General features: G+C 39.8%; 1 protein-coding gene across 1 annotated transcript; it reads left to right on the plus strand.

Annotated features, from left to right (window-relative positions):
* Positions 1 to 19,725: 19,725 nt before the first annotated feature.
* On the plus strand, positions 19,726 to 57,867 carry smad5 (SMAD family member 5). The gene is made up of 8 exons (XM_078230911.1): positions 19,726 to 20,151; positions 20,583 to 20,682; positions 23,100 to 23,716; positions 32,752 to 33,003; positions 39,214 to 39,342; positions 47,808 to 48,029; positions 50,213 to 50,469; positions 55,460 to 57,867. The coding sequence occupies exons 3-8, from the start codon at positions 23,317 to 23,319 to the stop codon at positions 55,601 to 55,603; spliced, it is 1,404 nt and encodes a 467-aa protein (XP_078087037.1). The 5' UTR covers positions 19,726 to 20,151; positions 20,583 to 20,682; positions 23,100 to 23,316; the 3' UTR covers positions 55,604 to 57,867.
* Positions 57,868 to 60,948: the final 3,081 nt, after the last annotated feature.

The following is a 60,948-nucleotide window of genomic DNA, read 5'->3' on the forward strand; positions in this document are numbered from 1 at the left end:
ACCTGAGCAACTTATTGCTGTGTAAGTGTCACTTGATAGCATTATCACCAGTACCTCCTATCACTTTGTGTAGTTTATTGGTGCTTTTGTTAATGGGTACTTTTATAATATAGTTGCTGTATTAGACTGACAAACAGCAGTTAGGTACATTAATAATGTTGGCATTGCATTGGTTCTTCAGGGAAAACTGAATTCTGTGCTTGCAGTGAAGGATGTGCAGGCATTCTCCCGCTGGCACTTAAATTCTGCTTAATTTTAAAAGTGCCAATAAGACCATTATTTTAAATTAAATGGATTAGAATGAAACCCAAGTATCCAGCTGGTTTATCAGCTGTCTGGGAAATCTTTAAAATACAAATTCCCAGCTGGTACAAAGTTGCAATGTTTTAGTTTAGTTCTGTTCAGATGACTTCGTAATAGCCAAGTTAGATCACATGATTTGTGTTGTAATAAAATCAAAGCTGCTTTTAATGCAGATTATGTAGTATGTGACATGTAATTTGCAATAGTCAAACCACTTTTGGAATATTTAAATGTTATGCATACCCACATAAAAAATGTAAAACTAAGATGCAAAGACATGAAGTAGAGCTGAAATTATGAGAAAAGAAAAAGTAGTTGATCCTTTTGTGTGAAATGAATCATTTAGATAACTGAATTTTGTAAAGCTAAAAAAGGCAAGGAACATTCTGAATTTCAATCAATTTTCAACAAACATCTGCTTTCTATGAAAGTTGAAAATACGTGTTAGTGTTTATGACGAGCAGTAGTGTGCGACCATGCAAGTTTTAAAATAAATTTAACTTTTAAGTAGTTTAAATATTTCTCTATCCAAACTGTTTAAATTCTGTATCTGTAGAAAGTATATTTGCTCAATACTTTTCAGATTATGATTTGTTGGAAACTACTGTATACAGTTTTATATCTTAGATAAATCTACAATATTTCATGTAAATAAATCCAAGCATTGAAAGAGGCAGCTTGGACCAACCAATCCATGTTGGGCATTTGCCCTCTACACAAGCAGATAGTTTAAATGCACTTATCTACTCTTGTTCTCATTTACGTTGAACCCCTTTTACTTCATCTGTCTATTCAGTCTAAATTTGAATGTTGCCATAGTTTCTGCCTCAACCTATGGCCCTGGAAGTAAATTTCACGGCCTTATAATTCCATGTAAAGAAATTTGTTTGTCAATGCTGTTAAATAACCTGATTTTTAGTGATCTGCTGGATTAAGTTGATATTCAATATGTGTATAGTGTAGTTGAGAATTACTGAATGCTACAGTGCAGAAACAGATGATTTAGGCCATCAAGCCCACGCTTTTTCTTTGAGCTAAGCAGACATTTGTGGTAAAGAATTTCATCTTGCGACCCACACTCATCTCAGTATCAAATACGACACCAGTGTGGCAAACAGACTGGCTTAATTTCAGACTGTTGCCAGTGAGAGGGATGTGGCCAATGTCTAGGGAACAGAGTTTGATTTGATTTATTATTGTCACATGTATTGGTATACAGTGAAAAGTATTGTTTCTTGCACTGTACAGACAAAACATAACATTCGCAGAGTACAAAGGAAAGGAGAGGGTGCAGAATATAGTGTTTCAGTCATAGCTAGGGTGTAGAGAAAGATTGGGGTGGAGGGAGACAAAAAACAATGGCATTAGTCTTCCTGATACTTAATTGAAGGAAATTTCTGCTTGTCCAGTACTGGATGTCGGATAATTTAGCAGCAGTAGAGGATTCCAAAGCAGTGACAGTGAGGTAGAGCTGGGATGTGACCTGCACATGTGAAAATTAGTGCTGTGCCTTCAGATAATGTTGCCGAGGGCAGGATGTGGATGAGAAGTGGGAGGAGAACGAGGATTAGGTGAATAAGAATTAAATCAGTTGAGAGCAGTCCTATCCAGTTGGATGACAGTGAAGAAGTATTGGAGGAGGTTGGTATGATCAGCTGGTGACAAAGGATGGCAACAGGTTAAGAAGAATGAGGGATAGTTTACCTTTGTCATGGTCACACTGAATGTCATTTGTGATTTTGATGAGACCTTTTACATTACTGTTGTTGGGCAGAAATTCAGTGGAGAAATTCAAAAACTTAAAAGTTGAAAAAATAAACTGAGGTTATCTTTGGAACCCAGGATAACAGCAAATCTATACTGCACCTTTTCCATTTTTGTATGTATTGGGGTGCCCAAAATCCTTGTGCAGTAACCTCACTAACATCCTATACAGCTCATGTTGTCACTTGATTAGAGTTCTCTGCCTTGATGTACAAAAAAACTAGGAATTCTTTTATGTGGGTTTATCTACCAACGCAGGCATCTTTTGATGTGTATTTTAATGTGCAAGCCAAGGTCATATTGCCTCTTCAGTCTTTTCTCTGTTACTTCCAAACTGCATTGCTTCACAAGTTTCCTGCCTTGAACTGCATCTGCTCCCCAAACCCTCTTGTCTGCTTATCCTGCAAAGTCCTCCTCCTCGCTGTTCATTTTTCAACACAGTTTGCCATAATTCCACATTTGGAGTCATCGGCGAATTTTGGTATTTCCTCAATCGAGCTTATTTGTGTGTGTCTACATACATTAAAATATAGTAGAGTGGCCCTAATAAGGGTTTTCTGTCCTTCAACAATCTCTCTCTCTCCCAGTGATTACATGCTTCTTAAATTCCTCTGCAACATCTTGTAATAACTTTTCAAATGTGTTTTCAAATTTGTATAAATCACGTTCTCTTCATTTTTTAAAGTAACATTCTTTTTTTAATTCTTGGGTTAGCCAAACATCTACCTTTTAGAAATGTATGCTGATCAGTTTTAATTAGCTGCTGTTTATACAAATGCTTTATTTGATGGTACAGGCTGTAGTAATTTAACAACTTGAGTCCAATCAATTGTTTTGTTGCTGTATTCTTTCTGAATAGGGGATAGTGACACTTGACACCACCCTCCAATCCTCTGATATAATAACAGAGCAGTTGTTCATTTTTCAGCTGTCCTAGGGATCCCTGGATGTAAATCATAAGGTCCGAATGGTTTATCTACCTTCAGTTGGGGTTTATTCTTTAAATTATAAATTATTCTTTAAGTAATCTGCAATCATTGGTGCCACAATCTGAATATTCGCCTCATCTGTAAAATGGCGGCAAAGCACACATTTAGTATTCTGCCATTTGGCTAAAAACTTTACCTTGTTACTTTTAATGCTACTTGATGCCTTTTTCTTCGAAAATGAAAACATTCCTTTTTTAACAAATTTTCTTTCTTGTCCCCTTTGTCTTTTAAGTGTCAGCTATGGCTCAATGGTAGAATTCCTGTCTGAGTCATGCAGGTGTGAATTCAAGCTACACTCCAGAGAATCTTTAACATAATCTTGGCTGATGTTTCAATGTGGCCTTTTGGTGTTCTGGCCAATAATTAGCCATCAAACAGCACAACTAAAACACATATCTACTTTTTATCTCATTGTTCTTTGTAAGACAAAGTGTCCAAATTGGCTGCTGCATTTATCCACATTACAGCAGCCACTACACTTCAAAAAGTACGGAATTGACAGTGAAGCCTGTCCTGAGGATGTGAAAGATTCTATAGAATGTATTACTTTATACTCTTCTTGTTTTCCTATGTACCTTCTGCATTTTACAGTATCTAAACATTGAATACATCTGTGCAAAATTTGATCCCTTCGTCCATGGATTGCAGCCAACAATTTAGTTTTTTGTATATTTTGTTTGTATCCTTTTATCTCCTGTTTGAATATTCCCAATTTCTTTTCAGAAATCTATTTACTGTTTTTTCTTGCCATATAATTTTGGGCAATGTGCCTATACCTCCCAATAATTTGTTTTTCTTTTGTCTTTTTTTACTTTCTATTATAATTATATTTTGGTTACTGTTTTCCTATTTTTAGTTTGCGTACTTGTTCAGTGAGTGCTTCCTTCCTTTTTGGAGTAGTAACATGTTGGTTGAGAGACATTCCTGGACACACTGCAAAAAAAAAGCCATAGGAACCAAAATAATTTTCTCTATTCTAGTCTATTTTTAGGTAATCCAAATCTCCTCCATGTAACTCAGCTGTTAAAACAAACCTTTCTAGTTTATTTTTAGATTTTGAATTTGACTTTCTGCTCCTTGGACTATGGTATTCTCACCAATATCCCTGATCCCTGTTGCCTCTCAGTTCCAAAGAGATTCTGTTTGGATCCTCCGTTGGTTTCCCTTTTTTTTATCAAAGATGGCAGTTTGTTGTACATTCTCACATGAATGTGCAGCCCGTTTGCATACCTGCATCGGTTTCCAGACTGTGGGGAAGGATACATAGTTTGAATTTGTTGGGACTGTCTAGTGTTTCTAGTTTGCCTTTTGTCCTCAACTGCCTTTATTATTTGCTGTTCAAAGGAAACAACTCTGCTGCTTGAAGTTGCTCCCCAGGCAGTTCTTGTTTGTACATTTTTCTCCCAGTTCCTGATGGGACGTGCCACATTTCCTGAGGTTCACTTTCAAGGAGTCCTTAAAGCTTAATCTCAGCCTTCCTCGCAAGCAGTGTCCATAAGTTGAATAATTGACCATCTTAGGAATTTTGTAATCAGTGACTTGTACTACATGTCCACTCCATCTGAACTGAGCTCTGTGATTAGTGCTTCATTCAATTCCCAGTGTTTCTGCTCTTTGAAGTAACCTCGTGTTGGGCATTTTGTCGTCCCATTTGATGCCCATGATGTTCTAGCACAACTACTTTATATATCTGTCCCTTTCAGGCATGTGGGAGGGAGGATATTACGACAGCTTTGTACAAAGTAGATTTTGTTGTATGTTTCACACCTTGTTTTCTCCACCGTTTCTTGTGCGAGTGAGCAAGTGCTGACCTTTCTCTGGAAATTCTATTTGCCACTTGCTGTCAATGCAAACATTTCTGAAGATTGTGCTTCTGAGATGGGTAAAATTATCTACAGCCTCCAAGGTTGTGTCATTATAGTGGATAAGGTGCAGTTGGAATTTGGTGGAGAATCTCTATCTTTAATATGATTACCCATTATTGTCAGTTGCTTTTCATTATTTCTGATATCTTAGTTGAAGATTTCAGTCATCTCAGGTTGAGGAGCTTGTTTGGATCACTACTTTTTGAATTCTTATGCTGTAGTGCCCAAATCATCTGGCACAGTTAGTTCTTACAAATATTGCCTACAGCTGCCAAGAAATTGTGATCTTCGGGACCAAATTGTTTTGGAAGTTTGCAGCTCTCGCTATACAATAAACAGTATTACAGTGATAAAGTTATTCAGATGTGAGCCTGGAAGGAGTTCCTTGGCCACTGGGAGAAATTTTGAGGACCAAGGTCTTAAATTTGAGATGAAGGTTATGGTTTACTGGGCAGCAGTGATCCCTATGCACTTTTTTATTTGAGACTTGGACAACCTACACCAGGTACTTCAAAGCATTGGGGAAGTACCACCAGCAGTGCCTTTGCAAGATCTTCTAAATCCCATTAGCAAGAAAGATCATCCAATAGCAATGTTCTTTCCCAAGCTAACCTGCTCAAAATCAAGGTGCGAATTACTCAAAACCAGTTCTGCAAGACAGGACAGCCTGTCACCAGACTCCTGAAGCAATTGCTCTACTTGGAACATGGTTGTGGAAAAAGACTCCCAGAAGAGCAGCAGAAATATTTGGGAGACCCTGGTTTGTGACTGACCAAACTAGCAAAGGGAAGCCAGTGAACATATTGAGAGACTTCAGGAATGTGCAGAAGCAAAGTTGAGGCATTGGAGAGCACGCACAAACTTCCAAACAATCCAACTCTTAGAACACCACCTGCCCCACGTGTGACCAAGCATCTGCAGATCATTCATTGGACCTATCAGCCGTCTTGGATTGGAGTGAAAGAAGACAATGACTTAGATGTGAAGATAGTAGCATAATTCCATTCATTTCATCATCCCTATTTCCTTTCCTACTAATATTTGACATTTTAATTTCCCTTTTTTGTTTGCCATCTACTCAACCGTTTCCAATTCTCTGCACCCCTCCTGGTCCCATTATCCCATGCTTCAAAGTTTCTCACTCATCTGAACCAAATCCAAGACTAATTTCCTTCTTGAAATCCATTTCCTGTTTTTTTAAAAAAAACACTTCCAACCTAGCTTCCAATCATCCAATTTTCCTTTCTTGGCCTCCATGTTAAAATTTCATCCTAGGTGCCCTCAAATTTCTTCAACACGCAGACCTTCAACAATATTATCTGCAACAATGATGCAAACTTAATGTGACAAGTTGGCTCATTATGTAATAATTTTACCTTGAGTTGCACTAAATTCAAACCCTACATGGTACTTGGACACACAATCAGGGCTAATACTTGTGAAGGAAGAAGCTCCCTGTCTTGGAGAAATCAACTGAGGGAATGTTTGCAACCTCAGATGATTGCAAAATATCCCAAGTACTATTCAAAGGGAATAGGGAGTTTGCTGGGATAACAAATGATGCACTTCAAATCCCCTGGCTCGGTTATGGGTCACTGTTGATCAGATGCTGCAGAAATGTAAATTTGTTTTTTTTAAAAATGATTTCCAACTTGTATTTTCCTGCCATCTTTGATCAATCAAGAGTCGCTGCTTTATAACTCCGCTATCTATCTGACATCAAGCTCTGGATGTGCAGTAACTTTCTCAATTTCAGTGTAAGCAATCTTAAGCCAATCCATTCAATCCTTGGTGATCTGGTATGTCTCTGATATTGTTCCCATTAGCTGCAATTTTAAAGAAGGGGGAAGCGTTGCAAAAGAACCAGAAATCTAAGTGTGAACTCTGTAGGTATTTGATGCTTTGCATAAAGACTCATCGAGGTGTTATTTTAGTCAAGCTTTTCCTATGCACAGATAAAGCTTAATTTCCATATCCACCAGCTGAATCTTATTCTCACAAGGCTACCTACTGTCACCATTGTGCATTGTTTTTATGGTTAAATTAAATAGTACATTAGTATCAAAACCAAATAAACCATCTTCCTGAGTCCTCCTAACCTTTTCAAAGAAAGCAAAAGTTTCATAGAATTTTCAGGCATGCTGGTTTGCAACTTGGGCTTCTCTATTCTTTTACGGGATGTGGATCTCGCTGGATAGGCCAATATTTATTGCCCTTCAGAACGTGGTAGTGAGCTGCCTTCTTTAACCACCGTAGTCTCTGAGGTGTAGGTGCACCCACAGTGCTATTAGGGAGGGAATTCCAGGATTTTGAACGAGTGAGCGACAGTGGTATATTTCCAAGTCAGGATGGTGAGTGACTAGAGGGGAACCTCCAGATGGTGGTGTTTCCAGGTATTTGATGCTGTTGTCCTTTTAGGTGGTGGTTGTTGTGGATTTCAAAGGTGTTGCGTGAAGAACCTTGGGGAGTTCCTGCAGTGCATCTTGTAAATGGTACACATGGCTGCTACTGTTTGTCGGTGATGGAGGGTTTAAATGTTTGTGGAAGGGGTAGCAATCAACATGGCTTGCATGTGACTTGACATCATGGGCTGAATTTTACGTTTTTCAGTGGGGTGAGGGAGGCAGAACTGAAAGTGAGAGAGGGGTCTGCTCACTCTCATCTCTGCTATCTCAGCTTATCAAATCAACTATCAGATGGCCAATTATTTGGCTGTTCCTCAGGAAGACAGCCAATTAACAGTGAGTAGAGGAAGGGGGCTCCGTGGCCAATCAGGAATCACCCTGGAATGCCATGTGGCTGAAGGGTTATGACATTAACAGGATTTTGGTCATGGCTATAAATTTAAAGGCCCCCTGTGCTCTCAATAACATAAGTTTAAAAAACATACAGATGCTGCCATCTTCACCAGCAGAATCTGCTGCTACATACATCCTGACACCCAAAACATGCAGTGAGCAATGAAAAATTGCAAACGATTGGATCATTAACAAACACCTGTTCATAATTTCAAAGTGCTAATTGCAACACCTGCTTGCCATCATGATGATGTCATATTGATGACCTGATATCATACCCAATTTTGTGGTGGTTGTGTTGTTATTAGGGGGAGGAGGGGGGTGGGGTGGGGTGCTGTGTAGCTACCTGATTTCCGGGCAGAAAATCCAGCCCCATGTTAAACGCCTCACCAACTAACCTAAAATATCCATAGTTTACTGAAGGTTGAACGAAAGCACTTATTCCAGCACCTGGCTTCTACAAATGCATTTGTTCGTTACCTGGTTTTTAAAATGGGCTCAAATCTTGACCTTGAACTCCTTTTTGAAACAGTTGTGCATCAGCGCAATCAGAGAGGTAACTTCTCCAGAGTGCCACTTGAATGATTTCATATCCACAGTCCGCGATACCTAAAAATATGCTGATGTCTTGTGGCATATTTCGGTGTGCATTTCTTCTAGTAATTGTATATTTGGCATAGCGATTTTAGGTCTTGAGTTTTGTGTTTTATATTTGTCAATTCAAGGTTGTATCGCCTCCCGCCCCCACGCCCATTTAAAAAGTGGGTTAACTGGGCTGTCTTCCCTCCATCTTCAAATTTCCTCATGCACACCATTTCTTGGTCTAGATGAGCAGTATATCCAAGTTTTTACATACGTTAGTTCAAATTGAATGCTGTGCAAGATTTTCATGTTGGTCTTTAATTTATATCTTTTAATTTCCATCAGAAACTAGAAACTTGCTCTGAGGTAGTGTGTGGAGGCATATCTGTTGCATTATTCAATGGCAGAAAGCGTTAAGGGCAAAGTACAGCCTTTTTGGAACAGTTCAATTAAATATGGGGAGGTTGTGAGCAAGAATTAACTAATTCAAACTGGAAATGTACAATTGAGTAGAATATCTAAAGGTGGTAATTATTAGACTGACATTTAAGGCTGGGCAGAGAATAAGTAAACTCTAATATTTGAACTAAAAAATTTTTTTATCCAAAGATGTTGAGACCTGCATGTAGTACATACTAAAAGCCCAAATGGAGATGTAATTCTTAACCTTTATAAATAATGCATTCATTCTTTAAATATGATCTCCCTGGAGGTGTCATAGTAAAAGCAAAAATACCGTTTTCTTTTTGACCTATGGAAATCTTGTATTGATTTTGCAGCAAAGGATTTGGCTGTTGGAAAATGAAACTTTATTTCCCGTTAGTATGATTCAGGAAGTCTGATCATATTGTTGTTAGATGGCTGAATAATTCATATGCTTGAAAGGCATGACAAAGGAGCAGAGCTGCTTGAAATTATAAAAGAATATTATGAAGTAACTAATATAAATAGGGGAAAAAAATACCTGTGCATGAAGAAAATCTTTGTTCTTTTGCAAGAAGATTTTTCACTGTCAGTTTTGGATAAAGTACCTTTTATTGCATTATTGCTTGACTTGTCTTTTCGGGTAGTTCTTGCACTTAAATACACTTGCAAGTAAATTATGAGTCAAATACATCCACAATGATTTTAAATGCCACGTTTAACATCGCTGGACCAGACTATTTGACAGTCTAATAGTAATGGCAGTGTCAAGGCTTGAAAATGTATTTCTTCGGATGGCACCTGGTATTAGTGTTTTTCGGTAGAATGTCTAGATATTTGATTTAAGATTGTCAGTTTTTAAAATGCGTTCATTGTCTTATGTATGCAAACCTTATGAACAGCATTATGTTTTGCCATGCATATTTATTTTATTGAGCAGTTTATCTTCTCATTTACAGTTTAAAGTGTGTATCCGAATAATGAATTGCTACGCTGTTATGCAAAATATGAATTTGTATACAGAAAATCATGCATCATACTTTATACTTGTATTACATTTTTGATTGCTGGGGGGGGAGGTTATTGTGAAGTATGAAGTTTTTATGAGTAACTATTTTAGTGCAAGAATAAGCAAAGGATGTTAACTATGTGGCTGACTTAATTTGTGCTAATTGTACTTGCTACACACACATAAATGCCCTGGTCTGTTGTGCTATCTTTTGTGATGGTGTATATTGAACTCTAACATGCTATTTACTTACAAATATTGCACAATGTTTGGAGGCCTAACGTAGTGATGAAATGAAATTCAGTCTTAAACTGCAATATAAAAGGGTGAACTACTGATCAGTTTGCTAAAGTTAAGCCTATTATTACTGCAGACTGAAGCAGATTCTCGCTTTTCCTGATTTAGCACCCTCCTAAGACCTTGTGATCTTCATAAAATTAGATAAAGAACTTTAAGTTTGCTCTTTAATTTCAATCTATGCATAATTTAAAGTCATGCATGTAGTTATATGCATTAAATCTATCTATTGCATACATGTCAACACTTATTAGCAGCTTGGACATATTGATTTGCTAAAATGTAGATCAATACAGATTCTACAAAAGGTAACCACTTCAGTGGTTCCAGTCAGGGTTGCATCCTATCAAGCTACTGTTTACATTTTTTCGCTACCACCATTTTTTTTCAAGAACAGATATACAACTATATAAATAAAGATTGTATTGTTCAATTCCCCACCTAATTATCACTAACCTCTCCTCCTTTCTTTAAGAAATTCCTTAAATCCCGCTGTTTTACTAAGATTTTAGCCAGTGGCCCTAACATTGTTTTGTGCGACTCAGTATCAAATTTTGCTTTATCACACTGGTGTAAAGCACCTTGGGATATTTTATTACTTTAAATGTGCTATATATTAACTGTAAAAAGCATGTTTTGGGGGTAAAGTCTTGTGGGATGTACGCTAGGTTTACCTACAACTTAGCCATTACGTGTTAGCAATGTTTGCAAAAAGATTCACTCATATCAACTTGTTACTTTTTCTGAAGCTGGATATTTTAGCATCGCCAATCCACCTAACCCGCACATCTTTGGACTGGGAGGAAACCCACGCAGACACAGGGAGAATGTGCAAATTCCACACTGACAGTCACCCAGGCCGGAATTGAACCTGGGTCCCTGACGCTGTGAGTCAGCAGTGCTAACCACTGTGTCACCGTCCCGCCCCATGTACATATGGGCTACACTTTTGTGAATGCAGTTTAAGGTGGTCAGTTTTCCTTTTTAGTCTAATGCCACAATTACCAGGTGGAGGCTTGAAATTAGGTTGTGGAATGCTCTGATAATGGCTGGAATTCTCTGGTTGTTCACACTGGTGGGATCTTCTGATCCCGTTGACGGCTCATCCCCACTGTGGGTTTCCTGGCAGCGTGGGTTACAGTCAATGGGAAATTGACAGCGGAGGGACTAGCGCAAACAGCGTGCTGCCTTCCATGTAAGAAATATGCTGCGGGGAGGCCAGAGAATCCCCACAATATCATTTTCTTGCTGTCAACATTCTGTCAAACAGTTTAAAAAGCTTCTGTCTGTGCACTTCCTGTCTATTATTTCAATTCCTTTTGCTGTATTTTTGTTGTGCTTTTTGACAGCGCTCTGCATACCCATGTCCAAGTTTATAAGGGGTTTTGTTTGTATAACTAATCACTGCAATCTGGCCATAAATTACTTCCCAAATGTATTTTATCTTTTTTTTCCTCAACAGTCGTTTCTAATGTAAGGGTTTAAACATTTTTAAGGTTTTGCTATCATCAATTTCCATTTTTAAAGTTTTATTTGGAAGGCCTCAGTCTGCCAGAATCTGGGCTCGAGATATTTTTTTGCTTCAAGGTCTAACTGAGCTGAATTTGGATCGTGTGACCTGAGCAGATGAATGAAACTAATTTCTTCGCATGCATCACTTGATGTTCTGTCCGCTCTGGAATACTTTTGTGGTTCCAAGTACTTTATCATGTTTTCTTTCTCAAATTCTTGTGTAAGAATAGGACAAATTTCAAATCTTTAGCGAGGAAAAATTTTTCTTTTTTAAGGACTGAGAAAGAAAGAAATGAGTGTTGCGATCATACAAATTGTTGCTTTTGTTTTGCATTCTGTGACCTTAAAAGTGTATTTAAACAGTTGGAGGGGGACCTAGACTTGAACGAGTCAGACAGACTTTGGATAAGAAAATCAAAAAATGCTGAATATACTCGGGTCAGTCAGCATCTGTTCCCACTCTGACCTTTCTGCACTTGGCCTGCTGCAGTGTTCCAGTGAAGCTCAATGCAAATTCAGGGAACAGCATTGACTTCGCACTCTTGGACTCGATGTTGAGTTCAGCAATTTTAGACCATAACCCTGTGTCTCCATCTTGTTTCATGTTTTTGCTGGTTTGGGTTTTCTTTATTTTTTAAAATCATAGAATAGTGCAGGAGGAGGCCATTGTGCCAATTGGGTCTATGCTGGCTCTTTCAAAGAGCAATCTGGTTTGTCCCACTGCTTTTAACATCCTGACATTTTTACCCTGTGCTTTTACTGGAGATGCCGGCGTTGGACTGGGGTAAACACAGTAAGAAGTTTAACCTGGTATTCTTAAACTACTTACTGCTTTTACTGTTTAGCATGTATTGTCTATCCCTTGTTTTTTCTACCCAAATGTATTCCCTCCTATTTTTCAGTGTTGAATTTTATCTGCTGTGTGTCTATCTATTTATTTCCAACTGAAGTTTATTACTATCTTCTTTTGTGTTTTACTACACTTTCAAGCTTTGTCATCTACATACTTCAAAATTGTACTCCATTGTCCAAATTGTGAAATGTAGACCAGAAGCAGCAGTATTCCTCCACTTGGTATTTGGACATCTGCTAATGCTAACCAGCTATTTACACCTCCGTCGAAACATATCTTTTGTTTCTTTACTTTACCCATTATACTCACTTTTGTTTTTGTACCATGAAACCATTTGTCATATGATATCCTCTGCCCTTCACCTTATAGACCTTCCCTTTGGTTCTTTCTTCGCCCTTTTCCATTTCACTTGCTGAAAACCTGTTACGTTTCTATCTTGCCTCAATTCTGCGGAAGGGTCATCAACTTGAAATGTTAACTGTCTCCTGACCTGTTGAGTGTTTTCTAGCATTCTGTTTTCTTTGCCGATTTCCAGCATCTAGAATATTTTCCTTTTTCTATTAGTCTTCATATAACGTTGCTTCAATATTCAAGAGCACCATTTGAATTTTGATACTGTTTTTTCACCTTGCTGATAAGTCACTGTCCTGTAAACCTGTGGAGGAGTCTAATTTCAGACAGCCATGAGATTCTTGTAGCCACATAACAACTGGGTACAGTTAAGCTTCTCGTCAGTAGATCCTCAAGATGTAGGTGGTGCTGTTGAAGGTTAGGGATAATGACTACACTTTTTCTTTGCTTTTATCTGGCACTTGTATGATGCAAATGTTATATGTCACCGCAAGTTTGAATGTTATCCATCCAGATCCTGCTGTAGGCCTATATGAGCTGATATTAAAATGTTAACCATCTTTTGATGGAGTTGAGCTACAGATCTGTCATGATCTATTTGAAAGATGGGACATGCTCAAGAGGCAGTATGGTCTACTCGTGTCTTTGTTACTATGCTGGCTCACGCCCTTGAACAGAGATCTTCGGCTCCAATGATTACATTTCCCAACACGAAGTGCAAACATGTTCCCTGTGGGGATATATCGCCTACATCAGGCTGCATGCATTTCATGAAGATTCTCTCTCCTTCCATTTCTCTGTGTCTCACATAAACATAGGTAGCCTGAACTTTCTCCAGCGCCAAACTCTGACAAGAATCATATGACCACAAGCATTATTCATAATAATAAAGCTCCTGTCCAGCTGAATTGCAGTCGCTAAGGTGTGCGGTCTTCTCGTGCTTCTCACTCCATTTGATCTCTGACCTGTCCTACCTCAACTGACCTCAGCTCGAGTAAAAATTTGGCAAATGGAGTATATGTGGGAAAATGTGAAATTGTCCATTTTGATAGTAAGAATAAAAAAGCCTATTACCGAAGTGTTGAGAGATTGCAGACCTCTGAGCTGTAGAGGGATGTGTGTGCTCTAGTACATGAATTACAAAAAGCTAAGTCTGCAGGTACAGCCAATAATTGGGAAAGCAAATAGAATGTTTTTTATTGTGAGGGGAATTGAATACAAAAGTACAGAGGTTATGTTTCAGTTGTACAGGGTACTTGTGAGACCACATCTGTCGTACTGTGTGCAGTATTGGTCACCTTATTTACGGAAAGCCTCAGGAAGAAGTTCAGAGAAGGTTTACCAGACTAATACTTGGAATGGGTGGATTGTCTTGTGAGGAAAGGTTAGACAGTCTAGGCTTGTATCAGCTGAAGTTTAGAGTAAGAGGTGACTTGATTGAAACATGTGAGATCCTGAGGGGTCTTGACAGAGTGGAAGTAGAGAAGATATTTTCTTTTGTGGGAAAATATAGCATTGGGGTCACTGCCTTAAAATAAGGGTTAACCATTTAAGATGGGTATGACGTGATTTTTTTCTGAGGGTCGTGAGTCTTTGGAACTTTGTTCCTGAAAAGGTTCTGCAAGCAGAGTCTTTGAATGTTTTTAAGGCAGAGAGGTAGATAGATTCTTGATAAGCCCAGGGTGTGATATGTTATTCATAGTAGCCAGAGTGCAGATTTGCGGTTACCATCATTTTATTAAAAGGTGGAGAAGTCTTGAGGTGCTGATTGACCTACTGCTGCTCCTTGTTTGTATATTCAGGTGATGATAAGGATGGTAAAAATGCTTCTAGCCCTTATTAAAGGAAAGATGAATCTACTGAAAGAACTGTGCATGCTGTCTTTCCATAAAACATGCCTCCAAAAATGGCTTAGGGCGCACAGTAAGTGAGATTAAATTCATCACCTCTGAATGTAATTTTATTTTAAGTTGAATGTTCTTCCTACAAGATCTCCAAACCTGTTTCATTGACAGCAGGTGCTTGCAACCGTAACAATGTGGACTCAGACCAAATTATAGCACCCTACCCGATTTTTGACTTGCTGCCAACTTAAACCTCTGCTGGCACAAGGCAGTTACTGTCCACCTAAAGTAGAAAGGATGAGAAAAGCAAGAAGTAAAAAAAGGAGCAAAGTGAACGTGAAGCATGTAATAAAGTGGTAAGAGCTGGACTGTAGAAAATAAAAAGTATAGCAGAAACTAGCTGGAAGTGACAAAAACTAATAGGAAGGATTAGTGAGATCAACTGAAAGTGAGAATTGTCAATTTTGCAGTTTTTGTTTTGACATTTGTAATATTTATCAGTAAGCAGTGTGGTACAAAATTTAAAACCTCGAACCAGAGCTCTCTTAATTGGCCCTTAATTTGTGATTGTAATGGTGGTAAAACTGTTGGCGGTCACTGTCTTTACTCCTTAAAACTGACTAATTTCTGGCATCTTGGCGTGTTGTTAAATGTGGGAATCTGGAAGTTGCTGTCACTGATGTCCTATTCCTTTACACAGTGCACTGTTGCAGCCTTTAGAGAATCATCTTGATGTCCGTTTCAACTTCATATGCACTATCTTTGCTGTAAAAGCCAATTAAAATATTAATACATATTCTGCCAGAAGCCACTGAATTTTTTAATGGAGTATTAAGTCTTGAACAACCCCTGGCCTTGGAGAAACTAATTTTACAGGTTTAGATTCTCATTTCTGCAGAGCGTTTTGGTTGCCTTTTTTTTACTTTTTGGAATTTCTCCCATGTATGCAGTCTGTCCCAGTCTTTATTTTGCTTTCTGTGTAATAATTAAAATACTATTTATAATCTCTGATAGGTTCTGGTTTCAAGTCCCAGTCCAGGGCTGAAACCTGTGTAATACTGAGGGAGTGCTGCACTGTTTGATGTTCAAATGAGGTATTAAACTGAGGCCCTATTGCACTAGTTCGAAGAAGAGCTGGGAGTTATTCCTGATGTCCTGGCCAATACTTATCCTTCAATCAATATCACAAAACAGATTGCCTGGTCATTATCACATTGCTATTTGAAAGTTTGTTGTGCACAACATGGCTGCCACCCTTCTGGTAATATAGCAATGACTACAAAATTGGTCGTAAAGTGCTTTGAAATATCTGGTGATGTGAAATGTTCTATATAATGCAAGCCTTTATGCCTTTTACTAATTTGCTGTCTGCAAATTCTTCAATATGATTGATCAATCTGTACAGTCTGGGTGCCACAGATCCCCTATAAAAGGCGTCACATTCAAATTGACACCAGAATAGAGGAAATAAACTCTGGTGGCTGCCAAATCTTTTGTGGGCAGCTTTTTTGAGGTAAGTGGCAAGTACTATGCCTTCACTGCTGACTGCAAAATCTAGGTCGTTAATTTCTTTGTTGACAGATATTCAAGTATTGAAATAGCTTTTTGAATCTTTTTACCCTCATTGGAATTTTGTGAATATTGTTGAACGTTTTACATGAATGGAAAACCAGTCAGATAAGTTTGCGGTGATGGGGAGGGGTGCGTTCAGTGCTGGTGTTTGGAGAGGGGGTAATATCAAATTTATAGATACTTGGTAATTTGAGCTTATTTTAAGATGACTTGTTTAAAAATTGCCTGTTGGCTTTGATCACTTTATGGTACTAATTATTAGAAGGCAGTTTATTTGTCAGTCTGCTGATCTGACACTGTGATTCACAATGCAGGCTGGGAGGAAAATGTTGTGTATAATTTAAGTGATATGTCTGCTCCAGGAACCACATGAGTGAAATGTTTCGCTCCTTCATACTTTTGAAGAGTAAATTCTCACTCATTCTTGAACTATCTTTGATGATTAGTTTGATGTGTAAAGATAGAGAGGACTAAGTAAAGGGTCATTCATGCTACAACTGCATCTGCGAATACAGCCTGAATCCAACATTGGGGCTTGCAACCATGATGATCTCACTCTCTTCTCTTTGGAGTTCGTATTATGTATGGTTTACATTTCCAAGTTCAGTTCCTATGTAGAATTGAAATTGCTTGTAGTACTAAGTGTACAGGTACACTTCTGAATGCAAGCATCATCTTTGACTCCAGTGGCAGTCACCTCTTGAGGTAGAAAGCTCAGTGCCTGTTTCTAAGCTGATCATATAATCTACATTGATACTTTGGTACAATCCAGTCAGTAATGTCAAACTGGGACTCATTTGTCTCCTTGCATGAACACACAAAAATTCCCAACGCAATTTGTAATTGAGGCTTTTCTGGTGTCCAGGCCAACATATCCCTCACCCAACACCACCAAAAGCAAATTATTTGGTAGGATTGTATAGTTTTACAGTACCAAAAACAGGTCATTTGGTCTACTCTACACCCTTCTACATCCAACCCTATCTACATTTCTTTCCTTTCTTTTCACCCTTCTGTTTATTTAGCTTCCCCTTAAACACATCTATGCTAGTCCCTCAATTACTTGTAATGATTTCTACATTCTAAGCACTCCAGAAGACTTCTCTCCTAAATTCTCCATTAGATGTATTAATGACTCATATTTATAGCCTCTGGTTCTGGTCACCTTTAAGTGGAAACAATTATCCATGTTTATCCGTCAGCTCACCACCCCCCTGTCTTGTCTTTTCTATAGAAAAGAGCAGACGTCTGTTCAATCTTTCTTGAGGGTGTAACTTCCCTGGTCCGGTGTTGTTCTTGTAAATCCTTTTTGCATCTTTCTCTGTGCTTCTATATCCTTTTTCTTGCATACAAATCAGAATTGTACACCGTACTCGCAAGTGTGGTCTAACCAAGTATTGAAATAGCCGTTTGAATCTCTAATCAAGGATTTATACAAGCTTAACATAACTATTTTCAACTATATTTTTCTAGAAATGAACCCTGGTTCCTTGTTTTTGTTTTCTGGGCCTTTAAACCAAGTTGTTACTTAATGATTTGTTCATTTGTGTATATGTAAGAGGGGTTGTGGAGGTACTGGAGAATTTGTCAATAAGATTTACAATCATGATAGCAAAACTGAGAAGCTGTATCCACAAGGAAAAATGGGACAGGCTATTGCACTTTTCTCCAGGAAATAAATTGAGGAGCTGACATTGATTTATGAAATGATTTGAAGAAAGGATATGTCGTAGAAAAATGTTTCCATTTGCAGTCGTGAATAGAATATTGTCACTAATATCTCCTGAATTTCCTGTTGGATATAATTCTTCACCCAAAGACTGGGTAGAATGTGGAAATCAGTATTGAAATGACCCAGCGTACTTGCATTTAAGGGGTTTCCTGAGTCCTATCATCTATGTATCAATTCTTGTGAAGCATCACTTCCCACCTTTTGCCAGTCTGAATAACTATCTTTGCCTCTAAAAACACCACCAGCCCACACTCCGCATAAAACCCCAACTCTGGTTTCTCTTTTGCAGCTAAATAGTTCTCTGATGTACTATTTGTCTCCTTACTTCACATGCTTAGTCATGGGTCTGTCACATGGTGCAATATATTTCATCTACTACGTTGCCTCTCCGTCCTTGCTGTTGCTTCATGGAGTTATGTAAAGATACCCAAGCATAATCCTCTGTTTAGAAATTTATGCAGATGATATTTTCTGTTTCTGAATGTTTTCTATTACAGCTTTGAGAAAGAATTCCGATTATCCTTCTTGCCATTGATCATTTACCTCATTCCATTGGCCAATTAGCCTATAAGACATAGGAGCAGAATTAGACCAGTCGGCTCATAGAGTCAATCATGGCTAACCTCATGCTATTTGTGAAACCTTTGTAAATTGCCTGTATAACAGTGACCACAAATCAGGGTAATTTATTGACGATCAAGTGCTTTGGAACCACCCAAGGCTGTGAAAGGTTTGTTTCCTTTTGTGATGAAGGTGGAGGAGTTTAGGAAGGAAGTGATGATTAACTGAATTCCAGCATGGTCTAAACTCCAGGTTTACTCAAATACTGTAAAATAGTTGTATGTGTGGTTTTGATATTAAGGACTATTAAAGTGGCATTGAACGTTTTTAAAAAAAAGGGTAATAGGTTTGTGAAATAGCCTTGTTTGTAGTTCGCGTGACACAGCTGAATGTGGGAACATTATCAGCCCTTTTTCAAAACCACTGAACAGCTGAAAAAAAAGGTAAGGATGTTAATTGTGGGAACAATGTTGTTTGTCAGCTTGAGCAACAACAAAGGAAACATCTTTACAGCAGACATCCTCTTGCCAAGTTCCACATGTGCCTTCTGCCAGCTTTTAATTGTTCGTACTTGCTTATGCAACCATTCACAAGGGAATCTGGATCAGATTTTACCATTGCTTATCAACACAGTGGCACGCCACATTGCTTCCGTCTTATCACCATAATACCCTCCCTTAAATTAGTGACCTGTAGATGTACTGCATTATTGTTTCTTGAGAATGTGTTCAGCAGAGCACAAAGCACTGAATCTAAAATTAATGACCATTGGAATCCAAGCTAATAAAAATGAAGGCCTATGAATTCAAAATTTGATTTGTTGTTGATTTTGGTAGGGAGTTGCAATGAGACAATAGGAATATAAATTACTTAAAGAATACAAGTAAGATATTTGTAAAGCTGTACAACTCCCAACAAATTCATAGAATCCCTTTAGTACAGAAGGAGGCTGTTCGGCCCATCGAGTCTGTACCGACCACATCCCATCCAGGCCCTATTCCTGTAACCCCACACATTTACCCTGCTAATCCCCCAACACTAGGGTCAATTTAGCATGGCCAATCAACCTAACTCGCACATCTTTGGACTGGGAGGAAACTCACGCAGACACGGGGAGAACGTGAAAACTCCACACAGTGACCAGAGGCTGGAATTGAACCAGGGTCCCTGATGCTGTGATGCAGCAGTGCTAACCACTGTGCCACCATGCCAGCCAAATTCTGCAGTAAATTTTCATCAAGCTGGTTTGATGATGGAAGATATTATTCTGTTTCTAAATAGACTTTGCTTAAAAACTAAAATTTTGAGGTACAAGGAGCTGCAGGTAGCTTTTATGTTTAAAAAGTAATGTTGCTTCCTGAAGTGAGAAACCTACAACAGTGCAGATATTTTTCTGAAGTTATTATTTTGGATTTGTTGGCTTCACCATTTTCCAATGTTATTTCTGAAATTGGTTTATAAAGAAAGCTGAAATTTTATTGGTAGTGGTGTTTTCTGCTCCTAATTAGTTTTTGATATGTATTTTCTATTTACTGAGGCAGTTTGGTTTGGTTGTAATAATCAACTGACTACAACATGGAGGACAGCCACTTGACTAGATATGGGAGAACACTGGTACTTGAGGAACAGTGAAAGTAGTAAATATCTTCAGAAGCAATGGGGAGGCAAAAAGGAGGAAGATTGATCAGTGGCATGGGTAATTAAAAACAATAATGAAGTGCACACCACCTCATCTTACATTTTGTTTCCTGATAATTTGAGATTTTGTTTTGGCTTCCAACTGCATCTAATAATAAGTGGGTTTTGTTGTCATATTAATAGCGCTTAGATTTGAAAAAGAAAAATGCTAAATGAATGACTTAATAAAATAATCTAAGATCATAACTTCCTGGCTGTCTTGCTTTCTTCGACTAAATTGGCAAATGGTTAATTATCTGGCATTATAAAGAAATCTAGTATTGGAATCCATTTTGTCATGCACTATTAAGCATGCTAATAATTTATTTTAACATGCGAATCTTGAAAGGTTCATTTTGAGCAATGAATGACAGGGTTTTATCACTATTTCAAAATCAACTTCTCTTAAAAGCACTAAGTCTAAAAGAACTGATAGCTATTTTATTTCAGAATTAATGTTAATCAAATCGTGGAACAATGAAGTAAAGAAGATATAAGAAGACTAGGAGGGTGCTTTTCTCCCATGAATGATGATGAGCTCTATCCTAAAGTAATTCAATTTTAAATCCTTTTTAACTTCTGTTCATTTTATAATGGATAGTTGTAATTTTGGGATAAAGTTTTAAGTGTTTGTTCTTGTTTCCTGACTGCATGATGTCTACAGGACGAAATATATCCTCCACCTCTTAAATGTGCTTGCAACTCCCATTCTCCAAAGTTTTTTGAGAAGGAATTTCCCTATCCGAGTAAAGAATGTGTATGAGGCCAGGCGTATTGATGGTGTTGTAGTGGGTGCACCCTATTGAACAACTACTTAACGTTCTTCCTTTAGACACGACCTCAAATGCCTGTTTGGTTAGTGTGGCTCAGCCCAATGATGACTGCATTTATTCTGGAAGATATGATCTGAGCTTGTGTTTTTAGTCATAATTGAACACTTTGGGATATATGAAATTCACTGGGTGGGCTTTTTGCCATTCATCTGTATCAAGGTTGCTTGTGCTGGACTTGATGTTGGGGAAGATAGTTTTCCTCAAGTACAGGATAAGAGTTTCAATAGGAAATGCGTGAGCTCTGGCTGCAGAGCCTTGGAGGACTATATCTGGAGCTTCGTCAGTTGGAGAACCTTGTAACCCATTTGTAGTGCACAAAGAATGGGCACTTGAATGTGGAGGCCTTCCACTGGAGGGTATAATGTAATTCTCATCAGTTGTACTTGGAGTGTGCTTACAGATTCTCGTTTTCTGGCTGGCTGTTAGATTTAGCAGCAATGAAGAAGGCCAATGTTATGTTGAGATGAGAAATTTCTTCACCCAGAGAGTGGTGAGCCTGTGGAATTTTCTACTACAGAAAGCAATTGAGGCCAAAACGTTATGTTTTCAAGGAGTTAGATTTAGCTCTTGAGGCTAAAGGAATCAAAGAATATGGAGGGAAAGCAGGAGGAACAGGTTACTGAATTGGATGATAAGCCATGGACATAATGAATGGTAGATCAGGCTTGAATCTGCGTTTTTAGTGGCCTTCTCCTGGAAGGGTTTTTTTAAGTAAATTGTAAAGTTTTTTGTCTGTTAACATAGTCAACACCATGCTTGATCAAATAGGAGGTAACTACAGATTGTTCCACCCTCTCTGTGGAAAGCTTTTTGTGTTCTTGAGCTAACAGAATCCCCATCCCTTTTATAGGGAGCATTTTTAAAGAAAATTGCAATTACACACCACTGTGTCTCTCTGTTCACTGTCACCTCCCCATCACTTATTTTTCTGTTTCATTTAGATTTTTTGTTAACTTTTTTTCCTTTGTTTCTGCTGCTTCCTCATGCCTCCAAGATAACAATTCCTGTTTTTGTTGGATCTGTGGGTGGACTGCATTTTGGAAGATTGCACCTGTTTTTGGGATTCCAACCACTCAAAGAAAACCCTGCACTCACTGCAGAACATAAGGTTGCAGGGTTTGTAACATGTTAGAATTAGTGAATACTGGACAGATCACTGTGTTATTTTAAAGGAAATAATTTCAAAGTATTCTCTGTATCCTAGTTAGGAAAACCTTGTGTTTGACATTCTTCAGTGTCTTTAAAAAGTAAGATTTGTAGGCATATGGGTGGTGATGTCAATGAAAAAAAAGTACTATTTTGGGGAAACCTGTATCATTTTGCTTGGCAAAGTGCATGTAGACTATATATCATCTGTATCCGTTTGTCTGACAGTTTAATGTAGCCTCCTAGCTTTTTTGGTATCTTTTGGATAATTTCTTTCAGCACAGATTAAGGGATAGTAATGTGAAGTAACTTAGAAAAGAACCTGAACTTGGGAGAAAACTTTTTTTAAAAAATCAATGCTTTAAGAAATATTGTTATAAGAAAACCAAGCTAGCGTCAGATTAGTTATCACAGAATCAATGGCTTTAGTGGAGTAATTTAAATGAAGGCCTTGCACCCATAGTTCCAGTTTATAAAAACGTATTAATTCTAACTAGGATCTTACACCGCTGCAGTAACTCGGATTGGGTCAGTAAGTCCAGTTAGACATTTTACACCCTACATCAATAAAACTTCATTTTAAGAGTTCGGTCATTGATTTTCGAGATCTAATTTCAACCCTGATCTTTCTGGGTTTTTTTTTTAAACCTCTGAAAAATTCCATGTTTAAGTTCTACAAAAAATATTATTTAAGCATTGGCTGGATTTGTGTTCATTTTCTTTTGATCTTTAACGCAATGTGTTAAAAAGACTAAATTTAAGCAAAAACTTAAGACTTTCTTCACTTTGAATATGAGGTAATCAAAACCGAAGTGGATGGATTTCCAGGTCTGCTTCTCTGAAGTCTTATTTTGAGAAGTGTTGTGGAATTCTCTGATTGCTGGCTGCTTGCAGGTGGCCGTTGAAAATAATGCTTAGTATCTTTGTTTATTTTTTCTCAACTCAATTTTTTTTTTGACGTTCTTACAAATGGACTTTTTATTTGCAGGTGCTGAGGAAGCAGTCTGGAGGTCATGACTGTGATGATTTTAATTTGTAAGCTGGCCGAAAGACAATCGTGACGGCTGAAAAGAACACAGGTTTGAGATTTCCTTTTGCCAAAAGAGAAGTGGTCATTGAATCGGTTCATTGCTGCTTGCAGCTGCTGACCTTGCTCTGGAAACAAACTCCTGCATGCTTGTGTTTGTGCCATTATTTTTTTCACAATGACGATGGCAAGCTTGTTCTCGTTTACCAGCCCAGCTGTAAAACGCCTGTTGGGCTGGAAGCAAGGGGATGAAGAAGAGAAATGGGCCGAGAAAGCGGTTGATGCTCTAGTAAAAAAGCTGAAGAAGAAAAAAGGGGCCATGGAGGATTTGGAAAAGGCATTGAGCAGCCCAGGTCAGCCCAGCAGATGTGTTACCATCCCACGCTCTTTAGATGGACGACTTCAGGTATCGCACAGGAAAGGCCTGCCTCATGTTATTTACTGCCGTGTGTGGCGCTGGCCGGATCTTCAAAGTCATCATGAGCTGAAGCCATTAGACGTTTGTGAATTCCCATTTGGATCAAAGCAGAAGGAAGTTTGCATCAATCCTTATCATTATAAGCGAGTGGAAAGTCCTGGTATGTATTTAAAATATGCCACAATTTCTAATGCTTTTAGTTAATTAAGTATTGTTGGCCTGGCAGTGGAATGAGATGACCTAGATGGCTATTTTAGAACTCTTTGTTTATTTGGACCTGTTAGATTTTTTGAAATAAATGGAAGGTCCAGTGTTAATTTTGATTTTTTAAAAAACAAACTTTGTTCCCTCCATTCTGAGGGGCAACTAGAGATGGGCAATAAATGCTGGCCTAGCCAGTGACCACATTCTATTAAAAAAAAATTTCATCCAAAAGCCATCTTGCAGCACATCAAGTCGACATTAAAATTATAGACACTTTAGGAATAAGTACCAAATATGACTCACTTGGAAAGATCATGGAAAAGGAAGCAAATGCATGCAAGTGTTGAGATTCATTTCTGCATAAATATTCAATTTTCCATATTACTGCATTATTATTAAAATTGATTTACTGATTCACACACACATTTTTCTTTTGTGCCAGTATCACAAACACACTTGGTAACTTACCATTACACACCAACAGTTGTGAGAATCCAGTTCCATTTACATGAACATTTTGCACGTAACTGGAGAATCTTTAAGCTTTCATGAAGCTTCAGTAGAAAATGCATAATATCAGTGGCTCTGGATCATGCAAAGCACTGTGGTCTTGTGTTTGATCCTGGTCTTTGCAAAATTATCTGGTTTCAGCTATGGTTCTGTTGCTGTTCCTGGAAAATGTAAATTTTGAGCTGTAGATATATTGACCATGGTTCTTGCTTTGAGCATTATCTAATATATATTAGAGAAGTGCATGTTTCTGAGCATTATTCTTCATCTGTGGATGAAAACTAGTTGATTCCTTTGGTTTGCAGGCTTTAGGAAGCACCGTAGCTAGGCCCAATTGAAGGGACAGCATCTTTTCACTTGTTTTGTTGGATAATCTTGACCTTATCTGCTAAGCAGCTACCAACAAATCTGACCAAAATGAAGATCTAAAGTGAACTTCCATCCAGCACAATTCATGTGATTGGACTTCAGGGAATTGTTAGAAAATGCTTTTTCTCCAATGGATTAATTAAAATCAATATCACGGTGATACAGAAAATCAAAGAACAAGCATATTGCCTCTTCCCTCTGTGAGTTAAGTGGTTTGGATAACTGGAGGAAAGGTTGTATCCTGTTGTTGTTTGTAAATTTTCTTCATTCTTCTATTAGATAAATAGTCTTTACCTAATGCCCCAAGATGGTGATTTTTGAGCACAATATATTCTTTAAATTGCAAGTCCTATCTTGACACCAGTCACCATTAGCTTTCTTGCACCTCCGGTGAACCCAACCATTACATGTCTGGCTATGTAATTTGACATCTCAATCGGTGAGGGCACGCCTTAATATAATCGACCAAGAAATTACCAGGGTCATGTTTGACTAATACTACTACTCCAGAGGTGCACCCAGTGGCAGCCTCCTGAACCTGAAGGTACTGTGTTGCTGGTCATAATTGGCTGCAACCATAATATCTTGTTTCCTGGACCTAGAATTTTCTGTGTTCCTCTTTTCAGCGACCCACCCACCCCCGTCCACCTGCACACCCTGCCGTGCTTCCGAAGTTCACGTGCCTAATCATCAGGTTGCCGTGGAAATAATGTTCTGTTCCAATCAACAACTTTGCAATGTCAAGATATCAAGGCTCAATCTCAGGATCTGCCAATTCCGATGGAATACCAGAAATTCCATTTATAGGCCATGCAGCCCAACAGGTCCATGTTGGAGTTAATGCTGCATAGAAGCCTCCTTCCACCCTTCTACCCCTATCAACATATCCTTCTATACCTTTCTCCTTCACTTGTTTAACTCGTTTCCCCTTAAATGCATCGATGCTACAAGTTAAGACACAGGTGAGATAGTTTTGGGTGACTTCAAGTTTACAAAGGATAGAATGGGAGAGACCAGCCAAGAGTGCATTGGAATCATCAAGTCTAAAGGTAATGGAGGCATGGGTGAGGAATTTGGCAGGAGGCGAGATGAAGAGGCTAAGTCAAACTATGTTAGAGTTTCAAATAGGTGGTTTTAGAGATGGCACAGATATGAGGATGGAAGCTAAGGTCATCTCGGGATCAAATGTGATACTAAGGTTGCAAACAGACTGGCTTAATCTCAGACGTTTCGCAGGGCGAGGGATGGTATTGGTGGTTGGGGAAAGGAGTTTGGGATGGAGGCGAAAACGATGGCTTCAGTCTTCCCAGTATTTAACTGGAGGAAATTTCTGCTTATCCAGTGCTGGATATTGGGTAAGCAGTCTTAATAATTTTATCAATAATTGAGCCGTCGAGGAAGATGGTATTGAGGTACAGCTGGATGGTGTCAGCGAATATGTGAAACCTAACACTGTGTGCTTTCAGATAATGTCGCAAAGGGGCAGCATGTAGATGAAAGATAAGGGACCAAGAATTGATTCTTGGGGAATGCCAGAGGTAGCAGTGCAGGAGCAGGAAGAGAAACCATTGCAAACGATTCTCTGGCACAATTAGATATTAGATAAGAATGGAACCACGAGAGTAATCTTACACAGTTGGACAACAGTGGAGTGGCATTGTAGGAGGATGGTGTAGTCAACAGTGCCAAAGACTGCCCATAGGTTGAAAAGGATGAGGAGAGAAAGTTTACCCATGTCCCCTCACACAGGATGCCATTTGTGACTTTATTTGTAAATGGGAATCATTTTTAACCAATTTATTGGAGTTCTTTAAAGGAGTCACATGCTGTGAATAAAGGGGAATCAGTGGACGTACAGTACTTAGATTTCCAGAAGGCATTTGATAAGATGCCACATCGAAAGTTATTGTGGAAAATAAAAGCTCATGGTGTAGTGTGTAAGATATTGCCGTGGATAGAAGATTGGCTGACTAATGGGAAACAGAGTTGGCATAAGTAGGTCTTCTCTAGTTGGTGAGTTGTGTGCCACAGGGATCAGTGCTGGAATAGAGGGGTCAGGGGTTGGTCTTTTGAGGAGAGGGGTGATGACAGCAGATTTAAAGGAGAGGGAGACAATACTTGAAGGGAGAGAACCTTTTACAATATCAGCTAACATGGAGGCTAGGAGGGGAAGGTGATCAGTTTAATTGGAATAATATAGAAGAAGCTGGAGGTGGGTCTCTGGACAAGATGAACTTAGAGAAGACATGAGGAGAGGTAACACAGAAACAGGCGGAACTAAAGAAAGATGCGAGTTCAAGTCTACAACACAGAAGGGCAAAAAAGAAAGTATGGTGGGCTAATGGAAGGGAGTGATGTGGCAGAGGCTGCTGATCAGAAGATCTCTATCTTAGTGACTATTACAGTAAGAAGTCTCTCAACACCAGGTTAAAGTCCAACAGGTTTATCTGGTAGCACGAACCTGGTGCTGTGAGACTTCTTAAGGGCCTACCCCAGTCCAACGCTGGCATCGCCACTTCATGGCCATTACAGACAAGCGAGAATGGCAAACTGAACTACTTTGTCTTTTCACCAACTGTCTGTAAGCAGAAGGTGTTTTTAAATTGTTGCAAGTAGGTTGTGACATGTTTCCCCAAGTCCTCAGTTCATGTCATCTAATTTAAAATAACTCCCAACAAACTTGCCTTATTATCAGCTCGGGACATCAGTTTGTTCACACACACAAACCTGGGAAAGGAGTGTTTGCAATGGCCCAGTCCACAACACACACAATATGGAGGGATAGCAAAAAGGTTTTACAACCATGGATAGTAACAGTGAAGAAAAGCACAAGAGTGGTAGTTTGCATGATTATTTGAGTCCAGAGTCAGAATTCAGTGAAGAATTCTTTCATGTAGGAGCTCATGTTCAGCTGGCTGAGGATTAGAGTTGTGGAGTTCTTACAGTTGGTGCTGATGCCTCAAGATGAATTGGGTACACCGAGACTGGGTCAGTTCTGCAGGCTATAGTAGGAAATCTTCCAGCAGAAACACGTTTCAAGGAGCAGGCTGTTGTTCAGCAGATCAATTTAGAGGGGACATGAGGAGAGATGAGAGAGAAACTGGCAGAACTAAAGAGAGATGCGAGTTCAAGTCTACAACACGGAAGGGCAAAAAAGAGAAGTATGGCCAGGTGGGCAGAGGCTCCTGATCAAATGATCTCTATCTTAGTGACTATTACAAACAAGCGAGAATGGCAAACTGAACTTCTTAATCTTTTCACCAACTGTCTGTAAGCAGAAGGAGTCTGGCTTCTTGATGTTCACAGGTTGGATGTTAAACATCTGACTATTTCATGGGCAGCATGGTGGCACAGTGGTTAGCAGTGCTGTCTCAGTGCCAGGGACCCAGGTTCAATTCTGGCCTCGGGTGACACTGTGGAGTTTGCACATTCTCCCCGTGTCTGTGTGGGTTTCCTCTGGGTGCTCAGGTTTACATAGAACATAGAACAGTACAGCACAGAACAGGCCCTTCGGCCCACGATGTTGTGCCGAGCTTTATCTGAAACCAAGATCAAGCTATCCCACTCCCTATCATCCTGGTGTGCTCCATTTGCCTATCCAATAACCGCTTAAATGTTCCTAAAGTGTCTGACTCCACTATCACTGCAGGCAGTCCATTCCACACCCCAACCACTCTCTGCGTAAAGAACCTACCTCCGATATCCTTCCTATATCTCCCACCACGAACCCTATAGTTATGCCCCCTTGTAATAGCTCCATCCACCCGAGGAAATAGTCTTTGAACGTTCACTCTATCTATCCCCTTCATCATTTTATAAACCTCTATTAAGTCTCCCCTCAGCCTCCTCCGCTCCAGAGAAAACAGCCCTAGCTCCCTCAACCTTTCCTCATATGACCTACCCTCCAAACCAGGCAGCATCCTGGTAAATCTCTTTCCAGCGCTTCCACATCCTTCTTATAGTGAGGTGACCAGAACTGCACACAATATTCCAAATGTGGTCTCACCAAGGTCCTGTACAGTTGCAGCTCTTAAACTCCAACCCCCTGTTAATAAAAGCTAACACACTATAGGCCTTCTTCACAGCTCTATCCACTTGAGTGGCAACCTTTAGAGATCTGTGGATATGGACCCCAAAATCTCTGTTCCTCCACAGTCTTCAGAACCCTACCTTTGACCCTGTAATCCACATTTAACTTAGTCCTACCAAAATGAATCACCTCACATTTATCAGGGTTAAACTCCATTTGCCATTTTTCAGCCCAGCTTTGCATCCTATCTATGTCTCTTTGCAACCTACAACAGCCCTCTACCTCATCCACTACTCCACCAATCTTGGTGTCATCAGCAAACTTCCTGATCCACCCTTCAGCCCCCTCCTCCAAGTCATTAATAAAAATCGCAAAGAGCAGAGGACCAAGCACTGATCCCTGTGGCACTCCGCTAGCAACCTGCCTCCAATCCAAAAATTTTCCATCCACCACCACCCTCTGTCTTCGATCAGACAGCCAGTTACCTATCCAATCGGCCAACTTTCCCTCTATCCCACGCCTCCTCACTTTCATCATAAGCCGACCATGGGGGACCTTATCAAACGCCTTACTAAAATCCATGTATATGACATCAACTGCCCTACCTTCATCAACACACTTTGTTACCTCCTCAAAAAATTCCTCCCATGATCCGAAGATGTGCGGGGATAGGTTGATTGGCCTGCTAAATGGCCCCTTAGTGTCGGGGGACTAGCAGCGTAAATACATGGGGATAGTGCCTGGGTGGGATTGTTGTCGGTTCAGGCTTGAGGGGCCGAATGGCCTCCTTCTGCACTGTAGTGGTTCTATGACTCCTTGAGGTCAAAGATGTAATGTTACCACTACCCAAAATGCCAGAGGCTTGGGTTATGTGACGTGCTTTAAGGGGTTGATTGCAAGTTTAAACTGTTTCTGTGCCTCTGGCTAGAATCCATTGTTCCCCCTGAAGAGAGATGAGGTAGCTAGAAGCATCCCTTCAGATATGACAAATTCCAGTCTCTTTTGTTAACATTCAGGCTGGGGAGCCAGTTCGTCTGCATTTCCTCTATGTTCATTTATTACAAGGGGTCTGTGCAATGAGGTGTGAGATTCCACAGGCTGAGAGGAATTATTTTGTTTTTATAACTGTTGCTGGAACCTTCCAGAAACTGGTCAACGTTGTGGTCAGATGATCTGTAGCAACTACCTTGTGGTTCAACAAAAGTCCATTTTTAAATGCATCATGAAGTCAACATTTTCTTTGGCTATAACTAATTGGCACTGAAGATTGTACCACAGGAAAAGGCTAAGGTGAGAGAGGATAATTGTTTTATTGGTGATGAGGGCATCAAAGGTTGAGTTGAATGTGAAGTTGAGTAAATCAGTTACTGCAGAAATGTTCTGATGGACAGATGACCAGAGGCCACATAATTGGAATTTTGAAAGCACAGTTGTAAGTGAATTGGGAGTAGCTTTTTCCAGGGACAGATACAGAGGAAGGTAGGGTTGAAGTGTAGAAGGGGGTTGTGGATGGTGAATGGCGCAAGGAAGTGATCAGTGATGGCCCTACTGTGATTGAAAGTATGTGTGGACCAAGACCACATGAGATGGCAACACCAAAGGGGTAGCTGTGATAATGGACCGGGGAGTTTATCTGGGGAGGATAAGAGAGCAGTGAACTCAGGAGAGCGAGCATGAGTTGAGATGAAGATCAAAAATCCTTCAGTGCAGCGGCTGAGTAAGGAAAGCAGCAAAGACATTTTGGCAATCTTTGGGTGAATTGATTATCTTGATTTCCTTATTGGATTTATTAGAGACAAACTTATGTTTACAGCCCTGAGTTTTAATAATGTAGGAACATAAGAAATAAGAGCAGGAGTAAATCATGAGCCTGGAAGACAAACCCAGCCTATCCAGCCTCATATTTGAAACTTTTCATCCCAGGCAATACCCTGGTGAATCCTCTGCATCCTCTTTGGGCCAAGTTGTTGACTTCTTTGGAGATAGAAGCTGTGCTGTTGGTGGCCATTTCAGATGCATTACCAGACGAGCAGCTGATCCCGGTATTGTGCCACTATCCAAACTTCGCCCATTCAGAATTATACGTGTCCTTAAGCCATTACTGCAGTTGGACATTCTTTGAGGAGCAGCTAGAATACAGCAAGAGTCATTAGTAATACTGTCATGAAAGTGAGCTGATGGAGGGGTGCATTACAAATTTGTTGTTGTTTGTGGTAATATGTGAAGTGAATTGATAATCTTGGGCTTTAATGTTGCCTCTCTTTCTTTGGAACCTGGCTATTAAAATTGAGCATTCTTGAAACTGAGGGAAGCTATCTCTTATAGTTTGAACTTTCATTTTCCCCGTCCCATGACAAATGTCTACATGAAGGAATCCAATTGTTATCACATGTAATGATAATAAATGTCCATGAGATGTGAACAGATAAATACTTCAGAGTCCTGAAAAAACACTTGAAATTATATGTTTTATTAAAAAAGACATTATTGCTGGTATAAGCAAATATGTGTTGTTATTTAGATTGTGCAGTTTCTTCAAAAATCAGCTTATTGCCCTGCACAGACTTGTACAAATTCACACTATTGGTTTGCTCTGAATAAACATAAAGCCACTCCTGGAACTGGAGGTCTATTTTTAAAATAAGATTCTAAACTTGCTTCTTCTCCACACCATAGGCTAGAATTTCAGAGGAATTTTGTCTGACTATATAAAGATTCCCAATAATAGAATCAGCAAGATTTTCTGTCACCAACTGTTAATGTTTGCATTTGTTTTTCTGATTGTGATCGAATTAGTTCCAAAAAGGTGTTTCCTTACACTTTGAACTTTGCCAATCATGTAGCAGTAGAACACCCTGTAGCGAAACATGGATTCCAGTACATCAAAATGCAATGTTACTTGAAGCAAACTGATAGTCTATGGACAAAGATTGCAACTTTAAAAAAAATCATTTCAATTCTTGCAAGGACCTTGTTCACACGGAGTCAAATTTTCCTTTGAAAGGAAATTGCACATACTGTCTGAATGGATACTGCTTTTTGATTTGATTTATTATTGTCACATGTATTAGTATTGTTGTGAAAAGTATTGTTTCTTGCATGCTAAACAGACCAAGCTTTCCATACATAGAGAAGGAAATGAGAGAGTACAGAATGCAATGTTACAGTCACAGCTAGGGTGTAGAGAAAGATCAACTTAATGCGAGGTAGGTCCATTCAAAAGTCTGATGGCAGCAGGGAAGAAGCTGTTCTTGGTATGCGACTTTTGCACCTTTTTCCCAATGGAAGAAGGTGGAAGAGAGTGTGTCCCGAGGTGTGTGGGGTCTTAATTATGCTGGCTGTTTCTCCGAAGCAGCGGGAAGTGTAGACCGAGTCAATGGATGGAAGGCTGGCTTGCATGATGGACTAGGCTTTGTTCATGAACCTTTGTAGTTTCTTGCGGTCTTGAACAGAGCAGGAGCCATACCAAGCTGTGATATAACCAGAAAGAATGCTTTCTATGGTGCAACTGTAAAAGTTGGAGAGAGTCGTAGCGGACACGCCAAATTTCCTCAGCCTCCTGAGAAAGTAGAGGCGTTTGGGAAGGTTGAGGGAACGTTCCTGTAGCCTGATACAATTTAAAGGAATTAAACTGAGGCAGTATTGACGTCCTTTAAATGTATGCTTCAGGTCAAAGATTATCCACAGTTTACTAAATTTTTATCAAAGCAAATTCCTGGAAATAAGTGAATCACTGATCAGGATTATGTGTAATGTACTAAATTGGACCAGTGATATTGCTGAAGGGGAAAGGCAGCAAGAAAACTGGAAGAAATAATAGAAGTGAGTAGATGTTTGATTGATGTGCACATTGCAGATTCAATGTGCACTCCATGTTATTTTGATTGAAGTGATCACTGATTTATCATGTTTCAAAATGATATTATACAGAAGAACCAAATGTCTCAAGTATTTTGCATTTATCCAAATGTTAATGTTTTTCATTTAAGTTAACTAAATGTACAGATGTGTATGTTTCTAGACTGTAGTGAATATATAGTCCATATTTAACTAACATGTCTACCTTTTGTTTTTTATTCTAGTTCTGCCACCAGTGTTGGTTCCAAGACACAGTGAATTTAACCCTCAGCACAGCCTTCTAGTCCAGTTCAGGAATCTGACTCATAATGAACCCCATATGCCACACAATGCCACGTTTCCAGATTCCTTCCAACAGCCAAATAGCAATCCGTTTCCTATTTCACCAAATAGCCCATATCCGCCATCTCCTGCCAGCAGCACCTACCCCAGCTCTCCAGCCAGTTCTGGGCCAAGCAGTCCTTTCCAGATGCCAGGTGAGGTCCAAACTAATTTTTTTTTTCCCGAAATGTTATAACAGGAAAGTGCTTTATTTCATTATGGAGTAATGCAGACTGTTTCTACATTAAAATTTAAGTCACATGAAAATAACAGAAGAAACATGCCAGGTGTAAGAGGTGAATGTGATGGGTAGTACCCCCTGAACATTAGTTTGCTTTAAAATTGTGGATTTTAATTTTAAACAATATCAAGTAAGCTCTTTTCATGAATGAACTGTTCATAAAGTCATAACAGCACAGAATCACACCCTTCGGCTCACCTGTCTTTGCTGACCATTAAATACCAATCTACATTGATCCCATTTACCAGCACTTGGTCCATGTGCCTTGACAAGTACTCATCCAGATGCTTCTTAAGTGTTGCGAGAGTACCTACGTCCACCACTCCCTCAGGTAGCACGTTCCATATTTCCATCACCCTCTGGGTACTATCTACGTACAGGCACGAAAAGCTCTCCTGAATGCACTTTAAAAATTCCACCCTGTCTAATCTTTTCACACTAAGATGATTTCAGTTAATACTGGCGAAGTTGAAATCCCCTACTACTATAACCTTATTCCCTCCTCACCTCTGATTTGCTTACATATCTGCTCCTCTTCTGTGTGGAGTTTGCACATTCTTCCCATGTTTGCGTGGGTTTCCTCCAGGTGTTCCGATGGGCTGAATGGCCACCTTCTGTACTGTAGGGATTCTGATATTTTCACGTGCTAATTTACACTTTGCCTTACCAGACTGGCTCCTTGCATTAAAATAGATGCAATTTAGCCTTCCAATCCTCCCAAATGCCCTATCCTGTCCATGTCTTTTCCTATTGGTCTGACCTGACTGAACCTCACTTCCGAATGTACATCTGTGTCCCACCCCTCTGCCAAATTAGTTTAAAACTAATTAGGATGTTATTAGGATTTTCATTGAGTTTTGAATGCTTATGTTGAAGTTCAACAAGGTGTCGTCGAAATAGTTCCTTCATTCAGGCACCATATGAATTAATTGCTTGATTTGGTTTGAAGGAAAATGCGCTTTACATCTCCTGAAATAAGATGGGACATTTCTCAGTGCTAAAGATGCTTTATAAATGCAAGTTTTATCATGCATATAATTTGATATGAGGTACGAAATGGGCTGTAGAGCATGCTGCTGCCAACTTCTGTAAAGCCCCAGTATCTTTTGAAACAGCATTAATTTACTTTTTCTCAGCTAGAAGTTTATTTTCTGCATTCCCCACAGCATGTTTTTCATGTTCTAATCAATCCTTTAACTTCCAATTTTATCACAGTTTGTAAGTTATCTGAACTGATCCCTCAGTTTCACAGCTTGTGCTTAATTTTATTTTTTGTTAGTTTGCTTCTGGTTCTCTCAGGTTTCCATGCTGGAGTTTGAAACATCAGTGTTATTCTTTACTAGCTGACTTTGTTTTTTTAAATTAAAGCTAATTACTATCCTTCTTGTGACACTATATTTAAAGAGAAATGCTGCAAAACTGGTTTTGTAAGCTCAGCAGCAGCTAGTACTAATTTCATTACTTTCATAACACGTTGTGTTAAATGAAGAAAAGGTTTAAGGGAATTGGAAAATGAGCCACTCGCTGCAGATTCGTCCCACTCTTTATTTGCGCTAGAAACCATGGTGTTTATGTGGCTGATCCAGTTGAGTTTCGATTCGCTAGTGTCCCTTCCCTGGATGTTGTTGATTGGGGATTTGAGGAATGTAATGCCATTGAATGTTGGATTGATGGTTAAACTTTCTCTTGCTGGAGACCATCATTGCCTGACAATGAGTGTTAGTCCAAGCATGGCTGTTGTCCAGGTCTCGTGCAAGTGGAGATGGAATGGCTTCATTTTCTGGGGTATTATGAATGGAGCTGAGCAGTCATCAGCAAACAGCCCTGTTTGAATTTATGATTGAGGATAGGCCATTTGATGAAACAGCTGAACAATTGGCCAAAACTGCTTCCCCGAGGAACTCCTGCAATGATCTCCTGAGGCTGAGATGATTACAGGCCATTCACAGCCAGGCTTGACTACAGCCACAGGCAGGTTTCCCCTGATATAAATTGTCTCCACAATTACTTTGTTGCCACACTATCATTCATAACTCACCCCTAAAGTTTTCTCTCTGGGATAATTATTGATGAATAGATGCTTTTGATGGCACTATGGGCATCTTCAATTACAAGGCTGATTGATGGTTTGAAGGAAAGTAGGAAGGTAATTGGTCAAGTTGAATTGGTCCTGCGTTTTGTGGAAAAGATGTATCTACCCAATGTGAAAGATTATCCAGATACATGTTCCAGGTATACTGGAACAACTTGGCTAGAAGCAGGCTTCCAGTTATTGCTTCTTGATGGCATGTTGGATGAATAGAATTGGCTAAACAGCTTGTAATGGTGAGGATCTCAGGAGGCAGCTGCAAATAATCATCCACTGAGCACCTCTAGCTGAAAATGGCTATTCTTCAACTTCCTCTTATTTTTTTGCTTAATTGATGTTACCTTTATGTGCATTTTAAATCAGATTGAACATCATTTGTGACTTTGGCAGTGTTTCATCAGAAGTAACTCTTCAAATGCAGACAAAAATGGAACAAAAAAAACTTACTCCAACTTTGAAAATAAAGAAACATCATTACTCCAAACTTGAGGGCACACCCTGGGTCACTCCAAACTCCCCACAATTCCAAACACGTTCTTATTTATAGTGGGTCAGCTGACTATTACATCATTCTGTAATTGGTTCCATGGTTTACTGGGTCAGCTGATCCTTGCATCTTTTGACCATTGGTCACATTACATCCAATACAAAGTTGTCACCAGTTACGTTCTAACAGATTCCCTTTATTTTTAATTTTTTTCCCAAAATAATTTAAGACAACCACCTTCCAGTATTAATAACTTTCCAGTGCCTGCACCCCTTTTTGTAAAACCGTTGAATACCTATAGATTTGCACCAACCCGGTTGAGCTTTGAAACTTCCTTGTTTTCCAGCATTTGTTTAATGCTGGTCAAATCAATTCTTAGTCGTTTTACTGTTACACTTTTTGTTCAGTGAACATTGTCCCATAAAGACAGACTGTCCACTTAATTGGTACTTTCTGACCTGATGTGCCCATAAAAAATAATTCTGTTAATGTGTCAGACAAATATATCCCCATGTCCAACGCCTCCACTAATGCTCGGGTTTCAGCCGCCAATGTACTTTTGACTATTCTTTTTATTTAGCTGTCCTACTATACTCAACAATTCTGTTTCTTTTTATTGGCCCGTTCCTCTTTTTCCATTGATCTTTCTCTCGTGATGGGAATAGAATCAATGCTGTTTAGATATCCCTGTTGACTCATCATTTCACCAGATGCACTTTGTCGGATATCAAGACCAAGATATCGAAAAGCACCAGCTGCTTGACTCCCTACATTAAATTCTGTTTTCAGTTTCTCAATTATCCTTTTTTCAAATTCTTCTGAGGCACCCCATCGGAAATCGTCCACATGCATCATAAAAATTCCAGCTAATTTTCCTTTAGCCTTCCAGTAAAACACTGCTGGATCTGCATTTAACTGGACACAGCCAGTCTTCAGCCATACAGAGAAATACCAAACCCTTGATGCATCACTTAACCCATATACACATTTGTTCAATTTCCACAAATGTCCCTGTGGGACCTGTCTCTTTGGGTGGCCTCAAAAAAACTCTTCCCTGAAATGTTTCGCCCTGCAGAAACACTGCTTTGATATGCCTCTAGCATTCCTTTGATTTAAATGTCTTTTATCAGTTTCCCATGTGCATCTTCTTTCCCCATTTCAAATCGATTGTAATTGTTTTCAACACTATAAGTCTGTTAACCTAACTGTCGCTGTTTAAAGGCCTTCGTGTACCATTTGGTCTGGCACGCGGTTGAGTCACCATTGACTCCTCCGTTCTGGGCGCTCTGCCATTCCAGTCTGTATTGAATGAGGTGACGGGGAAGGATTGTTTCCTGAAAAACCTTTTTAATGATGTTGCCATTTGATCGAAGAGGGGCTTCGTTCCCCTTAATTGTATTCCAGTTATTACTAAGAGTAACCATTTGCGACAGACATGCACAGTCCAACAACTTGAAGGCCAATACTGCATCTGGAATCTCCAAATTAAATTTCATTAGCCTGTTATGGCCCCTATCAAAATCCATGATATACTCTTCCATGGACTGGGTGTCTTCTCTCCTAATCCTGTCAAACATCACCCATCCTTCATAATTCTCCAAGAACTCATCTTTTTTGTAAAACATATCTAAGTATCGTAGCAGGAGCTGTAGCCTTTCTTCTTTTATTTAGGGCATCTGCTGTCCAATCGTTCCTTATCTTGCTCTTAATTGGAAGTGACAAAGGTAATGCCATACCTTTTTTTTCCAGTATCGTGGTGACAAGATTCCACATTTCAATTTCTGCCTTCCATTACTAATATGGTTCAGCATCTGAAAAGCAGGGGAACAATCCAATCCTACCAGTTTACTCCTACCTTCTGCCATGGTTGTAGCACTTCAAAAACAAATACCAAGTTACGATGGGTTTTCCTCTGCTACCAATGTTTCATCAGAAGTAACTCTTCAAATGCAGACAATAAAAATAGGACAAAACTTGCTCCAACTTTAGAAATCAAAGAAAGGGTTTAATAAAGCACCATCATTACTCCAAACTTGGGGCCACGCCCTGGGCCATTCCAAGTTCCCCACAATTCCAAACAGGTTCTTATTTATAGTGGGTCAGCTGACTATTACATCATTCTGTAATTGGTTCCATGGTTTACTGGGTCAGCTGATCCTTGCATCTTGTTACCATTGGTCACATTACATCCAATACAAAGTTGTCACCGGTTACATTCTAACAGGCAGGACCCCGAAACTGGAATTCCTTTGTTCCTTTAGAGAGTTTTACAACCATCCTTGATACTGAATCATTTGCTTAATTACTGTGGTTTTATTCTCTTCTACTGCTCTATTATGAACCTTTGTACTGTTCTCTCCTACCTTCCTTCATCTTTTACCTTGTCTGTTCCTGTCATATTTTATTTCCTAAAGTGATTATCATATTTGCTTAATTTATGGGAATATATTTGTTTGTCCATTACCATAACTAAGCATACATAAATATGTACCAGTTACAGTCTGGATAAAGCTACATTTCAGTCTATAGCTTAGCGCTTTTTTAAATTTGGAGATAAATTATTGAGAAATTCGTTACAATGTGTGTTCAACAACATACCATGGGAAAGTATGAAGAAGAATTTTCTTTGTTCAGTTGTTAAACATGAATATGATTGCAGAGTTTTAATTTATCATTTGGCTGAAATCATAGAAACCCTACAGTGCAGAAGGAGGCCATTCGGCCCATCGAGTCTGCACTGACCACAATCCCACCCAGGCCCTACCCCCACATATTTACCCGCTAAACCCTCTAACATACACATCCCAGGACACTAAGGGGCAATTTTTAACCTAGCCAATCAACCTAACCCGCACATCTTTGGACTGTGGGAGGAAACCGGAGCACCCGGAGGAAACCCACGCAGACACGAGGAGAATGTGCAAACTCCACACAGACAGTGACCCGAGCCGGGAATCGAACCCGGGACCCTGGAGCTGTGAAGCAGCAGTGCTAACCACTGTGCTACCGTGCCGCCCGGGAAATGTTGCTTTATATTAACTAAATTAGAATTTCTGTCGATCGATCAGGCATGCTGTGCATGTCAGGGCCTTCAGTAAGCACTGATATGTGAGGGAGAGGCCAATACAGTACAATGGTAATATGTGATTGCTCCTTTGGAGCAAATTTTCAAGACATGCCTGTTGCAATATGCTTTGATTCTCAGACATTGGTTTGGAATCTTTGAGCACATGAGCATTTATTGAAGTCATTTGCAAAGTATGTGAAACAGTGGATCTTCTGTGGCTGTGGAAATCTGTGATGTTTAACTGTTTCAATTCCAACTCCAACCCACAAAAATGAATTACAGACATGACCAGGTTGGATTGCATAGCTTTTTGAGGATTACTTTGTATCCGTAGTAGTGTTGTCTGGGGTGTGACAGATGTACACAAGACATGTGACTTAATATGCCAATAAATTTTGATTTGGTGCTGACTTAGTGGCTCTTGAGCTTATTTTGAGCCCTGGTATGCGATTAAGTCATAAATGCGCTCTCTTCCACGCAGCTGATACGCCTCCACCTGCTTACATGCCACCAGAAGAGCAGATGAATCAGGACAGTACACAACCTATGGATACTGGGAATGTCATGATGACCTCCAACATAGCCAATCTGCCTATCATCTCCACTAGAGGTAAGATCCCAGAGCTAATGAATAATCAACCACAATGTAGTCATTCAGAGAATTAAACACAGACTTGATCTTCTTGATAAATAAGATTGGTGAGTTACAGGTGTAGATCACTACGTGCAAATATGTTACTGTGGTAATGACAGTGATCTGGCAAATACACAGTCCTGTCCTTCTTTGAGCCAGATCACTGTCTTGAAGAAGGACAGGACTGTGTATTAAATATCTCTGGATAAAAGATGTCCCGAAATGATGGGAATAGAAAGAAAGGGGGAGGGGTGGCAGTATTGATAAAGGTGAGCATTACAGTACTGGAAAAAGAGGATGTCCCAGAGGGATCAGAAACCGAATAAATTTGGCTAGAGCCAAGGAAAAGAAATGGTGCAATTATATTGCTTAAGGAAAAGAAATGGTGCAGTTACGTTGCTTGGTGTAGTCTGGGCCAACAACTAATGGGAAAGATGTAGAGGCACAAAGAATTTACAGAGAGCTGCAAAAATTTATAGAGCACTTACAATGGGATATTTTAGTGTAAAGGGCAGAGGGGGTCAAGAGTTCGGTGTGTGTTCAGGAATCTTTGGTATGTTTCCAGGCCAATGAGGAAGGAAGCACAGATAGACCTGGTTCTTGAAAATGGGGTGGCCAAGTAGGTCAAGTGTCAGTCTGCGAGCATTTAGGGTACAAATGATCATTATGTCATATGTTTTAGGCTGACTATGGTAAAGGACAAAGAACTGTCCAGTACAAGAAAAAATAATGGCGGAAAGCCAACTTCAGTAGGATAAGAACAGATCTGGACTGAATAAATTGGAGTCAAAGGTTGTCAGGAAAAACAGTAGCTGATCAATGGGCTACCTACAAAGAAAAGGTGATTTGGACGTAGTCAATGTATATTCCCTCAAAAGGGAAAGGGGGGGGGGGGGGCAAACAAATCCAGAGCTCCCTGGGTGACAACAGAGACCGAAACTAAATTAAGGAAAAGTGTGCTTAAGACAGGTGCCACGTAGAACGTGCAACTGAGAAATATTCAGTGTTCACAGGAGAGGTTCTGGAGTACTGAACAGTTATGGTCCCCTTTATTTAAGCAAAGATATTTCTTTGGAGACAGTTCGGAGAAGGTTCACTAGAATGATCCTTGGTATTGATGGATTGTCTTATGAGGAAAGGTTAACCGGGTTGGGACTCTACTCATTGGAATGTAGAAGAATGAGAGATTATTTCATTGAAACATATAGGATTCTTATGGGGCTCAACAGGGAAAATACTGAAGATTTTCCTCCTCATGGAAGAGTCTAGGACTGGAGGTCATAGTCTCAGAATAAAGGGGCACCAATTTAAGACTGAGATGAGGAGGAATTTCTTGTCTGAGGGTTGGGTATATTTGGAACTCCTTGCCACAGAGAGCTGTGGGGGCAGAGTCCTTGTGTATACTTAAGGCTGAGATAGAAAGATTTTTGATCAGTAAGGGAATCGAGGGTTATGGGGAAAGTGGACGTGAGGAATGTCTGATCAGCCATGATCCTATTGAATGACAGCGCAGGCTCAAGGGGGTGAACGGCGTACTACTGTTCCTATTTGTTATGGTCTTTTGTGAAAAAGCAAAGAGGGATTATGAAAAAGGACTGACCGGCAATAGGAAAGGGAATTCCAAAGTCTTCTATAGGCATATAAATAGTAAATGCGTGGTAGAAGGATGAGTAGGGCTGATTAGGGACCATAAAGGGGATTTACACATGGGTGCAGAGGACGTAGCTGAGGTACTAAATTAATACTTTGCATCTGTCTTTACGAATACAGAAGATGTTACCCAGGAGATGGTAAAAGAGAAGGTAATTCAGACACCAGATGGGTTTAAAATTGATAAGGAGGTGGTATTGGTAGGTTATCTATACTTTTGAAGTTGATAAGGCACTGGAACCAGATACCGGGAGAAGTGAAAGTAAAAACTGCAGAGGCATTGGCCATAATGTTTCGGCCTTCCTGAGACTCGACGGTGGGCCTGAGGGCAGGAGAATTGCAAACATTATGCCCATCTTCAAAAAAGGGTGAAAAGATGAGCCCAGCAACTACAAGCCATTCAGTTCAATTTAGTGCTGTGGAAACTTGTACAAACAATAATTCTGGGCAAAATTAATAATCAAATGGACAAATACAGGTTATCTAAATAAAGCCAGCATGAATTTCTTAAGGGAAAACCTTGTTTAACTATCTTGCTGGTGGTTTTTGAAGAAGTAACAGGGGGTTGATGCAAAGCTATTGATGTGGTTCCCCAGGATTCACTGTTGGGACCCTTACTTTTCCTGATATAAACTGTACAGGGCTCAGTTTCAAAGTTTTTAGATAATGCAAAACTTGGAAGCGCTGAACTGTGGGAAGGATAATGTAGAACTTAAAAGGAACGCAGACAAGTTGATGGAATGGATGGGCAGGTGGCAGATAAAGTTCAGTGCAATGCCAAGAAATGTGAAGTGATTTCATTTTGATTGGAAAAACGGGAAAAAGTTAAATAAAGCATGCAGTATCCTGAGCTTTATTAATAGGGCATGAGCCAGGAGGTTATGCTGAATTTGTAAGTCACTAGTTCAGCCTCGGGTAGAGTATTGCATCCAGTTTTGTGATGCATTAGATAGAGTGCAGAAAAGATTCACAAGAATGATTCCAGGGATGAGGAATTTCAGTTATGAAGACAGATTGGAAAAGTTTTCCTGCAGAAGATTGAGAGGATATTTGATGGTAATATTGAAAATCATGAGGGCACTGGACCGAGAATCATAGAATCTCTACGGTGCAGAAGTAGATTTGGAGAAACTGTTTGAGAGCAAGAGGGCACAGATTTAAATTAATTGGTAAGAGAAGAAAAACTGATGAGGGGAAAATGCTTTATGCCATGGGTGGTTCAGGTTTGGAATACATTACCTGAGAGTGGTAAAAGCAATTTCAACTGAAGCATTCGAAATGGAATTAGACTGTTATCAAAAAAGAGAATGTGCAGAGTTACAGGGAAAGGTGCGGAATGGTGCACGACAAGTTTCTTATTCAGAGAGCCAATGCAAACACAACGGGCCACCTTGTGTCGTCCTGTGCTACAATTCTGTGATTTAGAAAAAAAAAATTCTTATACTCTAATGACTTTCTTTTGTTCCCAATCTAGTCTTTGTAAGAACACAAGAAGGTGCAGGAGTAGACCATATGGCCCTTCAAACCTGCTCCACCATTCAATATGGTCATGGCTGATCTCTTGCCTTTCCACACCGTCCCACATTCCTTGATACCCTTTATAGTCAAAAATCTAACTACTTGTGTTTTAAATATATTCAATAACTATGCATCCCCAGCCCTTGAGGTAGAGAATTTCAAAGATTTACAACTCTCGAGTGGAGAGAGCAGCACGGTGGCACTGCTGCCTCACAGCGCCAGGGACCCGAGTTCAATTCTGGCCTCGGATCACAGTGTGGAGGTGGCATGTTCTCCCTGCATCTGCGTGGATTTCCTCCTAGTCTAAAGATGTGTGGGTTAGGTTGATTGGCCATGCTAAATTGCCCTTCAGTGTCCCAAGATGTGTAGGTTAGGGGGATTACCAAGGTATGTACGTGGGGTTACAGGGATAGGGGTTGGGTGGGATTGTTGTCGTGCAGGCTCGATGGGCCAAATGGTGGCCTCCTGCACTGTAGGGATTTCAGGATTCTATTCCTCGGTTTAATGGCTGCTATTTTATTCTGAAACTGCGACCGCTACTTCTAGACTCCCCAGCTTTTTGGGGGGGTCCACAAAGCATCTATCCTGTTGAACCCCTTAAAAATGACATCTGCTGCTGTGAAAGTGAACACCACATATTCTGTTATAAATGGAAGCTTGCCACTTGAATACAGAACCGTTTAAAAATATTTGGTACCTGCTACAAACTCCGTTCCATAATTTCCAATTCTAGCCCCATTCCCTGACAACTGAGGCTGAGCAAGACTGTTCATAACCTTAGTGTCATATTTAACCCCGAGGTGAGTTACTAACTGCCTATTCATGCCATCTTTATAACTCACTCCACTGAAACCTTCATTCATGTCTTTGTTACATTTACACTTGACCGTTCCTCTGTATTTTGGCCTTCTACCCACTTGAGAACATGCAAAACTACTTTGTGTCCTTATTTACACCAAATCTTGTTCATCCATCACCTCTGTGTTCCCTGACCTATATTGGTTCCTGGTCACCTTGATTTTCAGGTTCCTCCATGGCCTCGTCTTTCTCTATCCGTGATCTCCAACCCCACCACCCCCACGTATCTGCTTATCTAATTCTAACCTCTTGAACATCCCTGATTTTAATTGCATTCTATGCAACCCCTCGAAGCATTCTATGAATTGCTTTGAATCCATGAATTAGTAAGGAGATAATAGCAGGATATTGAGAAAATCATCATGCAATCAGGCAGAATCAACATAATTTCATGAAAGGGAAATTGTGTTTGCCTAATTTATTTGAGGAAGTAACAAGCAGGGTGGATAACCAAAGGTGTGGCGTACTTGCATTTCTAAAAGACATTCTATAAGGTGTTGCATAAAAGGTTATTACACAATAACAGCTCATGGTGTTGGTGGTAACATTCGCATTGATAAAGGATTGGTTAGAGAGTTGGAATAAATGGGCCTTTTTCGGGTTGGCAAGTTCTAACTAGTGAACTGTCACAGGAATTAGTACTGGGGCCTCAACTATTTACAGTCTGTGTTAATAACTTGGATGAAGACACTGTATGGTAGCTAAATTTGCTGATGACACAAAGGTGGGTAGGCAAGCAAGTTGTGAAGAAAAATAAGAAAGCTGCAAAGGGATATAATAGGTTAAATGAATGGACAAAAATTTGGCAGATGGAGTATAATGTAGGAAAATGTGAACCGAAAAGCAGTACAATATTTAAATGGAAAAACAGTAGAAATCTGTGGTTCAAAGGGATTTGGTTGTTCTCATACATGAGTCACAAAAACAAACTAGCAGACAGGTCAGAAAATGATTGAGAAAGCAAATGGAATGTTGGCTTTATTGCAGTAGGAATGCAATATTAAAGTACAGAAGTTGTTCCACATCTATAGAGGGCCTTAGTGAGACTGCATCTGGAGTATCAAATACTGTTTGGCCTCTTTCCTTGGGATTTAATTACATTGGAAGTAATTCAGAGAAGGTTCATGTGGCTGATTCCAGGGGTGAGCAAGTTGCCTCAGTTAGAAAATACTGAACCTCCCATTTAAGACTGAGATGAGCTACTTTTTATCTGTGTCATTTGTCTTTGGAATTCTCTACCACAGAACTGCGGAGGCTGGGTCATTGAATATATTCAAGGCTGAGTTAGATGGATTTTTTAATCTACAAGAGTATTGTGAAGGGCAAGCAGGAAAGTGGAATTAATGCCACGATTATATCAACCATGATTTCGTTGAATGACAGAGCGAGCTCGAGGCACCAAATGGCCTACTCCTATTTCTCATGATCTAAATCTCTCAACCACTCAACCGCTCTTTGCTTCTTTAAGATGTTCCTTAAATGTTGCTGTTGATATGATTTTGTCCTACAACCTCCTTATGTGACTAAGTGTTGAGTTTTACTTCACAATGCTTTTGTGAAGTGTATTGGGACATGTTATTATGTTAAAGATGTTATATAAATACAAGTTTTTATAACAATTGCATCATGCTTGTTGTACGGAATTACTTGTGCCAGAGATTATATAGACGCTGAAAGTTAGCATCGCTAGCTACTCATTCAGACTAATATTTGCATCACTTTATGAAGCAGTCCCCATCTTCTGGCTGAACACTTAACATATTTTTTCAGTTCTATATTAAGTGTATAGTAAAATTAAGCCTGTTAATGCTAGCATGCAGTTTCTGTAGAAATACAATGGATATCATTGTAGAGCTCACATTCAAACATTAAATATTATATTCTTTTAAAAAATACATGTGATAAAGTTTTTATGTCACCTTGTTTGCCTTGATGTGATTACACCAAGATGGATAATGTTGAACACTATATACATCAAATTTGCATTCAGCTATTTCGACAGCTAAATTTAGTCAATTGTAAACCGCTGGTCCTAACTCGGAATATATTTCTGTTAAATTATAAGCAGTTGCAATTGTAAATTCTGTTGCTGATTTCATTTCACTGCCATTCTTTGGTTGAAAGATTGCTTTTGTACCTTCCTGATTGCTGGGATAACCTTTTGAGATACAGCTTGATTGTTTATGTACATGTATGTTGCATATTATTTATGTATTAGATGCAAGTTGCTGAAGTTGGCAGGGTGTGTTGAGAGCAGTTAATAAAACAAATAGTATCTTGGGCTTTAATAGGGGCATTGAGTACAAGAGTAAGGAGGTAATGTTGAAATTGTATGAGACTAGTTAGGCCTCATCAGGAATACTGCGTCCACTTGAGGAAGGATAGTGAAGGCATTGGAGAGTGTACAGAGGATATTCCCAATGATTCCAGTGATAAAGACCTGTAGCTATGAGGATAGATTGAAGAGGTTGGACCTGATCCTTGACGAGAAGAAGGCTGAGAGGAGACTTGATAGAGGTACTCAAGTCCCTGAGGGATCTTGGTCAGGGTGAATAGAAACTGTTTTCCCCACTCCAGCATCATGAACTAGAGAGCACAGATTTTAAATAATTGGCAAAAAGAATCGAAATGAGAGAATTTATTTTCACCCAGAAGGAGGATGGAATGAATATTCTGTGATTCTGTTTGTAATCAACCAAAATTTCATCAATACTGTTTTAAAATGGATACTTTCAGTACAATGTCAATAAGTTACCAAGTTTGATTATAAACTATAAATGTCGGCTCTCCTCCACAAACCAAAGGAAATATTTGTTTAGAGGATGGTTTTAAGAGCAATTTTGCAGATAGTAAGGCCAAAGGTTCATGGCTGATTTACCTCCACTTCAAAGTTGACGGTCAAAAAGAAGCCGCAAAACCTTGAGCCACGATCACGATCTACGATCACGAGGGGTCACGGGCTCAAGCTGAGAGGGGCGAAGTATAACTCAGACATCAGAGGGACGTTTTTTACACAGAGGGTGGTGGGGGCCTGGAATGCGCTGCCAAGTAGGGTGGTGGAGGCAGGCACGCTGACATCGTTTAAGACTTACCTGGATAGTCACATGAGCAGCCTGGGAATGGAGGGATACAAACGATTGGTCTAGTTGGACCAAGGAGCGGCACAGGCTTGGAGGGCCGAAGGGCCTGTTTCCTGTGCTGTACTGTTCTTTGTTCTTTTTGTTCTTTGTTCACCCCAGTTGGGTATCTTCCATTCCCTTTTCCCAGTTCATGTTTTGACCACCTCCCATAAAACACTTTTTTGCATCCAAGCATTTCCAGTGCTCCTGACATAAGAAATTGGACACTGTTCCAAATTGTCATCTTTTTTCATTTCCAAATTTTAAATGTATCCAAGTTAATAGGAAAACAACACTGGTTAGAGTGACTAGTTTGTAATGTTCAGCAATCCAAAAGCAATGCTTTTCTGCCGATACACTGCACACTGACTGCAAACTAGATTCTTGGAACAGCAGTGTATTGAAGGAACAGGCTAGTGTTCAAATCTAACTTTAGTTGTGTGCTGGATATTATAAATCACTCTTCTGTTCAAGTTAGCCATTTGATTCCTGTGAAGACAAAAGACGTCATCCTATCAAATGAAGTGGCTTGATGTAATGTATTTAATGGCTGAAAACATCGCCAATAAGTTTGACGATGTCTGTAGCCACGAACTGACATTACTTCAAATGTGCTCCAGAACAACATTTGTAGGAAATTACTGTGCTTTAAAATCTTGAGGTGCCTGGACAGAGTAGATGGGCAGAAAGGTTCATCCTGGTAGAAGGGTCGAGAACAAAGAGGCTACTAATTTGAATAAATTGGCCAAAGAAGCAATAGTATCATGATTTATTTTTTAAAACGTATTTTGTGCAACAAGTGGTTAGTATCTGAAATACACTGTCTGTCTGAAAATGGGGTGGAGATAGATTCAATCGAGGCACTTGCGACAAATGGAGTTTTATTTCATTTTTTAGAGTAGATGTTGCTAGATTGGTGCTACAGGAGTATCTGGTAAAGATTACTGGTGTATACTGTAAAGTCATGAAAGTAATTAACAATATAGGTTGGGGCTTGCAATTTTTTTGTAGACTGCAAGTTATAAATTTGAGAGTTTTTAGCGAGACCAATTTTTAACTTTAATGCAATCATTTCTTAGTTTTGTTAAGCAAAAATAATATTTTTAGAATATATCCCACAGATGCTTCAAAAATGATACCTAAATATTTTCTAGTTATGAATTTTTAATTTCCTCCTCCTCTTCCATGCACTATAATTCAAATTTAAGATCACATGCAGTTATTCTTAGAGAGGGGAAAATATCATGCAAAACAAATTAACTTGATTTAATCTGCTGTAACTTCCTTTTATTTCAGATGTTCAACCTGTTGCTTATGAGGAGCCTAAGCACTGGTGTTCCATTGTGTACTATGAGTTAAATAATAGAGTTGGCGAGGCCTTCCATGCTTCCTCGACCAGTGTTTTAGTGGATGGCTTTACTGATCCATCCAACAACAAAAACCGTTTCTGTCTTGGCCTTCTTTCCAATGTAAACCGCAACTCCACCATTGAGAACACCAGGCGGCACATTGGTAAAGGTATGCTTAATTTTCAAAGTAACTGAACCAGCAATATTACAAAATATTACAGAATTAACCTGTGTTGTCATTAACGAGAATTGCTTCTAGTTCTCAAATTGAATGTATGCAAAGCCTTTATATACATGCTGTGTTTCCTGCCAACACTTTGCATGCTCTGAGCATGCTCAGTTCAAGCATGATGTCATTTGAACTGCCCAGGTAGACTGACCAGAACCAAAGATGATGCTGTTGAAATCATCACGGGCACTGGGAAATAAATGTGAAACTGTATTAATTTGTACTTGTGCATTGGGGGTTGCTTAAATTATAATGTACATAAAGAAAAGACAAAGATTTACGGCATGACACTGCATTCTCTCCATCATGGATACCAGCTGCTGGTGTATATCACAGCTGCTTGTAACCAGAATGCATACAACTAGTTAGCTTGAAAAAATAGCATTTTAGCAAGGAATAATTGCACAGTTGCCTGAGAGTCAAGAGGTGACAGTAAATCATTGGGTTTCACAATGAAAACTGTTGTCTACCATCTATCAAGCCCGGAGAAAGCATATGGCTGCATATGCTTGATCACAGTAGCCATTACATAAGCAAACATTGACAGGGGATTTCCCCGAGAGTGTTTGCCGAGGGAGAGGAAGGGATGAGGTTGACTCCCATGCCTATTGACGCACTCCTTGGAACCACTGAATACTGAAATTTATGCATACTGTTGGGATGACAGATCAGAAACCCCAAGGTATATTATGAAGCCAGACAAGGCCCCAACAATTTTTCTATTTTGGCATTGTGAGGAAAATGTGCTTCGCCTCAGGAGTGATTCCATTGACAAATTGGGGATTTTTAAAATCAAAACCACCTTTATTCGTAACACGGTTTTAGTGTAACTCTAATAAAATGAAATAGATTAACTCATTAACAGTTGAACCGTCTTTAAACATGAAAAGAAATAACTTCTAACTTGTCACTATTTCGTTCTAATTAAGCAATATTTCCCTCATAGAATTAAACCCCTCTAAATATAGTTAGCAAAACACAGATATACCTGTTGTGACTTGGGTAACAGAGAATGATACAGTGCAGAAGAGGCCCTTTGACCCATCGAGTCTGCACCAACATGTGAGGAACACCGGGCACAGCAGAATGACATCAGTAGATTTTGGTGCATGCGCAGGCATTTTGCACTGGCAGGAGATAGCATTGTTTATATAAGCATCTGGGGGTCGGTTATTCAATTGGCTGGATGGCTGAATCGTGATGCAGAGAAATGCCAACAGTCTGTGTTGAATTATCGTACTGGCTAAGGTTATTTTTGAAGGCCTGCCTTCTCAACCTTGCCCCTTGCCTGAGGAGTGGTGATCCTTGGGTTAAATGACCACCAGTCAGCTCACCCCCAAAAGGGGAGAGCAGCCTATGGTCATCTGAGATTATGGTGACTTTACCTTTACCTTACATAAGCACCTACAATAAAACAGAGATAATTTGTTGCCTACCTTTATAAAATACTTGAATATTTTTGGACCAAAAAAAGACAAGAAAATGAAGTTGGAGAATACATTGACATATTTTGCTCACTTGCAAGGCAGCATCCATCATAAAAATTGGAGCTAGTCCCATTTCAAGCAGCAGCTTGAAAAGCATGTTACAAATTTCCTTCAATACTGTCTATATTGCAAATACCCAGAACAATTTGTATGTTCTCATGAAGGACAATTAAATACTTTAGAAGTTCAGGCTGATAATCAAGTCGCCTTCTGCGTTGAGATTCCATTATCAATTTCAGTTCTGCTGGTTTGAAAAGACCATGAATCTTGAAATTGTTGAATTGCCAACAAAGGTATGGCCTTCCTCATTGAATTTTCACATTTAAAACTTCTGTCCAACGAGTGCCTTACTGAAGGAAGAATGTCTCCCACCCCCTTTTCTGCCACCGTGGCAATTTTCCTCTGTGCTCTCACTCGCTGCCCTATCCTTTCTCGGCCTCACCTTGCACCTTCAGTTTGACCTATGTAAGGGCAGTTCCAGTTTGTATGTAAAGACTCAACTTTTTACATTATATATACTGGGGGATTTTCACAGTAACTTCATTGCCGTGTTAATGTAAGCCTGCTTGTGACAATAATAGATAAACTTAAATCATAATTATTGCAGTGATAACTTAAATCTTTCATATCTTGCAGGTGTCCACCTATACTATGTGGGAGGTGAAGTCTATGCCGAATGCCTTAGTGACAGCAGCATTTTTGTCCAGAGTAGAAATTGCAATTATCACCATGGCTTTCACCCAACCACCGTCTGCAAGATACCTAGTGGTTGCAGCTTAAAGATATTTAACAACCAAGAGTTTGCTCAGCTCCTAGCTCAATCTGTAAATCATGGCTTTGAAGCAGTCTACGAACTCACCAAGATGTGTACCATTCGCATGAGCTTTGTTAAGGTGAGGAAAGAGGCCAAAAAGTTTGACCACCAATTCAGAAGGATTTTAAATTAGCTTATATATAGTGCTGTTTTTAAAATTGAGAAATCTATCGTCTAATGCTGCTGAAAAATGTTTTATTTGACAACATTGTATTTATTGAGTTTGAGAAAGTGGTGCTAAAGCACATTGCTACAAGGTTTTTGGATGCATCTCCCTACACAATGTAGTCCTGAAATCAACTAGGCAGTCACTGTAATCCTGAAGGGAGACTTTCTCAGAGGGAGAAAAATAAGATAACTATTCTTGCTAAGATCATTTTGCTCTTCAGTACCTTGTATGAGCTAGATTAGGAGCAACAATAATTCAATTCATGTGGTCTGTTGAATCATAGACTTTCACAAGGGGTATGTTAATGACAACTGCTGGTCAGTAAACTTTTTTTTATCATCTTCGCTTTTCAATTCCATTAAAAGTAAAATGGAGTTGAGAATTATGACAATTATCTATTTGTAAGAAACTATCAAGCATCGCTATTGAGACACATCAGTCAACATTCGGACACTCAGCAAATCATGACTTACTGCTGATAATTGGGGTGGCACGGTAGCACAGTGGTTAGCACTGCTGCTTCACAGCGCCAGGGTTCGATTCCCGGCTTGGGTCACTGTCTGACCCTGTGGAGTTTGCACCTTCTCCCCATGCCTATGTGTGTTTCCTCCAGGTGCTCCAGTTTCGTCCCACATTCTAAAAAGCGTGTTGGCTCGGTGCGTTAACCAGAACAGGTGCCAAACTGTTGCGACTAGGGGAATTTCACAGTAACTTCATTGCAGTGTTAATGTAAGCTTACTTGTGAGTAATAAATAAACTTTACTTTTTAAAAAAAAACTTTAATTCCATCACCTTCGCCAAAGCATCTTTATCTGGTTATCCCCTTACTATTTTCCCTATCTAAACACAACTATTTCACGCTGCTCCATCCTGCCCATCTTGCTTTCAAAGTCTTTGGGCATGACCTTGTAATGTCATCCCGCCCATCATTTGGCAAGGTGGTAAGATTGGGTGAGGTGAAAAATCAGGTTCACATCCGGTTTCGTGCCTCCTTCATTGTTACCGCCCTGTTCTGCAAATGCGTGAAGCCAATTTAAATATTTATGATGTTTAACATGTTATCAGAGTGTCCCGGAAGCTATTGTCCGGGCTCACTTGCGTTAACGCCCTCGTCGATTGAGCTTCCGACCGGTGAGAATCACAGCTGGTCCTCATTGGCACAGACTGGATGTAATGGCCTTGCCAGGGGGATTGGAGGCCATTGAAGCCCCTGGCTAGTCAGGGGCAGGGCCGGTCACTGCCCATGCTGACCTCTGGAGGAGACCAATGTGGATCATCTGCTTGGCATTTCTGCTTGAAGATTGTTGCAATTGGCTTACTGATGTGATGGGTTCCCCCGTCATTGAGAATGGGGATATTTGTGGAGCCTCCTCCGGTGAATTGTTTAATTATCCATCATCATTCATGATTGTATGTGGCAGGACTGCAGGGTTTAGATTTCATCCATTGGTCGTGGAATCGCTTAGCTCTGTCTGTTGCTTGCTGCATATGTTGTTTGCCACACAAGTAGTCGTGAGTTGTAGCTTCACCAGTTGATCTCATTTTTAAGTATGTCTGGTGTTGCTCCGAGCATGCCCTCCTGCATTCTTCACCGAACCAGGATTGATCCCCTGGCTTGGTGGGTATGGTGGTGTCGATACGATCTAAGGAGATCTATCAAAGATGCCAAAAGACAATACCGGACCAGGCTAGCCACATCGACCCTTGCCGACTATGGCAAGGTCTGCAAGAGACACCAGGCTACAAGATGAAGGCATGTAAAATCGCCAGCTCCAACTGACTCCTCCCTTATGAGCTCAATGCATTCTACGCCTGTTTTGAGCAAGAGGTCAGCGAGAGCATGCCCTCCACCCTGGAAGCCCCGGATGAACCTGTATCTGGGGGTCACCATTGCAGATGTCAGAGCAGCTTTCTTGAAGGTCAACCCACAGAAAGCAACTGGCCCGGATGGGGTACCCGGACGTGAACTCAGATCCTGCGCGGATCAGCTGGCAGAGATATTCACAGACATCTTCAACTTCTCTTTACAACAATCTGAGCTCCCTAACTGCTTCAAGAAGACAACCATCATCCCGGTACCTAAGAAAAACCAATCCGCGTGCCTTAATGACTATTGGCCGGTGGCTCTGACATCCATCATTATGAAGTGCTTCGAAAGGTTAGTCATGGTACGAATCAATTCCAGGACTACTTGGATCCACTACAGTTTGCATACTGCTGCAACAGGTCCACAGCACTCAAGCCTGAAACAGCTAGACAACAAGGGCACCTATGTTAGACTCCTATTTATTGACTACAGCTCAGTCTTCAACACTATTATTCCCACGAAACTCTTCTCCAAACTCTGTGGCCTGGGCCTCTGCACCTCCCTCTGCGACTGGATCCTGAACTTCCTAACTCACAGACCACAATCCAGTAAGGGTAGGCAACAACACCACCTCCACGATCATCCTCAACACAGGTGCCCCACAAGGCTGTGTTCTCAGCCCCCTACTATACTCTTTATACACCTATGACTGTGCGGCCAAATTCCCCTCCAATTCGATTTTCAAGTTTGCTGACGACACCACCGTAGTGGGTCGGATCTCAAACAATGACGAGACAGAGTACAGGAACGAGAGAGAACCTGGTGAACTGGTGCAGCAATAATAATCTCTCCCTTAATGTCAACAAAACAAAGGAGATTGTCATCGACTTTGGGAAGCGTAAAGGAGAACATGCCCCTGTCTACATCAATGGGGACGAAGTAGAAGGGTCGAGAGCTTCAAGTTTTTAGGGTGTCCAGATCACCAACAACCTGTTCTGGTCTCCCATGCTGACACTATAGTTAGGAAAGCTCACCAATGCCTCTACTTTCTCAGAAGATTAAGGAAATTTGGCATGTCAGCTACAACTCTCACCAACTTTACAGATGCACCATAGAAAGCATTTTTTCTGGCTATATCACAGCTTGGTATGGCTCCTGCTCTGCCTAAGGCCACGAGGATCTAGAAAAGGTCGTGAATGTAGCCCAATCCATCATGCAAACCAGCCTCCCATCCATTGACTCTGTCTACACTTCCTGCTGCCTCGGCAAAGCAGCCAGCATAATTAAGGACCCCACGCACCCCAGACATTCTCTCTTCCACCTTCCTCCATCGGGAAAAAGATAGAAAAGTGAGGTCACGTACCAACCGACTCAAGAACAGCCTTTTCCCTGCTGCTGTCAGACTTTTGAATGGACTTGCCTTGCATTAAGTTGACCTTTCTCTACTCCCTAGCTATGACTGTAACACTACATTCTGCACTCTCTCGTTTCCTTCTCTATGAACGGTATGGTTTGTCTATAGCGGGCAAGAAACAATGCATTTCACTATGTTAATACATGTGACAATAATAAATCAAATCAAAGTCAGGGACATGATCTGTAAGGTATGATTCTGTGAGAATGACTTGTGTCTGGCTGTTGCTTGAGTAGTCTGAGATAGATCTCGCAATTTTGATACAAGCTCCCAGATGTCAGTAATAAGGACTTTGCAGGGTTGATGGGGTTTGTTGATGTTTCCGGTGCCTAGGTCAATGCCAGGTGTTCTGTCTATCTCCATTCCTGTGTTTTTTTTTTAAGAGGTTTGATATGAACTGCTTAATCGGCTATTGAAGGAGTCAACCACATTGCTGTGGATCTGTGTTACGTGAAGGCAAAACCATGCAAGGGCAGCAGATTTCCTTTCATAAAGTGGCATTCATGCCCCACAAATGCTAAGCAATGACCATCTCCAACAAGAGCGAATCTAACCATCTCCCCATAACGTTCATTGGAATTACTGTCGCTGAATTCTCCACTATCAACATCCTGGCTCTTTCCATTGACTAGAAACTGAACTGGACTAGCCATATAAATACTGTGGCTACAAGAGCAGGTCGGAGATTATGAATCAGTGAGGACCTCATCTTCTGACTCCCCAAACCCTGTCCGCCATCTATCATGCATTAGTCAGGAGTGTGATGGAATGTCCTCCACTTGCCAGGATGAGTGCAGTTCTAACAACATTCAAAAAGCTTTGCAGCCTGCTTGATTGGCACCCCATTTACAAAAATTCACTTTCTCCATCATTGCTGTACACTGGTATACCACCTGCAAGATGAACTTCAGGAGCTCACCAAGACTCCTTAGACAGTACCTTCCAACCCATGACCATTACCATCTAGAAGGACAAGGACAGCAGTTATCTGGCAACACCACCACCTAAACGTTTCTCTCTGAGCCACTCACCATCCTGACTTGGTAATGTATTTCAATTCCTTCACTGTCCCTAGAAGTCCCTCCCCAATAGCATTGTGGGTGTACTTACACCACATGGATTGCAACAGTTCAAGAAGGCAGCTTACCGTAACTCCTCAAGGGCTATTTGGGCTGGGCAATATATGGTGGCCTTGCCTTTGAAGCCCACATCCATAAATACATTTTTAAAAGTTCTTCCTCCTCCAAGTGATGTGCAATACTAGTGTTTCATTAGCTGAGGAGGCACTGTATATGGTAATCAGCAGGACTTTTCCTTGCCCAATTTTGACCTGATGCCAAGAGACTTCATCTGGTCCCAAACTGGTTTGCCTTTTTGAGGTTGAGGCAGCTTTACTTTGCGTCTGACCTTGGGGTATATGCTACCTGCAGGACATACAAAGAGGCGAAGTTCCGTTCTCGCCTCATCCACAAAGCTTGTGTTAAAAGATACAGGGATGTTACTTGAGGTTTAAGTCAAGACATTTCTTTCTTCCTGTTGTGCGACTTTCCAAATTGAAGAATATGGTTTGATAAGTTGCATATTAATGGAATACTTTAGTCTTCATAATTAGCTTGTGGCACCGATGATGACTTGTCAATCTAAGTTATGATTTACTATTTTGTTCCTTATTTCCACAGGGTTGGGGTGCAGAATACCATCGACAGGATGTGACTAGCACACCATGTTGGATAGAAATTCATCTTCATGGTCCACTTCAGTGGCTGGACAAAGTTCTTACCCAGATGGGCTCTCCTCATAATCCTATCTCCTCTGTATCTTAACAGTGAAATATGATCTACAGGCTGTGGAAAACACCAGAGGGGGGAACTTTATTTAAACTGGACACTGTGAAAGATCTACTGGACGAAGAACAATTTAAAAATAAACTTCAAATGGCAATCTTTCAGATTTTATATTTTGGTTGCTTTACCATACTCATGAATTACGTATTGAGTGGTATTTAAAGTTTTTTTTTTGTCATTGCTTATATGTAACTGCTAACATTTCAAAACTATTGATGGATGTCTTTAGAATCTTTGATACTTTCATTCTGATTTGAATGCTTCCAACATTTTGCTTTGGTATGAATTCTATTGAATGAGCTGTGATGAACATTTTTAGGTGGCTAATTGTGGAGTTGTAGCATGGTGATGCTAACGAGATGCTTTTTTCAGTTATATTAGCATCTTGCAAAAATGTATTTTTTTTTAACTGTTCCTGTCATGAACATTACTATTCCAGGGAAACTAACCATTAGTGGAGTTTCTGATCAACGAACTTATCAGTTCAGAACACGGTTTCTCACTTTTATCATAGTGAACATGGCCATTTTCTCAGACATGCAGTAATCTGAACCTGTTCTGAGCATTGTTTTTGAAACATTGAGCTGTTTGTGTTTGTAGAAAAGCATTGCCATTTGTCATCTTGTAGATGTAAATTGCATTAAGTATTGGAACAAGTCTTAAGTTTTGTATTATATATTCCTCCATGAGTTTTTCTTCAGGTTGTATGGTAAGTAAAATTGATTGGTCAACAGGCTTCATAATGAAACTATCTGTAGCTAATGATCTACATTTGCTACTGTGGGACTTAATTGATCCTTTGAGCAAGAAAAGTGCTGGTGGACCTAAGAATACAGTTTATCGTGCAGTGTGTCTTCATTGCATCATGACTATCTATAAATACAAGCATTTCTGCTGCTGTGCAGATGCAGCCAGCTTTCAAATTTGCATGCATTAAAAGCTTTTATTTTTTAATACGTTTCTTTTACCTGTCTATTCTAATAATAAATAATATAAGAGAAAATTGACTTTAGTGTAGATTGATAGCTTAAATGAGCGACAATCTAATTTGGAGTTCATACTGTACCAAATAAGACACAAATATTTGCTTCTCTTTGTAATGCTTGAGTACTTGATATTTACATGAACTGTAGGTTAGGAAAGTGGGATTGTAATCTGGTATGTATATATTGTCAAAATAATCTGGAGTAAGACTGCATTATAAATACTCATCACTTTGACATTTGGAAGAGATATTTCACTAAAAAGCAGCAGAAAAGAAATGGAAAGTGTCTTGTTGCAAGCTATGGCATTCCTTAAGTAGTATTTCTTGCAGATGAATGCTGTAGGCAGGAACTCAGCATAAAGTTTGTTTCTGTTTGGTGCTTGGGTCATCGTGGAACCAGAAGTACCTCTTTTTACGCTGAATGAATCATGTTTTGCTGTATTTTGTTTTTCCTTTTTGAGGTGCTTGAATTATCAGCATTAATGGCAGTGAAAATTCCCAACTGCATAACATAAACTGGCAAATCCTGCATAATGGGGTTATGCATTCAGCGTATTTATATACAAATAGTAGCAGTTGTATTTTTGTTTACTGTGTTTCAATAAGTATGTTTAGGTTGTGTCCAGGAATAACATCAACCCTTGGACAAATTGTTACAGTTTAATAGGGATTTGGCAATTTTGTGAAATATATTGGGAATTGTCCATCTATCTCTTCAGGTATTCTCCATTTCTTTTGGACATCCATATTTGTTATGCAAATGCTGAATAAGGTTTAACAATACAAATATACTGTTTGTATGATAATTTGGAGGATGTGACATTCTATTCTTGTAAAGTTAGTTTTTTTTTTGTTTAAAGATGGAAATTCGGGGCGAAAAATGGTCATTAATAGCTGGAAAGTAAATGCTGAAAGTCTTTAAATGCACCTTTGGTTTCTTCCCCAGTCCCTTGCTTAATAAGTTGCAATTTGTTAGAAGGGAGGGGAATAAGTGAATTTGACCATATCCTAATTAAAATTGGATTTTGCCATACTTTACTAACTTAGTTTGATGTCTGAACTTGTTTGGCAGTGCTAATTGCTTTGCTGTTCATGAACACCTACATTTTTTAATATTTGTGAATCTGTCATTGCTTACTCTTATGTTACGCACACAAAGTGGGAAGGTTTGAACATGTTTGAGTCCACAGAGCATGGATATTTCTGTGTACTGCCAAATTTCTCAAATAAAGACAAATGTCTATGAATGGGATCTTTATCATTTTCTATGAAGTGGTGGAGTTTATTTGGATACTAGCCAAGCTACATATTTTAAGTAACTTAATTTATTGTTGTATCAATTTACAATTATATGGTACTATAACATACATGATCCAGCTCACATAAAAAATGAAAATAGTCAAGGAAATGGATACTGAACCATGTAGGAAATGATTATTTAAATGATAGTTGAATGAGTAAGAGAGAATATCGTGATACCTCACCAATGTATAGACAAGTGTGATGTACAGCAATATTCTTACAAATATTAAAATAAACACAACAGTTGAAATGCAAAAGCAAACTTGAAAAAATAACATTAACTTTTAAACCTCAAAGAATTATTTTTAAGTTTAATGTATAATATCATTTTACTGTTGGCTTATTATAGGTTCTGGCTCAATCTCTGTTGTGGGCAACTTTCAGTTAGGGAACATGGTTCTTGTGCCATGTGGTGGTACCCCTGACAACTAGATGAAAAGATATCTAGGGAAAACTCCATGGTGCTGATACTCGGGACCCCTGCTGCTCATGAGCCAACCTGGGTCAGTTGAAAACAAAAGTAATACACTGAGCTGGTTAATAATGTAAATCTGTGTAAAATGCAGATAGACGTTGATGTGGGTTGTACGCATATTTTGTGTGTTTAAAATAGCCTTGATCGTCTCAGCGTTGTCAACACCCATAAGCTTGCTATGGGAGGGCAGTTAAAGAGAGATGAATGCCTGAGCAGACAATAATAGACTATCAACGTTCATCGGCATTCGCCTCCGATCATTAACAAGCTATCAGTACTTGAGTATACCTCCGGATGCATTGTAATATGAACTTGACTGTACAATTGTTAATGAGATGGGAAGCAATCTCCGCGTATTGTTTATTGTTTACTTTCTCCACTGTTAGCCATGACGATGAATGAAACTATCTTACTATAAAAACTGGCCACCCTATTTCGACAGGCAGCCCTCATCAAATTAATAGACCCTAAAAAGCGTAATTGAAAAATCCCCACGACAAATTGATGTGGTCAGCAGGATTGTCCACTTCTTGATGAAGGCCTTGAGTGTCGTCTGGACTGAATTAACAGTGAGTACTCACTGCTGTCAAGTATCAGGCAGAGATATAAGAGGGATGGGAGGTGGCGGTTTAAAGTCCTGTGCAATGGGCTGGATGCAGAGGCACAGGGGATTTGGCATGCACGGGCGAGAGGAACTTCAGGGTTTTGCTGATTGGGGCAGTTCACTGCCTGTTTACCAATGGGTCCTCTGGGAGAAGATCCAAATTTATTTCGCTGTGCCACTGCTGCAGGTCCAGGGGAGAAAGTGCTGCTTAGTAGTATCCGACCAATTTACTAGGTGGGTTGAAGCCTTCGCCATGTGTGTCTCTGGCCACCAAAAGTGGTACCCTAGTGATGAGGCTACCTGGGAATATTATCACAGGAGAACCACTTAGTGAGCACATCAGGCAAAACATTGTGGAGTTCGGGAAACAGCTGAAGGATGCGAACAACAGTAGGGACCCACCAGAAAGCAGTTGAGCATGCAAATCTGGAAACAAGGGATCTGAGATTCTCGAGTTTGGGGAGTGGGTTATGGCTAGGGAACTGCCTGCCAAGCTCAGATTCGCACCACTTTGGTTGATATTGTGCTTATAACAACAAATGAAGAAGACTCGAAAGTTAATTGATGCAGTCGTAAAGGAAAGTGATAGATACGAGCCTGCACTCAACTCCAAAGAAAGAATGCACTATTAATGACAAATAGGACATTCTAGTATGCATCGTCACAGTAAATGGAAGCGGGTTAGAATACACCAATCAATTCATAGTGACAAAAATGGAACTGAAACCCGAAAAAGAAATCAAGAAGTTTAAAAAGTATTTTTTACAAAATTAAGCAACATTCTCAGAAATGTCAGCTTTGGTCTTGAAGGATACACACACTGAAACAGCGTTTGGTCAGTACAAATTATGGATGTTAAGCTTGGAGTATTAGGAAAAAGGAAGAATAGAAAATCAACAGCTTCAAAATCTAGAGCTTTAGGAAGGCTTCTAAGGGTGAAAAGAACTATTAACGAAGTAATGAATGAGGCCGGAAGAAAAAGTGAAGTCTTAAATAATACCAAAAGCAGATAAATGGATCAGGTGGTGAGAAGTGCCTAATGGCCATCGAAGGATTAATAGAAGAAGAACAAGAGGTGAGCTATGCGGAAGAAGTTAGACAACATTAAAGATTAGCTTGACCAGAACTGCCAACAACACCACCATCCACTTGCTATGACCAGAATGTTTGGAAGATCATGCTACTCTTAGACTGTGCTGATAAAGGTCACGTGATAACATTTTCTTTTGCTTTGAAAAGTGTCCGATGTACCACGCAAGAGCATGTTGGTATTAAATGTAATGCTTGCTGATGTCACAGGCTCAGGAGTTTGCACTGAAGGTCAATTTGCACTAATCTTGAGTGAAGATTGTGTTCAAGTCCCCTTCTAGATTTGACTACATAATCTTGACTGGCACTGCATTGTGGTTAGTGTGGGAGCCAATGTAAGGAAAGAACATAGTTGAAACAAGATTTTTTAATTTTGAAAAGTGATTTGGGAAGGCTAATTCCAAAAATGTTCATGAAATCCATCTTGGATCAATCGGAATACACATGCACGATCAGATTATTAGAGATCATTTTAAATTGTTCATTGCTCTGCTGTTTTCAGGAACCAATTCACCAGAGGTTTTGTTTATGTTGTGATTCGTGCAGAATATTTTACTTAACACACAAATAACTGAGCTAAAAAGTCTTAGTCAATGGAATGAAATACCATGAGGCCTAGCATCCTGGTCAGTTCACAGCGGTGGCACAGTGGTTAGCACTGCTGTCTCAGCTCCAGGGACTCGGGTTCAATTCCGGCCTCTGGTGACTCTGTGGAGTCTGCGCATTCTACCTGTGTCTGCGTGGGTTTCCTCCGGGTGCTCCAGTTTCCTCCCACAGTCCAAAGATGTGCGGGTTAGGTTGATTGGTCATGCTAAATTGCCCTTAGTGTCATGGGGGCTGACAGGGTGTTTTTGTGGGGTTATAGGGAT

Source organism: Mustelus asterias, chromosome 16, assembly GCF_964213995.1.
Source record: "Mustelus asterias chromosome 16, sMusAst1.hap1.1, whole genome shotgun sequence".
NCBI lineage: Eukaryota > Metazoa > Chordata > Chondrichthyes > Carcharhiniformes > Triakidae > Mustelus > Mustelus asterias.

Bases quoted from the DNA above. Each gene is read 5' to 3' on its own strand.
- smad5 (XM_078230911.1), top strand. From the start codon at position 23,317: ATGACGATGGCAAGCTTGTTCTCGTTTACCAGCCCAGCTGTAAAACGC. The intron at 39,343-47,807 runs GTAAGATCCCAG...CTTTTATTTCAG, and splicing joins GCCTATCATCTCCACTAGAG to ATGTTCAACCTGTTGCTTAT. The intron at 48,030-50,212 runs GTATGCTTAATT...CATATCTTGCAG, and splicing joins CAGGCGGCACATTGGTAAAG to GTGTCCACCTATACTATGTG.